Source organism: Gobius niger (assembly GCF_951799975.1).
Source record: "Gobius niger genome assembly, chromosome: 8".
Taxonomy (NCBI): Eukaryota; Metazoa; Chordata; class Actinopteri; order Gobiiformes; family Gobiidae; genus Gobius; species Gobius niger.
In genome coordinates, this window is record NC_136859.1 from 32,501,130 (window position 1) to 32,551,987 (window position 50,858).

General features: G+C 41.8%; 6 protein-coding genes across 8 annotated transcripts; all 6 read left to right on the plus strand.

Moving 5' to 3' along the window:
- The first annotated feature begins 230 nt into the window (after window positions 1–230).
- LOC306967075 (protein CTLA-2-beta-like) lies at window positions 231–5,083 on the plus strand. Its single transcript, XM_079561980.1, has 4 exons — window positions 231–386; window positions 1,184–1,318; window positions 4,310–4,432; window positions 4,863–5,083. The coding sequence occupies exons 1-4, from the start codon at window positions 381–383 to the stop codon at window positions 5,022–5,024; spliced, it is 426 nt and encodes a 141-aa protein (XP_079418106.1). The 5' UTR covers window positions 231–380; the 3' UTR covers window positions 5,025–5,083.
- A 3,010-nt stretch (window positions 5,084–8,093) lies between these two features.
- On the plus strand, window positions 8,094–19,233 carry LOC306967078 (protein CTLA-2-beta-like). Of its 2 annotated transcripts, XM_079561987.1 has the most exons (5): window positions 8,094–8,170; window positions 15,494–15,595; window positions 16,453–16,587; window positions 18,486–18,608; window positions 19,040–19,233. In XM_079561987.1, the coding sequence occupies exons 2-5, from the start codon at window positions 15,590–15,592 to the stop codon at window positions 19,199–19,201; spliced, it is 426 nt and encodes a 141-aa protein (XP_079418113.1). In that variant the 5' UTR covers window positions 8,094–8,170; window positions 15,494–15,589; the 3' UTR covers window positions 19,202–19,233. The 2 variants fall into 2 exon arrangements, with proteins under 2 accessions (XP_079418113.1, XP_079418112.1); XM_079561986.1 differs by lacking the exon at window positions 8,094–8,170 and having other exon boundaries at window positions 15,476–15,595.
- Window positions 8,212–11,991, plus strand: LOC306966075 (protein CTLA-2-alpha-like; the record flags this gene model as incomplete). The annotated part of the gene is made up of 4 exons (XM_079560709.1): window positions 8,212–8,266; window positions 9,757–9,891; window positions 10,332–10,454; window positions 11,797–11,991. The coding sequence occupies exons 1-4, from the start codon at window positions 8,261–8,263 to the stop codon at window positions 11,989–11,991; spliced, it is 459 nt and encodes a 152-aa protein (XP_079416835.1). The 5' UTR covers window positions 8,212–8,260.
- Window positions 19,234–20,835: 1,602 nt separating the features above from the next.
- On the plus strand, window positions 20,836–34,658 carry LOC306967077 (protein CTLA-2-beta-like). Of its 2 annotated transcripts, XM_079561985.1 has the most exons (5): window positions 20,836–20,963; window positions 28,347–28,448; window positions 29,304–29,438; window positions 32,010–32,132; window positions 34,427–34,658. In XM_079561985.1, exons 2-5 carry the CDS (start codon window positions 28,443–28,445, stop codon window positions 34,586–34,588), a joined length of 426 nt encoding a protein of 141 aa, XP_079418111.1. In that variant the 5' UTR covers window positions 20,836–20,963; window positions 28,347–28,442; the 3' UTR covers window positions 34,589–34,658. The 2 variants fall into 2 exon arrangements, with proteins under 2 accessions (XP_079418111.1, XP_079418110.1); XM_079561984.1 differs by lacking the exon at window positions 20,836–20,963 and having other exon boundaries at window positions 28,273–28,448.
- LOC306966759 (protein CTLA-2-alpha-like) lies at window positions 21,005–24,787 on the plus strand (the record flags this gene model as incomplete). Its single annotated transcript, XM_079561573.1, has 4 exons — window positions 21,005–21,059; window positions 21,863–21,997; window positions 22,426–22,548; window positions 24,593–24,787. The coding sequence occupies exons 1-4, from the start codon at window positions 21,054–21,056 to the stop codon at window positions 24,785–24,787; spliced, it is 459 nt and encodes a 152-aa protein (XP_079417699.1). The 5' UTR covers window positions 21,005–21,053.
- Window positions 34,659–41,213: 6,555 nt separating the features above from the next.
- On the plus strand, window positions 41,214–46,084 carry LOC306966076 (cathepsin S-like; the record flags this gene model as incomplete). The annotated part of the gene is made up of 6 exons (XM_079560710.1): window positions 41,214–41,336; window positions 41,429–41,551; window positions 42,987–43,136; window positions 43,209–43,436; window positions 45,710–45,858; window positions 46,048–46,084. Exons 1-6 carry the CDS (start codon window positions 41,217–41,219, stop codon window positions 46,082–46,084), a joined length of 807 nt encoding a protein of 268 aa, XP_079416836.1. The 5' UTR covers window positions 41,214–41,216.
- Between the last annotated feature and the right edge of the window lie 4,774 nt (window positions 46,085–50,858).

Sequence of the window (50,858 nt, forward strand, 5' to 3'; positions counted from 1 at the left end):
TACGTCACAGCAACGTAACGTGACTCGTGCGTGTGGATCTGGTAAACAGGAAGTGAGATGTCAAATGTCAGGGCACGAAAACAAAACCTTTGCCTGACAAGACAACTAAGTATTTTTTAATCACGTAGAAGATCAGACGACCTCGGATTTTCCTATTCCTGTTGTTAGTTTTGTTTTTTGTTAGAAGTGCAGCAGGACTTCAGACTCGTGAGGGCAAATATGTGGGCTGTAAATATTTGCTATTCAAGATAATTCTCCTGAACTTGGCTCTTTCGACCGTTCGGTCTGAGGTCAGTCCGAAGTTTCTTCATCCAATAGGCTAAAACGAGAAGCTTCATCCAAAGCAGAGACTCCGGATCTCCAGAGGAGTGGACGCAGAGATGAAGGTAAACGAGCTTCACTGTATTAATGTCAGTGTTTATAGAACCGACTGCTAAAACTCTTCATGCTGTTTTACCGTCTCCTAATGATGCGTAAAAAGACGTGCAGTGACCGAGGGTTAACACCACTTTTTTTGTCTTGAACAGTTAAACATGTTTTTTTGTGTGTGTTCATTGGTTTGAGAGATAATTAACCTAAACCTAACTTTTTCTAACCTTAACCTCAGTTGTTTCTAAACTTTGCTTTTTCCAACTCCTGGACCAAATGTTAACAGTTAGATATTATCCATATCAGATATATTTGACACTGAGTTTATGTATTCATTTATCTATTCTGTTTAATTCAATGAATATAAATCAAATCAAATTATGACTTGCCATAAAAACCACATGGTCTGTACAGTATTGGTTCAGGTGAAGACGGAAAAATAGAATCTCGTGAAAAGGTTCATTTATTTCTGTAACACAACTTAAAATGTGAAACTAATATATGATATAGACTCATTGCAAAGTGACATATGTCAAGCCTTTGTTTGTTATTATTTTGATGATCATGGCTTACAGTCCATTTTCAAAAATATTCTAATTTAATGAGATTTTAAATTTGGAATTTTTACAAGCTGAGCCATAATAATTAAAATAATAGCAAACAAAGGCTATGCATATCTCACTTTGCATGTAATGAGTCTCATATATTAGTTTCACAGTTTAAGTTGAATTACAATTACTGAGTTTTACCTGTACATTCATGTGTGCATGTATTTAAGAGGAAACTTCAAAAGTACTATTGTCTTCTGTGTCAGTGTTACAGAATGCTGTCGGCCGTGTGCGTGCTGCTGGCCATCTCCTCAGTGCTCAGCCTTCCAGTGAGGAACCAGGAACTGGACTCCGAGTTTGAAGAATGGAAGAAGAAACATGAGAAAGTGTACAGCGGGCCGGTCAGTGTCACAGAGAGTCGTCTCTATCCCATGTACAGACGTCTAGTCAGTTCTTTGTATGTTTGGGGGGCCCTAAATGCAACCAGCCAGACTGATCCTCCATGTTCAGAGGTACATGGCGATGGAGTCTGGGATTGTGCGATTTAAATGTCGCTGACTCCGCGCCATTTTCCCCCGTAACCAAAACAGTGAAGATGGCGGCTGCGACACAGCGATCTTTAAACAGTGCCTTTTCTTCTGTTTTAAATGAGCTTAAAGCCACAGCAGGACATGCCTACATCTTACATCTTAGGAGGGCCAGGGTGACTCTTTTTGTGATCCCTGGATGTTTTGGAAGCCGTTATGCATTGACTTTTTTCATTATATTTTTAAAATTCTTTTTTCATGGTAATGCAACATAAAATACCACAACAACAATCCAGCAAACAAAACAAAGAAAGAAGAGCAGGAGTAGGATGATGACATCTTATAAACCCCTACCCCATTCTTATATTAAAAAAGTTACAAATTAGATCAGGCCTCACCACCAAATAACAATAGCCCAGATCAGATGTAATCAACCTTCGATTTGAACAATTTTCTTTTCTTTTTTAAATTATTATTATTAATTGATTGACTGCGGAATTCTTCCGCAGTCAATTATTGGTTTTCATGTTCTTTATTATTATTCCTCTTCCATCTTTTTCCCGATTTTCTAGAGCTTTCAGCACCTTCATGCTTTGTGCAATTTATGCAAGTTATGCATCAAAATGTTCCGCATGTTGAGGAGAAGGTGCTATTACTTTTGGGACTTCTGCAACTTACGTTTTTTCCGCAATCGGCCAAAATGTCGGAGATTTTTCCCATTGACTTATAATGGGGCTTCCGCAAATCCATGCTTTTCTGCACTTTTTTCTGCATTTTATGCAATTTCTGCACTTTGGGCATGTTCAGCTTATGCAACTTGTGGGTTTTGAGAAAAAATTGGCCTTCTGCAGATTTCCAGTTTTTTGATACGAGAGTTTGAAATTTTTGCATTGGTGTGTATGGGGGAATCCAGCCAATGGGGAAACTCCAGGCCTTTCAGCCATTTGTGCAGCTTCTGCCAATCAAGCACTGAGGCCATTTCAACAGTTTGACCAGTTTATGGAATTTAAAAAGTTTATGCAATATTAATAATTTATGCAAATTAACCACTTTATGCATTTTAAACCGTTTATGCAACTTAAGAGTTTATGCCATTTAGGATTTATGAATTTTAAAGAGTTTATGCAATTTACATAATTTATGCAAATTAACCCATTCATGCATTTTACCACTTTATGCAGTTTATACAGTTTATGCAACATGACATTTTATGCATTTTACCAGTTTATGCAAATTAGATGATGCAAATTAAGCAATTTATGCAATTTGAACAGTTTATGCAATTTCTGCATTCGCTTCCCGCAATTCCGCAGTCAATCGCAATGGCGCAGCCATTGCATTTCTAGTTATAATTATAATTTATTGTTGTTGTTGTTGTTGTTGTTGTTGTTGTTGTTGTTGTTGTTATTATTAATTCTGTTAAAACAATGGTGCAATGGTGACAATAGTATCAACGGAATGAGAAAAGAGCAGCGTTGCTTCTCTTTTGTCAATAGTGGCAACGGAAACAACAATGAGGCCATCAAACCACACAACACACACCACATTTACACAGGCATGTATACAGGCATGCGTGACCTCCCACAGCTGCCCACCTCCCTGCACTTTCTTTTACTTGTCATTTCTGAAGATGACGAGGCTGTCGATGCTTCATTGGTTAAATTTTAGGCTTTTTGCCATTTGTACAAAGGGATAATCTGTTCCAAATGCCTGAGTACTGCCGCACAAGTTTTGCACTTGGTTTTCGCATTTTAAAGTCAGTCCTAACACCGCAAACCTTTCAGAAGGATTTTGTTCTTTCATAAATAAGCACTGTACTTGTGAGTACCCCGTGTATTTGCATATTTGTACGAGAACAACAGCAGTAATCCTTCACCGGAGCATTTACTCGACTGTATGCCGGGTTTGTTTGTGGATTACAAACAGTCATGTCGGCGTAAACACAAAGCATAGGTCGCCTTTTTTCATCATTAAAACACAAAATATCGAATCGAAAATTGAGATTGATCAATATGGGGAAAATAACCATGATTATTGTTTTCCAAAATTGCCAAACCCTAACCACACCTTGAGTTTAAGAGAGCAACTCTGTCACTGTAATGTAAACCGGTGGTTCCCAACATCTTTTTTGTCTTGAAGGCTTCATGAGCGTAGAGCTTACAGCATATAGGCCAGTGTGACGCCTCATTTGAAAGCTAAGACCTACAAAACTTAAAAAAATAACTTTCTTGTTGTGTTGTTGCCGTTTTAAAGCGCCTCCGTCGGGGGCGTTTTGTCACTATTTTGTCACTTTTTTCATTGTGTTATTGTTGCTTTTCCCGCACATTTTTGTCGCTTCTTTGGTGGTTTTTCATCCTGGTTCTTGTCACTATTTTGATGCTTTTTGCAAGAAGCTTTCAGATTTGGGTAAAGCCAAACAAGGGAGAATGTGCTCGGTTCAGGTGGGGATTAAGAGGTTAGGGATGTTGCTGTTTTGCCAGCAATCACTTTAAAAGCACTACATGTAAGTAAAAAGACAAACTATGTTGTGTAATAAATACTATACATTTTACTGCAAAATATAGCTCTTCCTTTCAAAAGTAGTGCTCAGTTTCACATCTGAAGTACCTCCATGTTCCTACGTCTTCAAGTACCCCTGGGGTCCCCGTACCTCTGGGGATGATGTAAACTATAAACTGTAGGTCACAATTGTTAAAGAGAAGCGCACAAAGGTTGTTTTTTTTCTTGTTATGTGTGCTCTGCAATACACGGCTGAACAAAGACTAGTTTATTCCACCGCTAGAAAAACACATCAGGTATAGATATACATTTAATGCACCTGTTTCTCGTGTTTGGATTATGTCTGATTATTGTTTGTTGTGTCAGGAGGAGGAGGCCAAGCGCAGGGAGATCTGGGAGGAGACTAAGAAGAGTGTGGAGGCCCACAACAAGGAGGCAGACCAGGGACTGCACACGTACTGGCAGGGCATGAACCAGTTCAGTGACAAGGTACAGTAAGTTATGTGCTTATTTAAATGGATACAAGAGTATCCAAAGGCAGCAGAAACAGACAAGTTCACAGTTCCGCAGCATTACCAATCTTCCAATAAACAAACAACATGAATATCCACCATACCAGTTTACTATTATGTGTTTAAATTGTCTTTTAGGAATCTTGCACACTCCTGCGTTTCCTTTCCACATATACTGGATAAAAAAATCATGACTCTAGTTCTATATGAAAGGGTCTACATCAGGGGTGCCCACACTTTTTTGGCTCACGAGCCACTGCTCCTTACGGGCTGCCCCAGCGGCATCGAAGGATGGGTTAAATGCAGAGGCAAATTTCCCTATGGGGACAATAAAGTATACAAACATTTGCAACCAGCCTGGCTGATCCTCCATGTTAAGAGGTAATAATTAAAATTTCTCATCGCAGACTGACGAAGAGTTTAAAGGGGGGTGCCTTTTGCCTCCACTGAAGGACCTGGACGGAGAGATGGAGCCCGTGGTGGGGAACTTCACCAACGCAGCCTTAGATGGAGACGTGGGGAAGAACAGCAGCATGGTCCTAAATGTGGGGGAGATCGAGAAGCCATGAAAGGATGCAGAAGATCACGCTTAAAGCCATGAAACACAAGCTTTCACTAAACTGTCGGAGTTCTTATTTGTGGAACATTGTTCATGCTTTGCCTTGATAATCCACAGCACTGATAACACTGTCTGTTTAGTTGCCCTTGTGAGAAATATAAAATCTGCCGTGTTGGCTTTAATAGTGCAGAGAGCATTTAATCAAATAATAAATAAAGCATTGATCATTTATTTATGATTTTCTGAGAGTTTTACTTGGTTTTCATGGTGTAGTTTAATGCCTGACAAAAAACACCAGTTCAAGAAAAATCGTCAATATCTAAAAAAACACAGCACTAAGTTTACGTCGAAGTGCTCCTCAGGTATTATTACGCCTTACAATATAGTTCCGCTTTTTATCCACTGAGAAAATCCACATGTTTAATTTTGTGTGACTCGACTTGGATCATGTATTTAAACAGGGAAAACGTGGAAGAGCTTGGTCGCCTCAAACTTCACGCCCGTTTGGCCCCATAGAGGAGAGGAGGAGAGGCTAAGTGCTAACAACATCTTTGGTCTTTTTGCATTTCATTTCACAGCTTTTGTAACATTCAGTGGTTCACATTAACTTTCACAGCTGGCCTACAGTTTGGGCACATTGGCGTTTGTTTACAACAATTTCTATGTATTTGTATTTATTTATTTAAAAGGGACAAAGCATTTACAAAAAGTACAATATACTTAAAGGGATATTTCAGGATTTTTGACATAGGGCCTCATTTCCTAGTTATCCAGATACTAGCTGAGACCCGGCCTTCGGCCGGGCCTCGCTAGTCTCCACATTTGATATTGTGAGATTATGAGTGATTACAAAGAACTGTCCAAGCCGTCACACAGTTCAGCTGTAGACCAGTGGTTCCCAACCCAGTCCAAAAACTATGGCCACTACAAATGTGTAAAAGAATGAATGCAAAAAATAATTTCAAACAAACTGCAATTGGAGTGTTTGATGCACCCGTACTACTTTCTTATTAACTACAACGACAATATGTTCGCGAAACTCAGGCAATAGAACTCAAGAGACAGTGGAATAAGTATGGATAAATATTAGGGGTTCAGCTCTAACGGTTTGGTTCACGGTGCAGGACCCGTGGTTTGGTGCATCCCGGTAGGGCACAATCAAAAAAATAATAAGTTGGTTTTGAACTGAAATAGCCTAATGATCGTTGTTAGACAGTATTTATAACCCTACAATAAAATTGGCAATGCGTTCAAAGCTGCTTTAGAATAAAATGTACCTCTGGGCTCACAATACGTGAAAGCAAAATAGAAAACAAATGGTACAGCAGCAAAGTAAAAAAAAAAGAAAAAAACTACGCAGTGCAGGCCATGCGCTCGTTAACTGGTAGTTTCATTTTCGCTTTTACTCACACGGAGGATAAATCAGTCGGAGCAGCGCGTTTGATTAGAGGCTCGTGTTTGAGCAGGTTTTGGGCAATGTTTTGCGTGTACTTTTTTTCGGAGACAAAGCTTTGGAGACGGAATGCGGCCAGGACTGGATCTTACACACACACACACACACACACACACACACACACACACACACACACACACACACACACACACACACACACACACACAGACACACACTGGATCTATAATGAACCACAGCCTCGGTCACTGCAGGAGAGACTTAAACAAAGACACGCAGATGTGTTTTGGAGGAGGTAACTGTACCTGTGCGGAGCGTCTACAGCTGCAGTTTAGGGTGAGTGACGATGGCACACATCGCCCTGTTTGGATGCGGGCGCGCACACATACACACGCACACACGCACGCACGCGCACACACCGCCCTGTTTGGATGCGGGCGCGCACACATACACACGCACACACGCACGCACGCGCACACACCGCCCTGTTTGGATGCACGCGCGCACACATTCACCCACGGACGCACACACACACACCCAAACGCGCGCGCACACACACACACATCGCCCTGTTTGGATGCGCGCACACGCACGGCAGTCAGATCTCGTGCACTCGCGTTGTTACGGCGGATCAGCCCCCAGCACCAACCACGCACAAACTCACTACTGTCGCCAGGCTTCCTGGTGTTCCCAAACGGTCTCCCATCCCAGTCCTAACCAGGCCCGTCCCTGCTTAGCTTCAAAGTCGGTATGGGAAATAAACATGGCGGCGCCCAGGCGGCGGCCATTAAGATAGCGTTTTCTATTATATATATATATATATATATATATATATATATATATATATATATATATATATATGTTTTTTTTTATTTTTTATTCATGCAGTTCTTATATTTAAAGATTTTCGTGGTGCTAGGCTAGTGCATTTCTACGGTTTCAACTAGCCTGCATTAAAAACAGTCTGACCCGCTCCACAGAGCACCTGAGGCAAATCTTAACTTATAACACCAGACTAACAATATAAATGTGTCGATAGAATAATTTAAACCATTTTGCATTTAAAAGAAGTAATATTTGAGCAGCATCAGCTTCGTGTTTGTATAAGCTACGCAGCGGCGGAGTGATCTGCTAGAAAATAGTCCCTCCAAATGCGATCAATCATGTGATGGAAGGTCAGTTATATTCCCAAAAAATATTCTATCGACACAGACATTTATATGGTTAGTCTGGTGCCTCAGGTTTACTGTGGAGTGTGTCAGACTGTTTTTAATGCAGGCTAACTGACACCGAAGAAATGTGCTAGCCTAGCACTAGCCTAGCGCCACGTAACTCTTCAAATATAAGAACTGCATTCATTCCCAAAAATAATCTCCAGTAATCAACAACACTCGAAATATCCCTTTAAAATGCAGGATTATAGCTAAAGCTCATTTCCATCCTCTGTCCCCAACCGGACCAGGCCCGGCTACACACCACACACCACTCACTCAGCAGTTGTCAACATCTGCTCACATCAGACCACATTTAGTGTCAAATTTAGGCAGAAATGTGAGAAACTCCAGTAAAGACAGAAAGACCAAAAGACCTTATTCGGACATTCCTATTCCTGTTTTATGTGAGAAGTGCGGCAGAGGACTTCAGACCCCTTGTGGGCGAATATGTGGGCTGTAAATATTTGCTGTTTCAGAGGATTCTCATGACATTGGCTTTGTCGGTAAAAGGAGACGCCCGTCCTGTCTGAGGTCAGTCCGATCAAGGCATAGCCAATCTATATCTGCGAGGAGCTTCATCCAAAGCGGAGACTCAGGACCTACAGAGGGGTGGACGCGGAGATGAAGGTAAAGGAGCTCCAGGCCATTTTATTCATGGCAGTGTCTATGTTTTTGTTCATATCATGCACATACTGTATAGGCTATTGGTTTGAGAGAGAAGTAAATGATTAGTTATTAGGCGAATTTGATCAAAAATGTCACGTCATTATATATTGCTAATTAAACCTTTCCCTAACCTAATCCAAACCATTTTCAAAACCTTTTCCTATTGCTAAACTTAAAGGGACAGTGCGTAACATTTTGGACTGTTGCCATTAGTGCAAAACATGCTCCTATTGACCAGCTCGACACAAAAATATATTATTACTGCAGGGAATAATCAAAGAATGGATCTGGACGAGGACCTAACCTGTTTTAAGGTTAGTGCTAGATCGTATGCTCCGGAGGGACGGTCTGCTGTGAGTTTGTCTAAAAATACAAATAATCCTAATCCTTAAGATTATAACCCCTTAACTCCCACCTGAACCGAGCACATTTTCTCCAGTTTGGCTTTACCCCAATCCAAAAGCTTCTGGAAAAAAGGTGAGAAAATAGCAACAAAACAATGATGGAAATGTGACAAAAAAGCGACGAAAACTTTGACAAAAAAGCGACGAAGAAATTTTTGAAAAAGTGGCAAAAATGTCACAAAAATGTCACAAGAAATTGACGAAAAATGACAAAAATGTGACGAAAAATTGACGAAAAAATGACAAAAATGGGATAAAAATGACCCAAAAAATACAAAAAATGTGACAAAAAATTGACGAAAAAAGTGACAAAAATGTGACAAAAAATTTATTAAAAATGGACGAAAAAAACAAGACAAAAATGTGATTAAAAATGACAAAAAATTTCCAAAAATGAGTTGAACGCCCAACAAAAAAATGTTGGAAAAAAAAAAGTGATGACGTGAGGAAAAAGATCCTCTCGGTTCAGGTGGGAGTTAAGAGGTTAACCATTTCCCTGGCCCTAACCTTAATTTGTGTCATGATATCTCACGTTTTCACAGCAGACTGTCCCTCCGGAGCATACGATCTAGCACTAACCCTGTTTTAATCTCAAAGTCGGCTGACTTTAGTCACATCTCCATGGAGACGAGCTAGAGGCGGACCCAAAAGTTACAGTCATGTCTTAGGAGAGCTGAGCCGCCCACAGAAAAAACACATTTGTTTGTTTGTACATTTATGAGGTAGGAGAGGAAATGATCTATCATAAAATAAATGCTAGTGTTTACATTTCAATTAGAAGTAAAATTCGACGCGGTGTGGCTTTAAGCTTTTTCCGACTCTTGACCCAAACCTTAACCAGTTAGACATTCTCCATATCAAACATATGTGACTGCATTGTAGACACTTTATTTTTATTTTTTAATCTAATCAGTTCAATCAGTTATATACCAAATCTAACTATCACTTGCCAAAACAGCCACATTGTCTGTAGTATTTATATATACATTCATGCGTGCATATACAGTATTTAACAGGAAACTTCAAAAGCATTGTGTTCTGTGTCAGTGTTCCAGAATGCTGTCCGCCGTGTGCGTGGTGCTGGCCATCTCCTCAGTGCTCAGCCTTCCAGTGGGGGACCAGGACCTGGACTCCGAGTTCGAAGAATGGAAGAAGAAATATGGGAAAGTGTACAGCGGGCCGGTCAGTGTCACAGAGAGTCGTCACTCCGCTATGTACAGACCTCTAGTCAGTTCTTTGTTTGTTTTTGGGGGGGGGGCCTATATGCAACACCAATGTCATGAAGAAACATAACATGAAAGGCCATGTGTCTTTTTTGGTTTGTTAGGTGGTTGTGGTCCAATCTTACTTCTCACTTCTCTCGTGCACTTCTTTCACTGAAGCCCATTTCCCAAGTTTCGGAGAGCAACACTGTCACAAAATATTTTACTGCAAAACATAGCTCCTCCTTTCAAAAAATAGTGTTCAGTTTCACCTCTGAAGTAGTTCCAAGTACCCCCTGCCACGTCCTCGAGTACCCAATAAGCAGCCTACTGTCGTTCACATTCACAATTGTAAAAAAAAAAAAGAAAAGGTTTCATAATGAATGCACAATTATGTCTGATCGTTGTTTGTCGTGTCAGGAGGAGGAGGCCAAGCGCAGGGAGATCTGGGAGGAGACTAAGAAGAGGGTGGAGGCCCACAACAAGGAGGCAGACCAGGGAGTGCACCCGTTCAGGGAGCGCCTGACCTCTTCCAGTGACCTTGTACGTTATGAACTCACACATACAGGTGAAACTCGGAAAATTAGAATATCATGAAAACGTGTATTTATTTCTGTATTTCAGCTTCAAATGTGAAACTAATGTATGATATTATAGACTCATGACATGCAAAGTGACATATGTCAAGCCTTTGTTGTGTTTTGGCTTACAGTCCATGTTCAAAATGTTCTTATGTTTTATTTGTGTTTTTTACCAGCTGTGAGCCGTAATTATCAAAATTATAACGAATAAAGGTTTGATATATCTCACTTTGCATGATGATTTTGGCTCACAGCTTGTAAAAACAAATTCAAAATCTCAGAAGGTGAAAAGGGACTATATTTAGGGACTGTTTAGCAGACGAAAGTGTCACCCTTTCATCACACCTGCAAAGGCTCCCTGAGTCTTTAAATGGTCTCTCAGTGGTTCAGTAGAATTCACCATCGTGAGGAAGACTGTTGATCTGACAGTTGTGCAGAAAACCATCATTGACATCATCATCATCATCATTAGGGCCCCAAATCTGATATGGAAAGAAGAGAAAGGTCTCTTGCTGCTTATCCAGTTTTGCACATGCCGTTTAGCACAATATTTTGGCATTAGATAAAACCAATTCAGTTCTTATTTGGGTTGCAGCTTGTCATCCTAATGGTGGGTTCTTAGGCCACGTTAGTTGAGAAATACAACATACAGTACTGTACATTTTGAAGTTATACAAAAATCCCAAGGCTGTTTTGAAGTCGATGTGAAAGCAAAGTGGGAGAAACTGCGCACTTCAAAGTCCTTCCGCGAAGTTGGTCCCCCTTTAAACGCAATTTTATGTAAAAACTATGTCAATGGTTTGTGCTGTGAAAATGTTTTGTTTGTGTTGTTTTTGAGATATTGAAGTTTTCTTTTTTATTGAATTTTTGAATGAATTATGGGAGAAACTGAACTTCAGAGCTAGCCTGAGCCGAGGCCGGTCCCCCTTTGGGCAGCTTAGCCGAAATGTGCACCTTTGTCAAGATATGTACCCCCTTGTGCAAAACAAGATGCTCAGCACGAGCTACACAGACGCAATACGTCCGGTGTTTTGCCGATTCAGTTTGTAGCCTCGCGGGTCCCTTATTCTTGTGTGCGGCGTGCGCGTTGCCATGTGTGAAATAAAATGATGCATCAATAATCCAGTACCAAATGCAAGATAGGGCCAGTTTGACCCAGTTTGTGAGGGTTAGCTACGCTGGTAGCTCGTGAGCGGCGGGATGGGCACCCTGACCGAGTACCACTGTTCAAGAGAGCACAACAAAGCTGTGCATATTATCATCATATTTCTTGTAACATTTCAATATACAATTTCTCATCACAGACTGAAGAAGTAAGCCCGGTGTCGTGCTTTAGGCTTCCTGCGAAGGAAGTGGCCATCAAGATCGTTGTGAAGGTGAAGAACCTGACCGCTGAGCTGGAGCCCGTGGTGGGGAACTTCCCCAACGTGACCTTGGATGGAGACGTGGGGAAGAACAGCAGCATGGTCCCAAATGTCGGGGAGCTCGAGAACCAATGAAAGGATGCAGAAGTTGAAGTTGTGCTCAAAGCCATACATAAAAGGGAAATAAATACAGGCATGTAGTATATTGTTGTAGGAGGGTTTTCTTTTGGTGGAAAGTTGTTCAAACAGGTGTGTGTTTACTTTAGGGGCGCGCCTGCCTTTGCTTTGACAACAGGAAAGCTTTACATTGATAATCCACTGCTATAATTCACCTTTTTCCGGAAGTTTGCGCTGCCATGAATTGTGCCCGCCCCTTCACTCGTATTTGTTTACATTGGACTGGAGAAGTCCAGATAAAATCAGAAACTGCACAAATACAAAGCCGTTTTTAGGCCACGCAGAGAGACAGTGCAGTGTTGACAAATAAACATTTACATTTTACACAGATCAATCTACTAAACATCACATTTTAGCAGCAAACCTTTTCCCTCGTTCTCCGCTGAATGAGCAGACTTTGCACTCAGGTACTACAGGTGTGTCATTACAATGGAAGTGCTGATTCAAAGTAAAAAGAGGCAAAAGTGGGAACGGGGCAGAATAAGGTGAATAGCTCTGTCTTAATGAATTAATAAATAAATTGAACTGATGTTTTTCTGAGAGTTTTCTTTGTTTTTATGTGCAACACACAAAAGGCAAGGCAAGTTTATTTGTAGAGCACAATTCATACACAAAAAAGTTCAAAGTGCTTTACAGTTGCATAAAATTACAAGAAAGCAGATAGAATCAATCTGTAAAAAAATCAATATAAAAATGTATTATTATTATTATTATTATGTATTAATAACAGTAAAAAGCAAGAGTGTAGATAAAATACTTTCAGTGTCATATGCAAAAAAAGTGTTTTCAGCCTGGATTTGAACATTGTCAGAGTTGAGGTCTGTCTCACATCCTCATGAACACTGTTCCAGATTTGAACTTTCGCCTCAGCGTGTTTAGTCCTGACTCTGGGAACCACCAGGAGACCCCTCCCTGAGGTTCTCAGTGCCCGAGATGGTTCATACGGCTCTAACATGTCAGAAAGGCTGTTTTATATTCTATTCTCTGAGCGACAGGAAGCCAGTGCAGACACCAGAGCACTGGACTATTATGGTCGAATTTCCTGGTTCTGGATGTACTAACCTGCTGGAGACAAATGCATGGACACGTCTCTTATGTCTGGTTTTGACACTCTGTACAAAAACTGTGCAAAACCTTCACAAACAATAGAACAAAACAGGCAGAAATGAAAGGACATACATAGCTTCATAAATAAATGCATGAGGGAGGTGTCATACACATCACATGTTCATAATCTCTCACATTTATGCCTAAATTGGTTATAAAATGTGGTCTGATCTTTACCAAAATCACAAAAAATGAGGAAAATGAATCCTATGTTTATTGGCCATAACATGTAAACATTAAAAGGACAGAGTGGAATAAGTAAGTGAACCCTTGGATTCAATAGCCGGCTGACCCTCCTGTGGCAGCAATACGTTTCCTGTAATTGCAGATGAGACGATCAGGATGAATCTTGGACCATTTGCTCTTTACAAAACTGTTATAGTTCAGCGAGATTTCCTGAGATGTCTGGTGTGAATCTTGGAACCACAGTGCTGAACTCTCCATTTATAGACAACATTTCTAACCATGGATTAATGAACATCAAGACTTTTAGAGATGGTTGTGTCACCTTTTCCAGCTTTAAATCAATAATTCTTGATCGCAGGTCTTCAGAGAGCTCTTTTGAGCGAGGCATTTTGCACATCAGACAATGTTTCTCAATAAAAAACAATTCTTAACTCATGTGTGTGTTGGATATACATAATTGGAGAAAACCCGCCTCAAAGCTCATTGCGTCTAGTCTCCCATCTTGACTTATAATTTTCTTTTATTTAAGTAAATCTGCACATACACAAACACATACACATTTTTTTTTCTTTTTTACAAAACACACACATTCCTACATAATCTCCCATGCACTGACGAATGCTTTTTATTTTGCTTGTTCGCAAATCGCGAATACAAGTGGTCGAAATGAGTTTCCTTCGCAGGGTGGCTGGGCGCTCCCTTCGAGATCAGGTGAGGAGCTCAGTTACCCGGGAGGAGCTCGGAGTAGAGTCACTGCTCCTTCACGTTGAAAGGAGCAGCTGAGGTGGCTCGGGCATCTGTTCCGGATGCCTCCTGGTCGCCTCCCGCGGGAGGTGTTCCAGGCATGTCCTAGTGGGACAAGACCTCGTGGAAGACCCAGGACACGGTGGTGGGACTATGTCTCCGAGCTGGCCTGGTGTGGCCTCGGGGTCCCCCCAGAACATCTGGAGGAGGTGTGTGTGGATCGGGAAGTCTGGGCATCTCTGCTGAGACTGCTGCCCCCGCGACCCGGCCCTGGATAAAGCGGAAGAAAATGGATGGATGGATGCTTGTTGTCACCTCTCTGTTTAGTATAGTGACTGTCGCTACGACGCTTCAATCAGAGCTGCAAGCTGTTCTTTTTACCACTTTGTGAGCGAGGATGAGCTCTCTCTGAAGGAGCCCACTGCAAGCATTGGGCCAATTACGGCTGCCATCGTTGCAACCGACGACCTTATGCAGTACAAATCTGGTAAGTGATCAGGTCTCTCATAAGAGCTGGCAGTACAGGGCTTTCTCCCTCAGGTCATACGCCAATGTACAGTGGTATGCATAAGTATGGGCCCCCTTTTTGACATTTTGGCTAGAACACAAAAAAATGGCTAGAACAAGCCATTTTTGACAGAAAACAGCAAACAGGACTTCTTTATGGTTTTTGCCAGAAGCCTCCAGTGTACGACTAATAGTTGTCCTGTGGACAGTTTCCCCCACCTGATCTGCCTCATGAGTCATGACCCAGTGGCATATTGGTTGTTCGCCAGGTTGCTGAACTTACAGTAAGTTGTGCCCACATGAGGATGATGTCACAGACTGGACAGCCAAAATGACACCCTCTCCCCCTCTCCAGCAAAGAGAATCTACAATTTGTAAAACACGCATTATTTATGTATTTATTTTAGCTCTTGGTAGCATTGGACTCCTTCTGTGTGCGCAAACACCCACCAGCCCATGCTTTGACACGCTTTACGCATCTGCCTGCCAGTCTGCACCACGCAGCGCCACTTTTAAAGCTCTCAGCCCCCAGACACAATAAAAGCGTAATTATTGTACTTTCCTTTCCTTCCTTCCTTGTACTTGTCTGATACAGGGAAAAGAAAGAGCGTGTCCAAAAAAGAAGCGTCGATACGTCACCGTGACGTCATGTGACTCGTGCGTGTGGATCTGGTAAACAGGAAGTGAGATGTCAAATGTCAGGGCACGAAAACCTTTGCCTGACAAGACAACTAAGTATTTTTTAATCACGTAGAAGATCAAACGACCTCGGATTTTCCTATTCCTGTTGTTAGTTTTGTTTTTTGTTAGAAGTGCAGCAGGACTTCAGACTCGTGAGGGCAAATATGTGGGCTGTAAATATTTGCTATTCAAGATAATTCTCCTGAAACTGGCTCTTTCGACCGTTCGGTCTGAGGTCAGTCCGAAGTTTCTTCATCCAAGGCAAATAGGCTAAAACGAGAAGCTTCATCCAAAGCAGAGACTCCGGATCTCCAGAGGAGTGGACGCAGAGATGAAGGTAAACGAGCTTCACTGGATTAATGTCAGTGTTTATAGAACCGACTGCTAAAACCCTTCATGCTGTTTTACCGTCTCCTAATGATGCGTAAAAAGACGTGCAGTGACCAAGGGTTAACACCACTTTTTTTTGTCTTGAACAGTTAAACAGGTTTTTTTTGTGTTCATTGGTTTGAAAGATAAAATGCATGATCATTCGACAAACTTGATAAAAAAAAAATCCACATCATTATATATGACTCAATTAACCTGAACCTAACTTTTTCTAAACTTAACCTCAGTCGTTTCTAAACTTTGCTTTTTCCAACTCCTGGACCAAATGTTAACAGTTAGATATTATCCATATCAGATATATTTGACACTGAGTTTATGTATTCATTTATCTATTCTGTTCAATTCAAAGAATATAAATCAAATCAAATTATGACTTGCCAAAAAAAACACATGGTCTGTACAGTATTGGTTCAGGTGAACACGGAAAAATAAAATCTCGTGAAAGGTTCATTTATTTCTGTAATACAACTTAAAATGTGAAACTAATATATGATATAGACTCATTGCAAAGTGACATATGTCAAGCCTTTGTTTGTTATTATTTTGATGATCATGGCTTACAGTTCATTTTCAAAAATATTCTAATTTAATGAGATTTTAAATTTGGAGTTTTTACAAGCTGAGCCATAATAATTAAAATAATAGCAAACAAAGGCTATACATATCTCACTTTGCATGTAATGAGTCTATCATATATTAGTTTCACAGTTTAAGTTGAATAACAATTACTGAGTTTTAGCTGTACATTCATGTGTGCATGTATTAAACAGGAAACTTCAAAAGTACTATTGTCTTCTGTGCCAGTGTTACAGAATGCTGTCGGCCGTGTGCGTGCTGCTGGCCATCTCCTCAGTGCTCAGCCTTCCAGTGAGGAACCAGGAACTGGACTCCGAGTTCGAAGAATGGAAGAAGAAACATGAGAAAGTGTACAGCGGGCCGGTCAGTGTCACAGAGAGTCGTCTCTATCCCATGTACAGACGTCTAGTCAGTTCTTTGTATGTTCTTTGTATGTTTGTATGTTTGTATGATCCTCCATGTTCAGAGGTACATGGGGATGGAGTCTGGGATTGTGCGATTTAAATGTTGCTGACTCCGCGCCAGGTTCCCCCGTAACCAAAACAGTGAAGATGGCGGCTGCGACACAGCGATCTTTAAACAGTGACTTTTCTTCTGTTTTAAATGAGCTTAAAGCCACAGCAGGACATGCCTACATCTTACATCTTAGGAGGGCCAGGGTGACTCTTTTTGCAATCCCTGGATGTTTTGGAAGCCGTTATGCATTGACTTTTTTCATTTAATTTTTTAAATTCTTTTTTCATGGTAATGCAACATAAAATACCACAACAACAATCCAGCAAACAAAACAAAGAAATAAGAGCAGGAGTAGGATGATGACGTCTTATAAACCCCTACCCCATTCTTATATTAAAGTTACAAATTAGATCAGGCCTCACCACCAAATAACAATAGCCCAGATCAGATGTAATCAACCTTCGATTTGAACAATTTTCTTTTCTTTTTTAAATTATTATTATTAATTATAATTATAATTTGTTGTTGTTGTTGTTGTTATTATTAATTCTGCTAAAACAATGGTGCAATGGTGACAATAGTATCAACGGAATGAGAAAAGAGCAGCGTTGCTTCTCTTTTGTCAATAGTGGCAACAGAAACAACAATGAGTCCATCAAACCACACAACACACACCACATATACACAGGCATGTACACAGGCATGCGTGACCTCCCACAGCTGCCCACCTCCCTGCACTTTCTTTTACTTGTCATTTCTGAAGATGACGAGGCTGTCGATGCTTCATTGGTTAAATTTTCGGCTTTTTGCCATTTGTACAAAGGGATAATCTGTTCCAAACGCCTGAGCACTGCCGCACAAGTTTTGCACTTGGTTTTCGCATTTTAAAGTCAGTCCTGACACCGCAAACCTTTCAGAAGGATTTTGTTCTTTCATAAATAAGCACTGTACTTGTGAGTACCCCGTGTATTTGCATATTTTTACGACAAAAACAGCAGTAATCCTTCACCGGAGCATTTACTCGACTGTATGCCGGGTTTGTTCGTGGATTACAAACAGTCATGGCGGCGTAAACACAAAGCATAAGTCGCCTTTTTTCACCATTAAAACAAAAAATATCGAATCGAAAATTGAGATTGATCAATATGGGGAAAATAACCATGATTATTGTTTTCCAAAATTGCCAAACCCTAACCACACCTTGAGTTTAAGAGAGCAACTCTGTCACTGTAATGTAAACCGGTGGTTCCCAACATCTTTTTTGTCTTGAAGGCTTCATGAGCGTAGAGCTTACAGCATATAGGCCAGTGTGACGCCTCATTTGAAAGCTAAGACCTACAAAACTTAAAAAAATAACTTTCTTGTTGTGTTGTTGCCGCTTTAAAGCGCCTCCGTCGGGGGGGGGAGGGGGGGGGGGGGGGAGGGGGGGGGGGGGGCACTACATGCAAGTAAAAAGACAGACTATGTTGTGTAATAAATACTACACATTTTACTGCAAAATATAGCTCTTCCTTTCAAAAGTAGTGCTCAGTTTCACATCTGAAGTACCTCCATGTTCCTACGTCTTCAAGTACCCCTGGGGTCCCCGTACCTCTGGGGATGATGTAAACTATAAACTGTAGGTCACAATTGTTAAAGAGAAGCGCACAAAGGTTGTTTTTTTCTTGTTATGTGTGCTCTGCAATACACGGCTGAACAAAAACTAGTTTATTCCACCGCTAGAAAAACACATCAGGTATAGATATACATTTAATGCACCTGTTTCTCGTGTTTGGATTATGTCTGATTATTGTTTGTTGTGTCAGGAGGAGGAGGCCAAGCGCAGGGAGATCTGGGAGGAGACTAAGAAGAGTGTGGAGGCCCACAACAAGGAAGCAGACCAGGGACTGCACACGTACTGGCAGGGCATGAACCAGTTCAGTGACAAGGTACAGTAAGTTATGTGCTTATTTAAATGGATACAAGAGTATCCAAAGGCAGCAGAAACCAACAAGTTCACAGTTCCGCAGCATTACCAATCTTCCAATAAACAAACAACATGAATATCCACCATACCAGTTTACTATAATCTGTTTAAATTGTCTTTTAGGAATCTTGCACACTCCTGCGTTTCCTTTCCACATATACTGTATAAAAAAAATCATGACTCTAGTTCTATATGAAAGGGTCTGCATCAGGGGTGCCCACACTTTTTTGGCTCACGAGCCACTGCTCCTTGCGGGTTGCCCCAGCGGCATCGAAGGATGGGTTAAATGCAGAGGCAAATTTCCCTATGGGGACAATAAAGTATACAAACATTTGCAACCAGCCTGGCTGATCCTCCATGTTAAGAGGTAATAATTCAAATTTCTCATCGCAGACTGACGAAGAGTTTAAAGGGGGGTGCCTTTTGCCTCCACTGAAGGACCTGGACGGAGAGATGGAGCCCGTGGTGGGGAACTTCACCAACGCAGCCTTAGATGGAGACGTGGGGAAGAACAGCAGCATGGTCCAAAATGTGGGGGAGATCGAGAAGCCATGAAAGGATGCAGAAGATCGCGCTTAAAGCCATGAAACACAAGCTTTCACTAAACTGTAGGAGTTCTTATTTGTGGAACATTGTTCATGCTTTGCCTTGATAATCCACAGCAATGATAACACTGTCTGTTTAGTTGCCCTTGTGAGAAATATAAAATCTGCCGTGTTGGCTTTAATAGTGCAGAGAGCATTTAATCAAATAATAAAAAAATCATTGATCATTTATTTATGATTTTCTGAGAGTTTTACTTGGTTTTTATGGTTTAGTTTAATGCCTGACAAAAAACACCTGTTCAAGAAAAATCGTCAATATCTAAAAAAACACAGCACTAAGTTTACTGTGAGGACGTCGAAGTGCTCCTAAGGTATTATTGCGCCTTACAATATAGTTCCTCTTTTTATCCGCTGAGAAAATCCACATGTTTCATTTTGTGTGACTCGACTTGGATCATGTAAACACTCATGTATTTAAACAGGGAAAACGTGGAAGAGCTTGGGCGCTTCAAACTTCACTCCCGTTTGGCCCCATAGAGGAGAGGAGGAGAGGCTAAATGCTAACAACATCTTTGGTCTTTTTGCATTTCATTTCACAACTTTTGTAACATTCAGTGGTTCACATTAACTTTCACAGCCGGCTCACAGTTTGGACACATTGACGTTCGTTTAAAACAATTTGTATTTATTTGTATTTATTTATTTAAAAGGGACAAAGCATTTACAAAAAGTACAATACACTTAAAGGGATATTTCAGGATTTTTGACATAGCGCCTCATTTCCTAGTTATCCAGATACATATATACATATATACATATATATATATATATATATACATTTTATATATATATATATATATATATATATATATATATATATTTTTTTTTTTTTAAATTCATGCAGTTCTTATATTTAAAGATTTTTGTGGTGCTAGGCTAGTGCAAGGCTAGCACATTTCTACAGTTTCAGCTAGCCTGCATTAAAAACAGTCCGACCCGCTCCACAGAGCACCTGAGGCAAATCACTTATAACACCAGACTAACCATATAAATGTGTCGCTAGAATAATTTCAACCATTTTGCATTTAAAATAACTTATATTTGAGCAGCATCAGCTTCGTGTTTTTATAAGCTTCGCAGCGGCGGAGTGATCTGCTAGAAAATAGTCCCTCAAAATGCGATCATTCATGTGATGCAGGTCAGTTATATTCCAAAAATTATTCTATCGACACAGACATTTATATGGTTAGTCTGGTGCCTCAGGTTTATTGTGGAGCGGGTCAGACTGTTTTTAATGCAGGCTAGCTGATACCGAAGAAATGTGCTAGCCTAGCACTAGCCTAGCGCCACGTAACTCTTCAAATATAAGAACTGCATTCATTACAAAAACATATCTCCAGTAATCAACAACACTGTGGATAACTAGGCAATGAGCCCCTTTTTATATTATAGCCAAAACTAATTTCCATCCTGTCCCCAACCGGACCAGGCCCGGCTACACACCACACACCACTCACTCAGCAAAGCATCAGTCGTCAACATCTGTTCACATCAGACCACATTTAGTGTCGAATTTAGGCAGAAATGTGAGAAATTCCAGTAAAGACAGAAAGACCTTATTCGGACATTCCTATTCCTGTTTTATGTGAGAAGTGCGGCAGAGGACTTCAGACCCCTTGTGGGCGAATATGTGGGCTGTAAATATTTGCTATTTCAGAGGATTCTCATGACATTGGCTTTGTCGGTAAAAGGAGACGCCCGTCCTGTCTGAGGTCAGTCCGATCAAGGCATAGCCAATCTATATCTGCGAGGAGCTTCATCCAAAGCGGAGACTCAGGACCTACAGAGGGGTGGACGCGGAGATGAAGGTAAACAAGCCCCAGGCCATTTTATTCATGGCAGTGTCTATGTTTTTGTTCATATCATGCACATACTGTACTGTAGTAGGATGTTGGTTTGAGAGAGAAGTAAATGATTAGTTACGAGGCGAATTTGATTAAAAATGTCACGTCATTATATATTGCTAATTAAACCTTTCCCTAACCTAATCCAAACCATTTTCAAAACCTTTTCCTATTGCTAAACTTAAAGGGACAGTGCGTAACATTTTGGACTGTTGCCATTAGTGCAAAACATGCTCCTATTGACCAGCTCGACACAAAAATATATTATTACTGCAGGGAATAATCAAAGAATGGATCTGGACGAGGACCTAAACCTGTTTTAATCTCAAATTCGGCTGACTTTAGTCACATCTCCATGGAGACGAGCTAGAGACGGACCCAAAAGTTACTGTCATGTCTAAGGAGAGCTGAGCCGCTCACAGAAAAAAACACATGTTTGTTTGTACATTTATGAGGTAGGAGAGGAAATGATAAATAAATGCTAGTATTTACATTTTATTCAGAAGTAAAATTCGACGCGGTGTGGCTTTAAGCTTTTTCCAACTCTTGACCCAAACCGTAACCAGTTAGACATTCTCCATATCAAACATATGTGACTGCGCTGTAGACGCTTTATGTATTTACTTTTATCTAATCAGTTCAATCAGTTATATACCAAATCTAATTATCACTTGCCAGCCACATTGTCTGTAGTATTTATATATACATTCATGCTTGCATATACAGTATTTAACAGGAAACTTCAAGAGTATTGTCTTCTGTGTCAGTGTTCCAGAATGCTGTCCACCGTGTGCGTGGTGCTGGCCATCTCCTCAGTGCTCAGCCTTCCAGTGGGGGACCAGGACCTGGACTCCGAGTTCGAAGAATGGAAGAAGAAATATGGGAAAGTGTACAGCGGGCCGGTCAGTGTCACAGAGAGTCGTCACTCCGCTATGTAAAGACCTCTAGTCAGTTCTTTGTTTGTTTTTTGGGGGGGGGGGGCTATATGCAACACCAATGTCATGAAGAAACATAACATTAAAGGCCATGTGTCTTTTTTGGTTTGTTAGGTGGTTGTGGTCCAATCTTACTTCTCACTTCTCACTGAAGCCCATTTCCCATGTTTCGGAGAGCAACACTGTCACAATATATTTTACTGCAAAATATAGCTCCTCCTTTCAAAAATAGTGTTCAGTTTCACCTCTGAAGTAGTTCCAAGTACCCCCTGCCACGTCCTTGAGTACCCAATAAGCAGCCTACTGTCGTTCACATTCACAATTGTAAAAAAAAAAAAAAAAAAAGGTTTCATAATGAATGCACAATTCTGTCTGATTATTGTTTGTTGTGTCAGGAGGAGGAGGCCAAGCGCAGGGAGATCTGGAAGGAGACTAAGAAGAGGGTGGAGGCCCACAACAAGGAGGCAGACCAGGGAGTGCACCCGTTCAGGGAGCGCATGACCTCTTCCAGTGACCTTGTACGTTATGAACTCACACATACAGGTGAAACTCAGACAATTAGAATATCATGAAAACGTGTATTTATTTCTGTATTTCAGCTTCAAATGTGAAACTAATTTATGATATTATAGACTCATGACATGCAAAGTGACATATGTCAAGCCTTTGTTGTGTTTTGACTTGCAGTCATAATGTTCTCGTTTTATTTGTGTTTTTTACAAGCTCTGAGCCATAATTATCAAAATTATCTCACTTTGCATGATGATTTTGGCTCACAGCTTGTAAAAAACACAAATTCAAAATCTCAGAAGGTGAAAAGGGACTATATATAGCAGGGGTGTCCAAACTTTTTTAATGGGGGGCCGCATATTGAAGTGTTCACGTAATGAAGTGCCGTAGATCAGTAGTTAGTGCTGCAAAACCTTCGACTAGCAGAGGTTTAAATTGTGCCCCACACCTCTATTTAAGCTTAAAACCTTCATGCCAGCTCTGTCTCACAGTAAAATGTTTGTTGTTAGGTTAGAATTGTATAGAATTATTACATTTCAAATAAAAAGGTCCATCTCTGGTGATGTGTACCGATACAGCAAGAGGCCGAGGGCCACCATAAATTGGTCTGAGGGCCGCATTTGCCCCCCGGGCCGCACTTTGGACACCCCTGATATATAGGGACTATATAGCAGACGAAAGTGTCACCCTTTCATCACACCTGCAAAGGGTCCCTGAGTCTTTAAATGGTCTCTCAGTGGTTCAGTAGAATTCACCATCATGAGGAAGACTGTTGATCTGACAGTTGTGCAGAAAACCATCATTGACATCATCATCATCATCAGGGCCCCAAATCGGATATGGAAAGAAGAGAAAGGTCTCTTGCTGCTTATCCAGTTTTGCACATGCCGTTTAGCACAATATTTTGGCATTAGATAAAACCAATTCAGTTATTATTTGGCCCGGACATTGACCTATAGATTTCTCAGAAAGTCACAGGGGTTAGTTTTTTTTTTTTTTTTCATCAGGGTTGTTATTGAGATTGATTTAATTTCATTTTTGATTTACCTCTTCAATGAAATGTGCCTATACAGTCATTTATAATATTGCATAGTAAAAACGAGAGAATATTATGATTAATTATGATGAACAATTGTTTGTGAGACAATGGTTTTCTGTCATCATTAATCATCAATGCAGCTGATTTTTGGATTGTACATGTCAAAGACGGGTCATCGGCCAAAATAATTATCTACAATAAATGTTTCTTGAGGCTTATCTCTTCTTCTTGTGCTCTTCAGATTTTGAGTGGTTTTGGTGAGTGACAGGAGCTCCATGGTGACGCTCAGGGGCGGGGCTTCAGACGTGAACAAAGTCAGCTGGAAGGACAGAAACCCAGTAAACAGGTCGGAGGAATAAATTGTGGGAGAAACTGAACTTCAGAGCGAGGCCTGTGCACCTCAAAGTAGCTCCACGAAGTTGGTCCCCCTTTAAATGCAATTTTATGTAAAAACTATGTCAATGGTTTGTGCTGTGAAAATGTTTTGTTTGTGTTGTTTTTGAGATACTGAAGTTTTGTTTTTTACTGAATTTTTGAATGAATTATGGGAGAAACTCAACTTCAGAGCTAGCCTGAGCCGAGGCCTGTGCACCTCAAAGTCGTTCCGCGAAGTTGGTCCCCCTTTGGGCAGCTTAGCCGAAATGTGCACCTTTGTCAAGATATGCACCCCCTTGTGCAAAACAAGATGCTCAGCACGAGCTACACAGACGCAATACGTCCGAATTGCTGCCGGTGTTTTGCCGATTCAGTTTGTAGCCTCGCGGGTCCCTTATTCTTGTGTGCGGCGTGCGCGTTGCCATGTGTAAAATAAAATGATGCGTCAATAATCCAGTACCAAATGAAAGATAGGGCTCTGCGGTTGACCCAGTTTGTGAGGGTTAGATACGCTGGTAGCTCGTGAGCGACGGGATGGGCACCCTGACCGAGTGCCACTGTTCAAGAGAGCACAACAAAGCTGTGCATATTATCATCATATTTCTTGTAACATTTCAATATACAATTTCTCATCACAGACTGAAGAAGAAAGCCCGGTGTCGTGCTTTAGGCTTCCTTCGAAGGACGTGGCCATCGAGATCGTTGTGAAGGTGAAGAACCTGACCGCTGAGCTGGAGCCCGTGGCGGGGAACTTCCCCAACGTGACCTTGGACGGAGACGTGGGGAAGAACAGCAGCATGGTCCCAAATGTCGGGGAGATCGAGAACCAATGAAAGGATGCAGAAGTTGTGCTCAAAGCCATACATAAAAGGGAAATAAATACAGGCATGTAGTATATTGTTGTAGGAGGGTTTTCCTTTTGGTGGAAAGTTGTTCAAACAGGTGTGTGTTTACTTTAGGGGCGCGCCTGCCTTTGCTTTGACAACAGGAAAGCTTTACATTGATAATCCACTGCTATAATTCACCTTATTCCGGAAGTTTGCGCTGCCATGAAGTGTGCCCGCCCCTTCACTCGTATTTGTTTACATTGGACTGGAGAAGTCCAGATAAAATCAGAAACTACACAAATACAAAGCCATTTTAGGCCACACAGAGAGACAGTGCAGTGTTGACAAATAAACATTTACATTTTACACAGATCAATCTACTAAACATCACATTTTAGCAGCAAATCTTTTCCCTCGTTCTCCGCTGAATGAGCAGACTTTGCACTCAGGTACTACAGGTGTGTCATTACAATGGAAGTGCTGATCCAAAGTAAAAAGAGGCAAAAGTGGGAACGGGGCAGAATAAGGTGAATAGCTCTGTCTTAATGAATTAATAAATAAATTGAACTGATGTTTTTCTGAGAGTTTTCTTTGTTTTTATGTGCAACACACAAAAGGCAAGGCAAGTTTATTTGTAGAGCACAATTCATACACAAAAGAGTTCAAAGTGCTTTACAGTTGCATAAAATTACAAGAAAGCAGATAGAATCAATCTGTAAAAAAATCAATATAAAAATGTATTATTATTATTATTATTATGTATTAATAACAGTAAAAAGCAAGAGTGTAGATAAAATACTTTCAGTGTCATATGCAAAAAAAGTGTTTTCAGCCTGGATTTGAACATTTTCAGAGTTGAGGTCTGTCTCACATCCTCATGAACACTGTTCCAGATTTTAGCTTTCGCCTCAGCGTGTTTAGTCCTGACTCTGGGAGCCACCAGGAGACCCCTCCCTGAAGTTCTCAGTGCCTGAGATGGTTCATACGGCTCTAACATGTCAGAAATGCTGTTTTATATTCTATTCTCTGAGCGACAGGAAGCCAGTGTAGACACCAGAGCACTGGACTAATATGGTCGAATTTCCTGGTTCTGGATGTACTAACCTGCTGGAGACAAATGCATGGCCACGTTTGGTTTTGACACTCTTTACAAAAACTGTGCAAAACCTTAACAAACACAACAGAACAAAACAGACAGAAATGAAAGGACATACATAGCTTCATAAATAAATGCATGTATGTGTGGCAAGAGGAGGGAGGTGTCATACATATCACATGTTCATAATCTTGCTTTTTGACAGTGAGAGGAAAAAGTGAGTACACCATTTGGAATCTCTCACATTTCTGCCTAAATTGGTTATAAAATGTGGTCTGATCTTTACCAAAATCACAAAAAATGAGGAAAATGAATCCTATGTTTATTGGCCATAACATGTAAACATTAAAAGGACAGAGTGGAATAAGTAAGTGAACCCTTGGATTCAATAGCCGGCTGACCCTCCTGTGGCAGCAATACGTTTCCTGTAATTGCAGATGAGACGATCAGGATGAATCTTGGACCATTTGCTCTTTACAAAACTGTTATAGTTCAGCGAGATTTCCTGAGATGTCTGGTGTGAATCTTGGAACCACAGTGCTGAACTCTCCATTTATAGACAACATTTCTAACCATGGATTAATGAACATCAAGACTTTTAGAGATGGTTGTGTCACCTTTTCCAGCTTTATACAAGTCAATAATTCTTGATCGCAGGTCTTCAGAGAGCTCTTTTGAGCGAGGCATTTTGCACATCAGACAATGTTTCTCAATAAAAAACAATTCTTAACTCATGTGTGTGTTGGATATACATAATTGGAGAAAACCCGCCTCAAAGCTCATTGCGTCTAGTCTCCCATCTTGACTTATAATTTTCTTTTATTTAAGTAAATCTGCACATACACAAACACATACACATTTTTTTTTCTTTTTTACAAAACACACACATTCCTACATAATCTCCCATGCACTGACGAATGCTTTTTATTTTGCTTGTTCGCAAATCGCGAATACAAGTGGTCGAAATGAGTTTCCTTCGCAGGGTGGCTGGGCGCTCCCTTCGAGATCAGGTGAGGAGCTCAGTTACCCGGGAGGAGCTCGGAGTAGAGTCACTGCTCCTTCACGTTGAAAGGAGCAGCTGAGGTGGCTCGGGCATCTGTTCCGGATGCCTCCTGGTCGCCTCCCGCGGGAGGTGTTCCAGGCATGTCCTAGTGGGACAAGACCTCGTGGAAGACCCAGGACACGGTGGTGGGACTATGTCTCCGAGCTGGCCTGGTGTCGCCTCGGGGTCCCCCCAGAACATCTGGAGGAGGTGTGTGTGGATCGGGAAGTTTGGGCATCTCTGCTGAGACTGCTGCCCCCGCGACCCGGCCCTGGATAAAGCGGAAGAAAATGGATGGATGGATGCTTGTTGTCACCTCTCTGTTTAGTATAGTGACTGTCGCTACGACGCTTCAATCAGAGCTGCAAGCTGTTCTTTTTACCACTTTGTGAGCGAGGATGAGCTCTCTCTGAAGGAGCCCACTGCAAGCATTGGGCCAATTACGGCTGCCATCGTTGCAACCGACGACCTTATGCAGTACAAATCTGGTAAGTGATCAGGTCTCTCATAAGAGCTGGCAGTACAGGGCTTTCTCCCTCAGGTCATACGCCAATGTACAGTGGTATGCATAAGTATGGGCCCCCTTTTTGACATTTTGGCTAGAACACAAAAAAATGGCTAGAACAAGCCATTTTTGACAGAAAACAGCAAACAGGACTTCTTTATGGTTTTTGCCAGAAGCCTCCAGTGTACGACTAATAGTTGTCCTGTGGACAGTTTCCCCCACCTGATCTGCCTCATGAGTCATGACCCAGTGGCATATTGGTTGTTCGCCAGGTTGCTGAACTTACAGTAAGTTGTGCCCACATGAGGATGATGTCACAGACTGGACAGCCAAAATGACACCCTCTCCCCCTCTCCAGCAAAGAGAATCTACAATTTGTAAAACACGCATTATTTATGTATTTATTTTAGCTCTTGGTAGCATTGGACTCCTTCTGTTGTGCGCAAACACCCACCAGCCCATGCTTTGACACGCTTTACGCATCTGCCTGCCAGTCTGCACCACGCAGCGCCACTTTTTAAGCTCTCAGCCCCCAGACACAATAAAAGCGTAATTATTGTACTTTCCTTTCCTTCCTTCCTTGTACTTGTCTGATACAGGGAAAAGAAAGAGCGTGTCCAAAAAAGAAGCGTCGATACGTCACCGTGACGTCATGTGACTCGTGCGTGTGGATCTGGTAAACAGGAAGTGAGATGTCAAATGTCAGGGCACGAAAACCTTTGCCTGACAAGACAACTAAGTATTTTTTAATCACGTAGAAGATCAAACGACCTCGGATTTTCCTATTCCTGTTGTTAGTTTTGTTTTTTGTTAGAAGTGCAGCAGAGGACTTCAGACTCGTGAGGGTAAATATGTGGGCTGTAAATATTTGCTATTCAAGATAATTCTCCTGAACTTGGCTCTTTCGACCGTTCGGTCTGAGGTCAGTCCGAAGTTTCTTCATCCAAGGCAGATAGGCTAAAACGAGAAGCTTCATCCAAAGCAGAGACTCCGGATCTCCAGAGGAGTGGACGCAGAGATGAAGGTAAACGAGCTTCACTGGATTAATGTCAGTGTTTATAGAACCGACTGCTAAAACTCTTCATGCTATTTTACCGTCTCCTAATGATGCGTAAAAAGACGTGCAGTGACCAAGGGTTAACACCACTTTTTTTGTCTTGAACAGTTAAACATGTTTTTTTTGTGTTCATTGCTTTGAAAGATAAAATGCATGATCATTTGACAAACTTGATAAAAAAAAAATCCACATCATTATATATTACTCAATTAACCTGAACCTAACTTTTTCTAACCTTAACCTCAGTTGTTTCTAAACTTTGCTTTTTCCAACTCCTGGACCAAATGTTAACCAGGTAGATATTATCCATATCAAATATATTTGACACTGAGTTTATGTATTCATTTATCTATTCTGTTCAATTCAAAGAATATAAATCAAATCAAATTATGACTTGCCAAAAAAAACACATGGTCTGTACAGTATTGGTTCAGGTGAACACGGAAAAATAAAATCTCGTGAAAGGTTCATTTATTTCTGTAACACAACTTAAAATGTGAAACTAATATATGATATAGACTCATTGCAAAGTGACATATGTCAAGCCTTTGTTTGTTATTATTTTGATGATCATGGCTTACAGTTCATTTTCAAAAATATTCTAATTTAATGAGATTTTAAATTTGGAGTTTTTACAAACTGAGCCATAATAATTAAAATAATAGCAAACAAAGGCTATACATATCTCACTTTGCATGTAATGAGTCTCATATATTAGTTTCACAGTTTAAGTTGAATTACAATTACTGAGTTTTAGCTGTACATTCATGTGTGCATGTATTAAACAGGAAACTTCAAAAGTACTATTGTCTTCTGTGTCAGTGTTACAGAATGCTGTCGGCCGTGTGCGTGCTGCTGGCCATCTCCTCAGTGCTCAGCCTTCCAGTGAGGAACCAGGAACTGGACTCCGAGTTCGAAGAATGGAAGAAGAAACATGAGAAAGTGTACAGCGGGCCGGTCAGTGTCACAGAGAGTCGTCTCTATCCCATGTACAGACGTCTAGTCAGTTCTTTGTATGTTTGGGGGGCCCTAAATGCAACCAGCCTGGCATGAGCCAGACTGATCCTCCATGTTAAGAGGTACATGGGGATGGAGTCTGGGATTGTGCGATTTAAATGTTGCTGACTCCGCGCCAGGTTCCCCCGCAACCAAAACAGTGAAGATGGCGGCTGCGACACAGCGATCTTTAAACAGTGACTTTTCTTCTGTTTTAAATGAGCTTAAAGCCACAGCAGGACATGCCTACATCTTACATCTTAGGAGGGCCAGGGTGACTCTTTTTGCAATCCCTGGATGTTTTGGAAGCCGTTATGCATTGACTTTTTTCATTTAATTTTTTAAATTCTTTTTTCATGGTAATGCAACATAAAATACCACAACAACAATCCAGCAAACAAAACAAAGAAATAAGAGCAGGAGTAGGATGATGACGTCTTATAAACCCCTACCCCATTCTTATATTAAAGTTACAAATTAGATCAGGCCTCACCACCAAATAACAATAGCCCAGATCAGATGTAATCAACCTTCGATTTGAACAATTTTCTTTTTTTAAATTATTATGATTATGATTATTATTATTAATTCTGCTAAAACAATGGTGCAATGGTGACAATAGTATCAACGGAATGAGAAAAGAGCAGCGTTGCTTCTCTTTTGTCAATAGTGGCAACGGAAACAACAATGAGGCCATCAAACCACACAACACACACCACATATACACACACACATGTATACAGGCATGCGTGACCTCCCACAGCTGCCCACCTCCCTGCACTTTCTTTTACTTGTAATTTCTGAAGATGAGGAGGCTGTCGATGCTTCATTGGTTAAATTTGCGGCTTTTTGCCATTTGTATAAAAGGGATAATCTGTTCCAAATGCCTGAGCACTGCCGCACAAGTTTTGCACTTGGTTTCGCAGCAATTTAAAGTCAGTCCTAACACCGCAAACCTTTCAGAAGGATTTTTTTCTTTCATAAATAAGCACTGTACTTGTGAGTACCCCGCGTATTTGCATATTTGTACGACAAAAACAGCAGTAATCCTCCACCGGAGCATTTACTCGACTGTATGTCGGGTTTGTTTGTGGATTACAAACAGTCATGGCGGCGTAAACACAAAGCATAAGTCGCCTTTTTTTACCATTAAAACACAAAATATCGAAAATCGAGATTGATGAATATGGGGGAAGTAACCATGATTATTTTTTTCCAAAATTGCCAAACCCTAACCACACCTTGAGTTTAAGAGAGCAACTCAGTCACTGTAATGTAAACCGGTGGTTCCCAACATCTTTTTTGTCTTGCGGACCCCTTGGAGCCTTCAGTGTTCGTCCGTGCAGTCCCTGCTTTAACCTCTTACCGAGCGCATTTTCTCCAGTTCGGTTTTGCATGAATCTTGAAGGCTTCATGAGCGTAGAGCTTACAGCATATAGGCCAGTGTGACGCCTCATTTGAAAGCTAAGACCTACAAAACTAATCATAGCTTTCTTGTTGCGTTGTTGCCGCTTTAAAGCGTTTCTGTCGGGGGCGTTTTGTCACTATTTTGTCACTTTTTTCATTGTGTTATTGTTGCTTTTCCCGCACGTTTTTGTCGCTTCTTTGTTGGTTTTTCATCCTGGTCCTTGTCACTGTTTTGATGCTATTTTGCAAGAAGCTTTCAGATTTGGGTAAAGCCAAACAAGGGAGAATGTGCTCGGTTCAGGTGGGGATTAAGAGGTTAGGGATGTTGCTGTTTGTTTTGACAGCACTACATGCAAGTAAAAAGACAGACTATACATTTTACTGCAAAATATAGCTCTTCCTTTCAAAAGTAGTGCTCAGTTTCACATCTGAAGTAGCTCCACGTTCCTATGTCTTCAAGTCAATGGCCGCTGGCTGCCCTGCTTTTTGACCACAAACGTGGGGGCCGCCATTGCTCCGCCGTTGCTGCAGTACCTCCATATCGCCGCTAGGCCCCCATTGAAAAGCATTGGACTTTAGACACGTTAAAAACTACTTTAAAGCCTGGTTTCAATTGTTTCAACGCTAGACTAGACTAGATCTTCCTCCTGAGATAACGCTGGGTTAATAACAATATATGAAACCAGGCTGGTTTTCGTAATATGATTTTTTGAAATCTCGTATTTAACGAGGCTCGGACTGTTAGCATTGGAGCAGCGCGAACTACACGTCACGCAAGGGCCGAGTCTACGGTGAAAATCCCGCCCGTATGTCCTTTTTAGGAACATGCTTCGTCAGAGCTGGGGAGGGGGAGCCTGTAAATCCGCCATGAATTGCCCCACGGCCGTGGTCATTCTGGTAAACGGGGAGGAGTGAGCATAAGACGTCCATTATTTTCTACAGTCTATGCTTCAAGTACCCCTAGGGGTCCCCGTACCCCTGGGGATGATGTAAACTATAAACTACTGTAGGTCACAATTGTTAAAGAGAAGCGCACAAAGGTTGTTTTATTCTTGTTATGTGTGCTCTGCAATACACGGCTGAACAAAAATTTGGATTATGTCTGATCATTGTTTGTTGTGTCAGGAGGAGGAGGCCATGCGCAGGGAGGTCTGGGAGGAGACTAAGAAGAGGGTGGAGGCCCACAACAAGGAAGCAGACCAGGGGCTGCACACGTACTGGCAGGGCATGAACCAGTTCAGTGACAAGGTACAGTAAGTTATGTACTTATTTAAATGGATACAAGAGTATCCAAAGGCAGCAGAAACCGACAAGTTCATAGTTCCGCAGCATTACCAATCTACCGATAAACAAACAACATGAATCAGGGTTGTTATTGATTTAAAATGAAAGCCTTTTGAGTTTAACTCTTCAATAAAATGTAGCTAATGTATAATACTGTGTAATGAAAAAAATACATTATGATTAATTATTATGAACAATTATTTGTAACAAAGCGACACAATGTTGTTCTGTCATCATTCTGTCATCACGTATCATTAAAGCAGAACTTGGTCTCTGGCCAGAAAACCACCCTTGCAACATTCCCTGCACCAAGCTGCGAACGCAATACACAATCACGAAGAAGAAAATAACAGACTAGCAGGCAAAGCTAGCTGTGGGCTAGCACCACTTTTACAGTATTTACAGCCAAGTTTGAGTGGAAAAAAAAATCTCCCTATTGGGTTGTGGCACAATGTACAATATCCCTCTCTCCCATTGTCTTTTCTCAGCGTAGTATTGCTCTCACGGACATTTAAAGGGGCTAGACGCAAGTAAGCCATTTTATACTCATTACTGCCACCTCAGGTCATACGTGTAACTGCACCTCGTGCATGACGGCAATTCGGACCCGAAGTAACACTGTTTTTAGTAGGGATGCACGATAATATCGGCCGCCGATAATTACCAGCATTTATTGGCATTTTGGCGCCATCCCTGATAAGCCGATCAAAAAAAAATTCGGCCGATATTTAGGCCCGATAATTATAAGCTCAAATTACCTTGAATTTGCGGCTCCAGCTCGCTGCCTTTCTCTCGGCGGCGGCGCCCCGCACGTCCTGCAGCCTGGAGCTGCTGCAGACTCAGGACAGCACGTTTACAGCAGCAGATATACGCTCTCCGCGGCCGACTTCTGCACGGTTTTAGCTGAAAAATACGACGAGTATTCCAGCGAAACAGCGCTGTGCAGGCGCTCTCCGCGAAGGAAGAGTTTTTCGACTTTTTACATCGAAGTAACGTCAACAGTAGCACCGCAACAAAATGAGAAAAAGACGAGAAAATGTGAACCGTGGACCCGCTCACATACCCTGTTACTGGAACAGAGCGGAGCCTAAAAACCCATGTATTATCTTCGTATTTCTGATAAAATAAACACGATAGCCCCCCTGCGGTTGAAGCGCTATGAACAAGAGAAGTTTTACATTGATGAAATGAGCCGCGCTGCACGTGTTTTTTTACCACACGAGGCACAAATGCATAAATGAGCCCAATGCAGGAGAGAGTCTTGTTTTTGTGCTGTATTATCGTATTATTCAAACTTGAATCTGTCACAGATTTGGCATCACTTCTCTCTCATGTCAGACACGCCTCTAGACTCAGTGAAATACTATAATACTGTCTATATTCCAGTATTGTAAATGAGAATTCATTAATTCATGATGTCAACAAAAAGAAAAATACTAGGAAGGAAGTAGCAGTAGTAATATTATTCTTTATTCTTTTGTAATATTACTTTTTTTTTTTTTTTAAATAAGATGTGACACAGATGAACAGAGACAGACCTGCTCAGATGATGGAACTGTAAAAAACCAGAGCTTAAGGAAAAGGTGGAGACCCAAACATAAATGTGTCTTATTAGCTCAAATTAGCCTGGGGGTGTACTCACTTATTCCACACTGTCCTGTGAATGTTTACATGCTATGGCCAATAAAAATATGATCAAATGTAAATGTTTGGGTGGTGTTAAGGCAGACACTTTTTACTCATTCTTGTGATTTAAATAAACCTCAGACCACATTTTATGAGCAATTTAGGCAGAAATGTGAGAAATTGCAAGCGGTGTACTCACTTTTTGCCGCTTATTATCTCTTCATTTCTTGCTCTTCAAATGTTGAGTGGTTTTGGCGAGTGACAGGAACTCCATGGTAACACTCGGAGGCGGGGCTTCAGACTTGAACAAAGTCAGCTGTTTGGGCTAACAACAACAAATTCATTTTTGGATATAAACCGATTGAACAGGCCCGAGGGATGAATTATAGGTCTACCGGTCTCCTCCTCTTCATCTGCACTCTCTCTTCCTCCGGTGTTTCAGAATGTATGTGTCAATCCAGGACCAAATGCAAGATATTTTGGTTTTTGGGGGCTAGCTACTGGTAGTTTGTGATCAACGTGAAGGGCACCCCTGACCTAGTACCGTTGTTTGTTCTAGAAAGCACAAAAAAGCTTATTGCATATTATCATATTTCTTCTAACACTTCAATAATTAAAATTTCTCATCGCAGACTCACGAAGAGAGACAGAAGGGGTGTGTTTTGCCTCCACTGAAGGACCTGGACGGAGAGATGGAGACCGTGGCGGGGAACTTCACCAACGCAGCCTTAGACGGAGACGTGGGGAAGAACAGCAGCATGGTCCCAAATGTGGGGGAGATCGAGAAGCCATGAAAGGATGCAGAAGATCACGCTTAAAGCCATGAAACACAAGTTTTCACTAAACTGTAGGAGTTCTTATTTGTGGAACATTGTTCATGCTTTGCCTTGATAATCCACAGCACTGATAACACTGTCTGTTTAGTTGCCCTTGTGAGAAATATAAAATCTGCCGTGTTGGCTTTAATAGTGCAAAGAGCATTTAATCAAATAATAAATAAATCATTGATCATTTGTTTATGATTTTCTGAGAGTTTTACTTGTTTTTTATGGTTTAGTTAATTAGTTTAATGCCTGACAAAACACACCAGTTCAAGAAAAAGAATCCTCAATATCTAAAAACACAGCACTAAGTTTACTGTGAGGATGTCGAAGTGCTCCTCAGGTATTATTGCGCCTTACAATATAGTTCCGCTTTTTATCCGCTGAGAAAATCCACATGTTTTATTTTGTGTGACTCGACTTGGATCATGTAAACACTCATGTATTTAAACAGGGAAAACGTGGAAGAGCTTGGTCGCTTCAAACTTCACGCCCGTTTGGCCCCATAGAGGAGAGGAGGAGAGGCTAAGTGCTAACAACATCTTTGGTCTTTTTGCATTTCATTTCACAGCTTTTGTAACATTCAGTGGTTCACATTAACTTTAGCGCATTAGCGTCCGTTTACAACAATTTGTATTCATTTGTATGTTGTATTTATTTATTTAAAAGGGACAAAGCATTTACAAAAAGCACAATATACTTAAAGGGGCTATATCATGCTATTTTAGCCATTCCAAAGTTAAGTATAGGCATTTATATGATATATTGTACCTCTACCATTATGGAACACTCATTTTTGTGATAAATATAAGTGTTTTCTGGAGGTATTTTTCAAACCCGGAAGACACAACGCTTCGATTCAGTTAACTCCGCCCCCTCTCTCCGCGCATAAAACTTTACCGTAATATAAATAAACAACAATAAGTGAAGTTACTTCACGATGCAGTTATACGGAGTTGACATCTGCAACACAGCTTCATAAATGGCTAACACACATGCTAATATGCTAACACACAAGCTAACCCGCGTTTGGATTCACTCACCGCTCTGGTCCATCGCTGTTTACATTGTGGGACTTGCGTTGGTTATAAAAGTTAATCCACTTTGATTCTGGCGAAGGTTCACCAAACATCCATCAGTGACAGTCACAGAAAAACAACATTTTGGCTGATAGTCGCTGAATCCCGGAGAAAAAAACAGCTGAGTGGCCTCTTCCTGAAAAGGGTGAAATATAAACTCCTCGTCCTCGTAGCCAAACGCGCTTCTTTTTCTCCGTCCGTGACATTATCGTTAGTTAAGAATAAAAAACAGGTGTCCAGAGTAGGTAACGAGCTCCATCTTCACAGCTGCAGCGCAAACATGACTGATCTGTTCAGACGCTCAGGGGTGTTTGTTTTGGCCTCAGCTGACCTGGAAGCACTTCGGGCACATCCTTTTTTTCTTTTTTCTTTTTTCTTTTTTTTTCCATTTTTTACTCTTTGTTTCTCTCTTACGACAGAAATAATGAAAAAGCTGTTTTACAAATTAAAATCAGGCCGTAAGCATAGAATTAAGACATTACATTACAGACGTTGAGCACTTCCGTTCCGTTGTTACGACACAACTGAACACTCAGCCGTTCACCAGGAGAGGGAGGAGCCTCAGAGAGCAGGATTCAGGAGGATTACTGAGAGCTGCGTGAATGAAGCCACAAACCACTCTGGGGGTGTTTTTGATAAGGAAATAGCATAACAACATGGCTAAAAGCTCCAAAAAGTCGATTTTGCATGATATAGGACCTTTAAAGGAATAGGCCACCGTTTTTACATACTGAGATATGTTCTTACCTTAGCTTTGACGAGTTCTTTAGGACCTGTCTGATCTTCCCCCGTGCCTTCAATCACGTAAACACAGCGCAGACGGCGTTAGCATTTAGCCTCTCCCTCTCTCCTCTATAGCTCCAAAACAGGTCAAGATAGAAGCTACCAAGCTCTTCCACATTTTCCCTATTTAAATATGGTTACGTGAAGTGTTACACTACAAAGTATAATTACACAAAATTAAACAATGTGGATTTTCTAAGCGGATAAAAGGGAGGACTATATTGTAAGGCGTAATAATACCAAGAGTAGTTCGAAATCCGCGCAGTAATCTTCACTTTACTGTGCGGATGCCAAATTACTCAAATTACTTAAAGGGTTTTGTTTGATAAGTTAAAGCAGTACTAAGTAACGTGTTTACCTTAAATCCTTTCCGTAGTCCCTGTGGGGGTAATAGTAACAAGTGTTTATGGGATGATTGGAGGGTCTTTCATCTCCCCCTGGTGTCTCTGGACAGAAAACCATGTTTGCAACTTGACTGCCACCGGACCGGAGCACCACTACACACTAATAGAATCACGAAGAAGAAGCTAACATTCTAACGGGCAAAGCTAACTGCGAGCTAACGTCACTTTAAACAGTATTTGCAGCAACGTTTGAGTGAAAAAAAATATTTCCATTGTACAATTGGATGCACAGTATCCCTCTCTGCCTTCGCCTTTCCTGTCAGCGTAGTATTTACTCTCCAAGACAATATGTTAAAAAATCGTAACTTGCTACTACACCTGCAGTTGCGCTTATGGCCTCTAGGGGGAAGAGTTACTTAGTACTGCTTTAAGGGTACTACTTCAAGTCCAACTGAACTTTAGCCCTATTCTCTATAATGGGATTTTGCTGATTTTCACCTTCTGTAGAGCAGACTCCAAGACTCTGATTGATTACACAGAAATATTACATTTACTCTAGATTTTCTCCAGTAATGCTTCACTATTTCAGTTGTTGTTGTTCACTAGTTCAGTAGTTGGAGGGCAAGTGCCAATACAATTCAATTGGAGAGAAAACAGTTTTGCAAAGATATTTCCCAAATGAAGATGTATACATATTTTCCCTGATCATTATTTGACAGTGATTGGGTTCACAAAGCTCCTGCCACATTATTCATATGGCTGAAAGTCCTTAAGACTGACATGTTTTTGAATATTGTCCAATAGTTCATTTGCGCTGGAATAGAGGACTTTGAACGTTGTGACAGTTTTTGTTTCATATGAATTGGTCTTGGAATTACAGAGAAATTAGCAAAAAAAAAGAAAAAAAGAAATCTGCATTTTGATGATTAGTTACTGCCAATGGAATTTTCAGCTGCCCTCCACCTCAGTTTTACACTAGGCTATATCGAGGTCATTTATGTACGGCCCCTCCACACGCTCCTGACAGAGGGCGCTGACGACCTTTGGCTCCGTGGTCGAATGTTCTCTGAGTCAATATCGCTCAAAGCTCATTGCGTCTAGTCTCCCATCTTGGCCAGAACTTATAACTTTATTTTATTTAACAAAATCTGCACAAACACATGCACATTTTTTTTTCTTTTTTACAAAACAGACATTTTGACGTAATCTCCCATGCACTGAATAATGCTTTTTATTTTGCTTGTTGTCACCTCTCTGTTTAGTATAGTGACTGTCGCTATGACGCTTCAATCAGAACTGCTAGAAGCCTCCAGCCTCCAGTGTACGACTAATAGTTGTCCTGTGGACAGTTTCCCCCACCTGAGCTGTAGCTCTCTGCAGTTCATCCAGGGTCATCATAGGCTTCTTGGTAACAGCTCTGGTCAGTGCTGCCTGAACATTTGTGTTGAATATTTTCCATGTGTTGTTTCCTCTCAGGTGTGTTCAGCAGTACCAGTTGTACCAAGCCCCTTAACCACGGAGTGCTGCTCGTCGGTTATGGCACAGATGACACTTCTGGGCTGGACTACTGGCTGATCAAAAACAGGTGAGATATATTTACATATTTACAACAGTGTCATGATCAGTATTAGCTTCTGTGTAGACTGCCTTCATTATCTACTTTTACCTGTAGTATTTATTTACAGATGGTCTAGTGAACTCTTTTCTTTCTTTCATTTGCAGTTGGGGAGAAGATTTTGGCGAAAGCGGCTACCTCAGATTGGCACGGAACAAGAATCAAATGTGCGGCATCTCGCAGTATGCAGTCTACCCTCAGTAAACGACGCAATAGAATATATCAGAAATATAGAAAATTCTATGATCATTCTTCCACTGGTTAAACTCTGTCAATTGAATCTTTTTTCGATCAAAATCATTCCTTTGTTATAAGGATGCCATCTAGATTTAACTAGTTGCAAACCGAATCTTCAAAAATTCTTGAATGTCTCGTTTGTAATCAATACAAAGTCACTGTACTTTTTGTGTGATCATTTTTAAAGCTACCTTCAACACGCCCAGCATCAATTGTTCAGTCTCAGAGCGCCTCAACAACTGCAATAAGAATGTATCCATCGACTGTGTTAAGTCAGCTCTTTAGCCACGAGATCTTTAGTGTGTGCGTAATGTGAATTCTGGAGATTTACAGTAAACTCTCAGTGTGAACCTCCCTCGTAACCAACTCACTGGCCGTCAGTGCTTTTGCGTAATGCTCCTTGTGAGTCAGACGAGCACTTTACTGGACATCCATGATTTTAATACATTTCAAAACATCCCTTGTGACGCTCTGGCCAGCGGACTATATAAACCACCAAACTACACGCCTAAAGGCAACTTCAACAATGACCTCCACAAGGAAAGGTAAGAACACACTGATCTTTTCACTGAAGGACCCTCATCTTTGTTGAGCCTGGCTAACTAAAGCGGATAGCCAACTTTATTGACAATAGCTGAATGTTTTAGGACAGACCAATTGCTTGCTTTTATTATTGCAAAACTAGACACAGTAATACACCTTATGTGTGATTTTGGCAGCTCTGTAATAAACAGAAGTGAAATAGATGACGATCAAAAACTTGTGATCTGGACATTTCATATATATTTTGGCGTTTCTTTTCTTTTTTGTATAGTCCAAAAGGGCGTGGTGTTGCGTGGCTAACATCTGTAAACCCAACACTTCTCTCTCTCTGGAGCGCGCTTGCCAAAGCAGAGCAGCTTCCTGTGTACAGATCGAAACAGTTGAGATTTTAAATGTTACTCTGAGTTTTTAAATGGTTAAAATCGGCCCAAGGACGGCTGAGAAACATCCGGGTTAAGACTTCAATCGGAGGACCAGGCTGTTTAAATGCACACGCCACAAAAAGCGATCGATAACACGCGTTTTTTCAAAACGTGTCAACAATGTTGTCGCTGAAAATTGGCTTGAAACAAATGTATTTAGGCATTTGCCTCTTCACATAACGTTAATGTCTGTCCAGAGAGTAGAGAGGAGGAGACGAGGTGAGGAGGAGAGGAGTTCATAAAAAGAGTAGTCGATAAAACACTACATACAACATTATCTCCGAATCCCCCAAAAAATCAGTGATTTTGATCAAAACTAGCCTCTGTTTAACTAAGATTTCTCAGGAACCGAGGCACGTAGAATTAAACTGTTTTCACCTACGGAGAGCATAGATTCTTGTCTTGTCAAACGAGCTATTGCAATACCATAGAACAGGGGTGGCCAACCCGCGGCTCTCGAGCCGCATGCGGCTCTTGGCCAATCAGAGTGCGGCTCTTTGCATGATTGGAGATGTTTAATACAATGCAAAATAATTGGTAAATATTTCCCATAAACTAACAGTCTTTGACCAAAAATCCAACCATCGTCCTACAGACCCTGTTTCCATCTCTACATGAATGAGAGTCTGTATCTCCCTCCTTTTCAAGGCGGTGTGTAAAAGGTGCCCGTGCAGCCTCACTCAAAGCGGGATGTAGGTTAAACAGGCAGGCAGATCGTGGCACTAGGATCAGCTTCTGTGCTTTTCAGATTTCTGAATGGAAAAAAGCGGAGCTCTATTGTAGCTTATGATGCGAAGCGCAACATCGTAACGCGGAAATACGCAAAGTCATGACTTTTCTTTCACACGTGCTATAACTGTAACAGATGCAACTTAAAACAGACTCTCAGACGTCCTCTAGAGGCTCCTGGTTAAAGTTCATGAACTTTGTGCAGCCTAGGGTGCGTTCTCTGCACAGTCCAGTCAGGACGAAGCTGCAGGCCCTGAGCGCACAGGCCAGGGGCGGATCAGAGGAGGGGGCTCAGTGGGCAGGGCCCCACATACAAACACACCCCAGCATTAAAAAAGAATAAAATAATAATAGTAATAATCTAATTCTGTCTCAGTCAGAACAGGAAACACAAAATGTCATTTAATATACATGTATTTCAATCTTGTTGAGGAGTAAAACCATTCAATCTAACACAATTATAAAAAAAACAAAAAAAAAACAAAGGCATAAAGTTATAGTTTATTGTGATTAAATAAAACGGTCACATTCTATTTAATCACAATAAACTACCGCCCCGGAATCTCGCTAATGGTCGGTGCCTTTGTGGCTCTTCACAGGATCAAGGTTGAAAATTTCGGCTCTTGGTCTCTGACTGGTTGGCCACCCCTGCCATAGAATATGCAGTGGTGCTACAAATATCGTGAAAAACGGTCTGGATTGTTGGCACTCTACAGCTAAATCCTCAAAACAGCGCGGCACTCAATGTGTTAATATAGATGGAAATCCTAATGGCTCATTAACACATGTCTTTGCACCTTTGGTTACCACTATGTCTTATTTTGCATCACCTCTGTTGTCACAGGCCTGATGCTGGGAGCCTCTCTGCTGGCTGTTCTCTGTGCCACAGTTTGGGCTGAGTTTGACTCCAGACTGGACCAGGAGTGGGACCTGTGGAAGAAGACTCACCACAAGAAATACCAGAATGAGGTTTGTGTAGTAAGGAAGAACGAGACAAGTCCAGATGAATTGTCAGTGTTGGGTGATGGTTGACATTTTTTGATCACGTAAATGTTGTTTAGGTGGTGGAGATGTTTCGCCGAGCATTGTGGGAGGAAAACTTGAATCACATCAACGCTCACAACATGGAGGCGTCTCTGGGCCTTCACACCTACACTCTAGGCGTCAACCACATGTCGGACCTGGTAAATGAAGCAGTGATTGTCTGTAAATGTTGCCTTTTTACTTGCAGTTTGTTTTGTTAACCTCTTAACCCACACATTTTCTCCAGTTCAGGTTTAAGGGGAGACACTACAGGCAAAACTCAATTTTTTCAGTTTTCAGGTTTTGGGCCAAATTGGTCTCTGAACATATAAGCTTTCACCTTGAAACAGAAAATATACCTAATCTTCACAATAACATGTTTAAATATTGCGCTGATTCAATGTTCCCCCATAGACTTATATGGGACAATGAAATTTCAAGGGCCTTTTTCTCAAAACACATTTTTCTGTCATTGTGGCGACACTATGTCCACGTCAGTCGGACCTAAAGACTTTTCCAGCCTTGGACTGAACAATATTTGGAAGCTATTTTCAGAGGGATTTTTTATTATCTAATCCCTAAGCCCCATTTATTGAGTTTTGAATGTTAAAAAATAAGGCAAAAATTAAAGTTTTACAATTTTTTCCACTAAAAAACTGTTAGAAAAACAAGAAATCCAAAATCCCCTCTGAGAAAGTCTTGGCAACTCATTCATCAATAAAATGAAATTTGAATGTAGCTCTATCCATTATTCAGATTTCGTCGCCGAAAAGATGGGAAATTTGGGGCATTTTTAGGCATAAAACACCTTGTTCTTATATGAAAAGATAAAATGACAGAAAACTTGCAATGTATTTTTTTCCTCACATTTATGCCAGTGATCGACAGCAACAGTTTCAAATTGATATCTGTAAATATACATTTTTTCCCTATTCACCTGCAGTGTCTCGCCTTAAGTCTAAAAAGCTTCTTACAGCCTGCAGGCCAGTGTAACGCCTCATTTGAAAGCTAAGACCTGCAAAATTAAGATTTTTCCTCATTGTCTTTCCACGCGTTGTTGCCGCATAGTTGTCATTTTTTGTCACTATTTGTTGCGTTGTTGTTGCTTTCTCTTTGTCATGTTTACATCGTCGTTTCAGCACTTTTTTATGGTCTTTTTTTTTGGTTGCGTTTTCATCTGTGATTATGTCTTTTCGTTGCTATTTTGGCACTTTTTTCAAGAGGCTGTCAGATTGAAGTGATTCCCGGAGACCTGGATAATAACTGCAGAAAATGTGCTCGGTTAGGGTGGGGGTTAAGAGGTTTGAAGAGTCCACACAGGCCATGTTAAGCCTGCGCCAATAAGGCTTTACTGTGCGTTCCCTCTCTCACGACTTTCATCTCACCCTTTTGTTCCTCCAATTCAATCTCAATGTGTCTGGTTTATAATCTGTTTGAGAAAGACTGAGATCGAAATGTGGCCTGTTGACATGCCTCTGGTCAGAGACTGTGATGCCGATGACCAAAGATGAGATCAGTGACGGGCATGTGGACACAAGAGGGCGCCTTTGGTTTGCCTATTGGCCCTGTTGATATGTTTTGCCACCATTGCCACAGACTAAAGAAGAGATGCTGACACTCTACGCCACCCTGAGGCTCCCCAAGGACTTCAAGATCACACCAACCCCTCTCCAGGACAGAAATGAGATTCTCCCAGACGGAGTGGACTGGAGGGAATCTGGCCTAGTGACCAGTGTCAAGGATCAGGTAGAAAACCGGCTGTAGGAAGACTTGACTTTGTTTCATTCATGTCCATAATCACACGTTATGATTTCTTAGGGCGAGTGTGGATCGTGCTGGGCCTTCAGTACTGTGGGGGCTCTGGAGGGGCTTTGGGCCAAGACCACAGGCAAACTGGTGGACCTCAGCCCCCAGAACCTATTGGACTGTGCGGGGCTTAAGTACTTCAATTTTGGATGTTTGGGTGGAAAAATGCATCGTGCCCTTAACTATGTGATTGACAATCATGGGATTGCCTCTGAAGCGTCCTACCCTTACACGGCCGAGGTAAGCACCTCCTGTGTTCAACTTCCACTGTGTGCTGCTTTGCACTGTTGATGCTAATTTAGATGTTTTTTATACACACAGTAGCATTTTCTCCAGTTTGATCTAAAAGTGACAAAATCGAGACATAAATGAGGCATAAGAAAAACGCATCAAAACAGACAAAAAACTACACAGAAGTGGTGAAAAAGCATAAAACAGGCGACAAAAAAGCAACAAATATCTTACAAAAAGTGTACACAATGCAAGGAAAAATCTTAGCTTAATTTTTTAGATCTTAGCTTTCAAATGAGGCGTTACACTGGACTGTAGGCTGTAAACTTCTGTCAAGAAGCTTTTGATTCGGGTAAAACTGAACTGGAGAAAATGCTTTTTTTTTTCAGTCCATATTCCTTGCACATATATCTTTATATGTGCTTGGGGTTTCCTTGGGGCATTACATTTGACTTTGTGCGTCCTGTATAAGCTCTGTATTATACTTTGAGTGGTCATTAATTATGTTTTGGCTCACAAACTCTGGCTCTGGTTTCCGTACTGGTCAGGTTGGCCAACAGTGGCCCACTGTTGAGAGAGATTAATAAGGTCTGATCTGATCATCCAGTTCAGCTCAATAGACTTGATAGCATACCTAGTATCTGCACAGACTAAAGGGTTTTGTTTGATAAGTTAGGTCAAGAAAGTGTTTGCTCTGGAGGTTTGTTAAGTGATGATGTCATCACTCCACTTCCAGGTCCAAACTTTAGCTCTTTTCACTTTAATGGGATTTTGCTGATTTGACCCTTCTGTAGGGCCGACTCCAAGACTCTTTTTAAACATCTGATCACACAGAAATATTACATTTACTCTCAAATATTTTTTCCATGCACAACAAAAACTTATTTTAAAAAGAAAATGTCCAAATGTTTTCCCTGATCATTATTTGACAGTGATTGGATACACATAGCTCATGGCAGAAAGTCCTTTTTACTGACCAACATCACGCACGTGTTTTGAACATCGTCTTCACCTTTGGACGCCTTTTATGACAAAATAATTAGACCATAGTTCCTATGTGCTGGAAGAGATGACTTTAACCGTCATGACAATTTTTGTTTCATGTGACTTCACGCTATGGAGTTTTTAGCTGCCCTCCACCTCAATTTTAAACTATAGGCTCTTCAGAATGCTGTGACGTCATGTGAACACACCTTTTTGTTTTATCTGATGGGACAGTGTATGTCTATGAACAAATGACATTCACAACGGTCAGGATGAATCTTGGACCATTTCTCTTTACAAAACTGTTGGATTTGCTTTTGTGCTTTGGGTCATTGTCTTGTTGCAGCTCCCATCCTCTTTTCTTCAAAATATCTGGATAAACTTGTGAATTCCATTCTCCATTGATGATAGGACATTGTCCAGGCCCTGAGGCATCAAAGCCCCCCCACACCATGATGCTCCTGCTCCAGACTTCACAGTGGGGATAGGGTTTTGATGTGGCTGTGCTGTTCCATTTTTCCTCCACACATGATGTTGTGTGTTCCAGCCAAACAATTCAACTTTGGTTTCATCAGTCCATAGAATATTTTGCCAGCAGTGGAGTGTCCAAATGCACGTTTGCAAACTTATAGCCTTCTTAAGACAGTTCTTTCATGAACCCCATTCTTGTTCAATGTATAATGTACGTATTGTAGATGTGCCAGAGATGACCTGACTAAATGTCTGCAAAAACTTGTCTAATAAGTTCTTGGAGGATCCTTGGGCGGGGGTGAACTCACTTATCCCTCCCCTGTCCTGTGAATGTTTACATGGCATGGCCAATTTGTCAGCCGTAGTTATTAGTTCAAGCAGACACTGTTTACTCGTTCTTGTGATTTTAATAAAGATCAGACCACATCATATGAGCAATTTAGGCAGAAATGTGAGAAATTACAAAGGGTTCACAGACTTTTTCCTCCCACTTACATGTGAACGTGCCACACCGGATTTTAGCGATAGGTTAATTTGCATGTGTTAGGCTGCATTCACCAGATTCATTCAGACCTGAGATTGATCCGACGACCTTTGGCTCCGTGGTCGAATGTTTGCCGAGTCAATATCGCTTAAAGCTCACCGTGTCTAGTCTCTTCTTGGCAAGAACTGCAAACGTTCTTCTTCTTTTTTTAACAAAATCTGGACATACACAAACAAATACACATTATAATATATTGTTTGTACAAAACACATACATTCTTAGGTAATCTCCCATGCATGTACACTGAATAATGTATTTTGCTTGTTGTCACCTCTCTGTTTAGTATAGTGACTGTCGCTACAACGCTTCAATCAGAGCTGCTAACTGTTCTTCGTACCACTTTGTGAGCGAGGATGAGCTCTCTCTGAAGGAGGCCACTGCTACCATTGGCCCAATTGCGGTTGCCATCGTTGCAACCGACAACCTTATGCAGTACAAATCTGGTAAGTGATCAGGTCTCTCATAAGAGCTGGTTGTACAGGGCTTTCTCCCTCAGGTCACACGCCAAAATTCACTTCATGTCAAAAAGTTAATGAATACACTTTATCACAGACTCACATAATGGAGATGCGCGTCTGCCTGAACATTTGTGTTGAATATTTTCCATGTGTTTCCTCTCAGGTGTGTTCAGCAGTACCAGTTGTACCAAGCCCCTTAACCACGGAGTGCTGCTCGTCGGTTATGGCACAGATGACACTTCTGGGCTGGACTACTGGCTGATCAAAAACAGGTGAGATATATTTACATATTTACAACAGTGTCATGATCAGTATTATATTCTGTGTAGACTGCCTTCATTATCTACTTTTACCTGTAGTATTTATTCACAGATGGTCTAGTGAACTCTTTTCTTTCTTTCATTTGTAGTTGGGGAGAAGATTGGGGCGAAAACGGCTACCTCAGATTGGCACGGAACAAGAATCAAATGTGCGGCATCTCGCAGTATGCAGTCTACCCTCAGTAAACGACGCAATAGAATATATCAGAAATATAGAAAATTATACAAAATTCTATCATTCTTCTTGTTCTTGAATGTCTTGTGTGTAATCAATAAAAGAGTTTCTGTACTTTTTGTGTGATCATCAAGAGACTAGATGCAAGTTGGTCATTTTATGCTCACTACTGCCACCTTAGGTCTTATGCGTAACTGCAGCTTCTATAGAAAGCTTGTGCATGACAGCACTTGGGACCTAGCCTGGCCTTAGCCATCCATAAAATCAACTATAATTCAATTGAGGCCAATTATAATTTCCTACATGTACGTCTGGGTCTGATCTCAGTGGCCGCGTTACATCGGTTGAATTTCAACACCGTTCAGCGAGCGGGGGAGGCGGGGCTTGTAGGTGACGTCAAGCATTTGCGCCGCATTTGCTGGTTGTAGTTTGGCGATGGCGGCGGATACGAAAGTAATGGTATGGATGATCCGTTGTGGCTCGGCTCCCAAATATTTTTTCAAAAAATAGAAAAGTGAAAAGTGGGGCATGCAAAAGTATTCATACAGCTTTTTCTGAGTGCATTAAATTGCCTTTAAAACATTCCTAATGACTCCAGAATGTTCACACCTTGGCCTAACCATTAAATAGAGGCCAACTGTGTGTAATCTACTCTCAGTATAATTTCAGCTGTTCCTTTAGGCCCTCAGAGCTGTGGTCGGAGTGTATTGGTCACTAAACAACATCATGAAGGCCAAGAAGGACATCAGAGAGGTCAGGGATAAAGCTGTGGAGAAGTTTAAAGCAGCGTTAAGTTACACAAAGATTTCCCAAGATTTAAACATCTCCCGCGGCACTGTTCAATCCATCATTCAGAAATGGAAAGAGTAAAGCACCACTGCCAACTTACCAAGACACGGCCGTTCACGTAAACTAACAAACTGAACAAGGAGAGCACTGGTAAGAAATACAACCAAGTGTCCCAAGATAACTCTGGAGGAGCTGTGAAGTCCTGCCGCTGAGCTGGGGGAATCTGTACATGGGACAACTATAAGTCGTATCTACACAAATCTGGCCTTCATGGACGAGTGGAAGAAGAAAGACATTATTGAAAGGAGGCCATAAGAAATCCTGTTTGAAGTTTGCTAGAAGTCATATGGAGGACACAGCTCCATGTGGAAGAAGGAGCTTTGGTCAGATGAGACAAAAATGTAACTTTTTGGCCCAAATGCCAAACGTTATGTATGGAGCAAACCTGACACTGCTCATCGTCCTGAGTGCACCATCCCCGGTGTCAAATATACGGGGGGGAGCATCATGCTGTGGGGCTGATTTTCCTCAGCGGGGACTGGGGAGACTGTAAGAATAGTTGTGAAGATGGATGGAGCCAAATACAGAGACATTTTGGAGGAAAACCTGCTGGAGTCAGCAAGAGAACTGAGGCTGGGGCAGAAATTCACCTTCAGCAGGACAATGACCCTAAACACAAAGATAAATCTACAATGGAATGGTTCAATAAAAACATTTTAATGTGTTAGAATGGCCCAGTCAAAGTCCGGACCTAAATCCTATTGAAAATCTGTGGAAATATCTGAAAACTGCTGTTCACAAACGCTCTCCTTCTAATGTGACAGAGCTTAAGTTGTTTTGTAAAGAGGAATGGGCTAAAATGTCTGTCTCTACATGTGCAAATCTTGTAGAGTCTTACCCCAAAAGACATGTGCTGTTATTGCAGTAAAAGTGGGTTCCACAAAGTATTCATTCATGCTGTATGAATACTTATGCACGCCCCACTTTTCGGTTTTCTATTAAAAAAAAAACAGAATCATGTATCAATTTGCTTTCACTTCACAGTTGTCGGTTACTTGTGTGTGAACGTTCAGTAAAAAAATCTAAATAAAATCCTAATGTTTAGGGTTGTAAACATGACAAAATGTGCAAAAGTTCAAGGTGTATGAATACTTTCGAGAGGCACTGTACTTTTTGAAGTGATGGTTTATAGACTGACTATTTCACACATTGGTGAGGTTTGAATTTTGTAGCTTTACATTCAGCTTCCAAATATTCCAGTACTATTTTAGAGGACTGCTGCTGTAGATTCTACTTTTACTCCACAAAGATTCATCATAAAATCTACGTAAATTAACCTCTTAACCCCGGCCTTAACCGTGCATGTTTTCTCCAGTTTGACTTTACCCAAATCTAAAAACTAGCAACAAAAGAACAACTGACAAAAAAAAGACAACACAGCAACAACACAAAGAGCAGTGCAGCATTCAAAAGTTAAAAGTTTTTTTTTGCTTTTATTTATATTTTTGCTTTTTGCCAATATTTATAAAAGACCAAAATCCTTCCTTTCACTACTCCAGAACATATGGTAAATGGTCACAACTTATATAATAGTGCTTTTCCACCTACATCAGGCACTCAAAGCGCTTTAGAGGAACAAGGAACCAGTCACCCATTCATACACCAGTGCACACAGCCACTGGAGGCAAGGTGGGTGAAGTGTCTTGCCAAAGGACACGACGACAGCGTGCATCTGCAGGAGGCGGGATTCGAACCCCCAAACTTCCGATCATGAGACAACCCGCTCCACCATCGGCTGCCATCCACTGTCGCCTACCAAAACACCACATATTTCTGTCGATTACTTTGCAATTTTATTTTATCACCCGTCGCTTATCCCTCATCGCTTATCCCTCGTCGCTTATCACCCGTCGCTTATCACCCGTCGCTTATCATCCGCCGCTTATCACCCGTCGCTTATCACCCGTCGCTTATCATCCGCCGCTTATCACCCGCCGCTTATCACCTGTCACTTATCACCCGTCGCTTATCGCTTTTCACTCGTCGCTTACAACCCGTCGCTTACAACCCGTCGCTTATTCCTCGTCGCTTATCGCTTATCACCCATCGCTTATCCCCCAACGCTTATCCCCCGTCGCTTTTCCCCCGTCGCTTATCCCTCGTCGCTTATCCCTCGTCGCTTATCACCCGTCGCTTATCCCCCGTCGCTTATCACCCATGGCTTATCATCCGTCGCTTATCACCCGTCGCTTATCACCCATCGCTTTTCACCCGTCGCTTATCCCCCGTCGCTTATCACCCGTCGCTTATCCCTTGTCGCTTATCCCCCGTCGCTTATCCCTCGTCGCTTATCACCCGTCGCTTATAACCCGTCGCTTATCCCTTGTCGCTTATCCCTTGTCGCTTATCCCCATCGCTTATCACCCGTCGCTTATCCCTCGTCGCTTATAACCCGTCGCTTATCCCTTGTCGCTTATCCCCCGTCGCTTATCACCCGTCGCTTATCCCCCGTCGCTTATCCCCCGTCGCTTATCCCTTGTCGCTCATCACCCGTCGCTCATCACCCGTCGCTTATCCCCCGTCGCTTATCCCCCGTCGCTTATCCCCCGTCGCTTATCACCCGTCGCTTATCCCCCGTCGCTTATCCCCCGTCGCTTATCCCCCGTCGCTTATCACCCGTCGCTTATCCCCCGTCGCTTATCCCCCGTCGCTTATCCCCCGTCGCTTATCACCCGTCGCTTATCCCCCGTCGCTTATCCCCCGTCGCTTATCCCCCGTCGCTTATCACCCGTCGCTTATCCCTCGTCGCTTATCACCCGTCGCTTATCACCCGTCGCTTATCCCCCGTCGCTTATCCCCCGTCGCTTATCCCCCGTCGCTTATCACCCGTCGCTTATCCCTCGTCGCTTATCACCCGTCGCTTATCACCCGTCGCTTATCCCTCGTCGCTTATCCCCCGTCGCTTATCCCCCGTCGCTTATCACCCGTCGCTTATCCCCCGTCGCTTATCCCTCGTCGCTTATCCCTCGTCGCTTATCCCCCGTCGCTTATCACCCGTCGCTTATCCCCCGTCGCTTATCACCCGTCGCTTATCCCTCGTCGCTTATCACCCGTCGCTTATCACCCGTCGCTTATCCCTTGTCGCTTATCCCCTGTCGCTTATCACCCGTCGCTTATCACCCGTCGCTTATCCCCCGTCGCTTATCACCCGTCGCTTATCACCCGTCGCTTATCCCCCGTCGCTTATCACCCGTCGCTTATCACCCGTCGCTTATCACCCGTCGCTTATCCTCCGTCGCTTATCCCCCGTCGCTTATCACCCGTCGCCCCGTCGCTTATCCCTCGTGGCTTATCACCCGTCGATTATCACCCGTGGCTTATCACCCGTCGCTTATCCCCCGTCGCTTATCCCCCGTCGCTTATCCCCCGTCGATTATCCCCCAACGCTTATCCCCCGTCGCTTTTCCCCCGTCGCTTATCCCTCGTCGCTTATCCCCCGTCGCCCCGTCGCTTATCCCTCGTCGCTTATCACCCGTCGCTTATCACCCGTCGCTTATCCCTTGTCGCTTATCCCCTGTCGCTTATCACCCGTCGCTTATCACCCGTCGCTTATCCCCCGTCGCTTATCCCCCGTCGCTTATCCCCCGTCGCTTATCACCCGTCGCCCCGTCGCTTATCCCTCGTGGCTTA

Coding starts and splice junctions, on each gene's coding strand:
- LOC306967075 (XM_079561980.1), top strand. Junction 1,319..4,309: donor AGAAAGTGTACAGCGGGCCG/GTCAGTGTCACA, acceptor TTGTTGTGTCAG/GAGGAGGAGGCCAAGCGCAG. Junction 4,433..4,862: donor TGAACCAGTTCAGTGACAAG/GTACAGTAAGTT, acceptor TTCTCATCGCAG/ACTGACGAAGAGTTTAAAGG.
- LOC306967078 (XM_079561987.1), top strand. Junction 16,588..18,485: donor AGAAAGTGTACAGCGGGCCG/GTCAGTGTCACA, acceptor TTGTTGTGTCAG/GAGGAGGAGGCCAAGCGCAG. Junction 18,609..19,039: donor TGAACCAGTTCAGTGACAAG/GTACAGTAAGTT, acceptor TTCTCATCGCAG/ACTGACGAAGAGTTTAAAGG.
- LOC306967077 (XM_079561985.1), top strand. Junction 29,439..32,009: donor AGAAAGTGTACAGCGGGCCG/GTCAGTGTCACA, acceptor TTGTTGTGTCAG/GAGGAGGAGGCCATGCGCAG. Junction 32,133..34,426: donor TGAACCAGTTCAGTGACAAG/GTACAGTAAGTT, acceptor TTCTCATCGCAG/ACTCACGAAGAGAGACAGAA.